Source organism: Cydia amplana, chromosome Z, assembly GCF_948474715.1.
Source record: "Cydia amplana chromosome Z, ilCydAmpl1.1, whole genome shotgun sequence".
Lineage (NCBI taxonomy): Eukaryota > Metazoa > Arthropoda > Insecta > Lepidoptera > Tortricidae > Cydia > Cydia amplana.
This window is the reverse complement of record NC_086096.1, coordinates 32,661,432-32,723,395: the sequence shown is the minus strand read 5'-3', so window position 1 is coordinate 32,723,395 and position 61,964 is coordinate 32,661,432. Positions and strand designations below refer to the sequence as shown.

Sequence of the window (61,964 nt, the reverse complement as noted above, 5' to 3'; positions counted from 1 at the left end):
ACCCAAATAAATTGTACCTCAAAATATAGACAAAGAGTTACATCCCATATTTTCAAATAATACCTAAATGTTTTCTTTCACTGCGTGATATCTAACGGTGACAGACGGTTTGGTGCAATCGAGTCTAAGTGTCTCATTAATCTCATTATAGAAAATTTCAGTAAATATTACCCATGTATTGCGATCCCTTTAGAGGTTCTTAAATCTTAATCATACGCCTTTACAGCATCTGCCCTGATTATATAATATATTTTTTAGAAAAGCTTCGTCAGCTCAGTTGGGTAGAGCGTTTGGATTGAACCAGTCACTCTCACTAAAGCCAAAGGTAGTTCTTTTTTTAATTTACCTTGAACTTAAAAATTGGATTTCATTACACTTTTCGTAGCTACGGTAGATTCCTACAATTCTGAAATATGTTACGGAAATACATATCTCTACGGCAATAAATATACAATAAAACCAAACTTAAATGATAATAATAGATTACGAGTAGGTACAACTACTGATTTTATGTGGGATGCATGCATAATCTGGCAAATAACATTAATTTAACAATGTTATGGTGGAAGCATTAGCGCGGCTGCTGACGCTCCGCGCGGGATCAACGGCGGACATTGTGAGTGGTTACTCATGCTTTCAGAGCCTATAATTTGACAATATTTTGTGTCATTTGGGGTTTATTATTACTTACGGCATTACATGTCTGTGGATATAACCTTAATACCCGGACATCGTGCCGCGGGGCCGATTAAGGGCACTAACCACAGGGTCCCCTAATTCAAAATTAAAAGCATCCTACAGCCTGATCGGCAACTAATAATAGCCTAATTTGAAGAAATGTCCCTGAGAAAATATCGGAATGTCATTCTGTTTCTTACGTTTTTTCACGTAGAGCGAATAGGCAATGAAATTATAGTTTTGTATTACGTACATTTACAGCACGAATGGTCTATTAATGTCGGTATAATGTCGTCTAAATATAATGAATACATAATTACCATTGAATTTTGGTTTATACGGGACATGAGAAACTTGCCTTAGTATGGTTTTGTTTAGACGATCAATTTTTAAATATTTGATGGAAATCGAGAGAAACTGTAGTGACCGGCTTATGCGCAGTGAGTACAAAAGTAATCATGATTCAGCTTTTGTTGTCTTCAAAGTTGTGTTCTTTTACTTTATTGTGTAAGTATTTAGTTAAGATAACAATAAAAATGGCGGATTTTATGAAACACTAATTTAGTACACACATAAGTATCAGACGTTAATCTATAAGTATGTAGACTAAATGACGACGTGTTGTTGATTAGTGTAACTGAACAGAAACTTACAACTAAATCTATTCGTGTAGACACAAGTTACTACACTAAATATAAATTGTCAACATTAGCAACATATCTAACATGCCTTATTATGCTAAACTAAAATCAATATGATATCCATCGTTCAGGAATAAGTGTCGGCTAGAATTTTTCAGAGGCACGTAACTCAATCTAAAGCGAGCGTCTGTAGTCGGCGGCGGCGGGAGGCGTCTGTAAATCGAACCGGCGTTTATGCAGCCCGGCGTAATGCAACAGGGCTCCGCCGGCCCGAGGGCCCAGCCCATGCATACTAACGCATTCTGTAATAAGTAGCCTGATTTCGTGTTGTGCTTCAATTTGGGTTCTAAGTCAAGTAAGGAGATCTAAGCTTTTGACGAGATGAGATTTAGATATGACTCATGAAAGACTAAAATATTTGTCTTCTTTATTTCCACCCTATCCATAATTTTTACGTTTTATTATATACCGACCTATATAGGTACTAAAACTTCAGTCTCCATAACTACCTCTAGATTACCTTCAAATAAATGAAAAACAATGGTGTAAAAAAATAAAAGACGTAGGGGAGGGTGAGTAAATTGCGGTCTAATTGGGAAAAATCAATTAAAATTAAAACTGGGAGTGACCAGTCTTATTTTATTTATAATTAAATTAAGGACATTTATCTACCAAATCATCATTAATAATAATTTGTTATTTATACAAAAGTATAAACATTTCAAAAGAACAAAATATTGTGTCCGTATTAACTACCCTATGACGTTTTAAACAAATATCTACAGGACTCAAATGGGATAATAACAACTGTCTATGAATAGTTAGCCCGGAAAACCATATTCGAAGAAATAAAAAATAAAAAACCGGCCAAGTGCGAGTCGGACTCGTGCACGGAGGGTTCCACACCATCAACAAAAAATAGAGCATAACAAGCAAAAAAACGGTCACCCATCCAAGTACTGACCCCGCCCGACGTTGCTTAACTTCGGTCAAAAATCACGTTTGTTGTATGGGAGCTCCACTCAAATCTTTATTTTATTCTGTTTTTAGTATTTGTTGTTATAGCGGCAACAGAAATACATCATCTGTGAAAATTTCAACTGTCTAGCTATCACGGTTCGTGAGATACAGCCTGGTGACAGACGGACGGACGGACGGACAGCGGAGTCTTAGTAATAGGGTCCCGTTTTTACCCTTTGGGTACGGAACCCTAAAAATGATTATTGAGCGCAGTCACAAGTTTTGGTTTCATGATTATACTAACTAATATGTATTATGATATATTGTAAGCAAACGAAGATTACAGTAACATATATATGTCGCAGTCGGATCGTATAATCCGCCGTATTACATTACGGCTAGCCGTTTTACAAAACAGGGGCGTTTTGAAATGCGGCGGTTCGACGATTAGCCGGATTGTCATTGCGATACGTTCTTCAATAAGGCGGCCTACGTTTAGCCGCATCGTATCTACTATTTAGATTGTAGAGTGACCAGTTCTTTCGGTCGTCTACGTAACCGGAGTTTGACAATGTTTGCAGTTTAATTTATTTTTACCACGGTCCCACCGCACTACATGTGTTTCTTTTCCAAAACATTTCCTTCACAACTTAAATAGACGGAGCCCCGCAAGCGGGGCTCCTATTTCTGGGCGGTTGGTCCTCCGGGCATCTGAAGCTACCTAACGAACCTAACCTACTTACCTACTTACGCTTTTTTCCCCAAAGTGTAATGTTTTCACGGACGTCTCACTAAATCAATAGGTAGGTAGGTTAGGTTCGTTAGGTAGCTTCAGATGCCCGAAGGGCAAACCGCTCAGAAATAGGAGCCCCGCGAAGCGGGGCTCCGTCTAGTTAAGTTGCGAAGGAAATGTTTTTTGAAAATAAACAGTCCGACGAACTCCAGATTTGATGGACACCACAGCGTTTTTCATAGTTTGTTGTTGTTATGTCAGGCAGCGCCACGAGTGTTAAAAATTGGGACTAAAAACTGTCAAAGTGGCGGCTAATGACTCGCTGTATTACATTACGGCTAGCCGTGTTGAAGAACGTATGGCGCCGAATACATTCCGGCGGATTTTCTTCATTCAGCCGCATTCAATCCGGCTAATCGTCGAACCGCCGCATTTCAAAACGCCCCTGTCTTGTAAAACGGCTAGCCGTAATGTAATACGGCGGATTATACGATCCGACTGCGACATATATATGTACATATATAAATATGTAGACATGTTATTATATTTGGTTAAAAACTATATGAATCAATAAAATAAACTTTAAATAACCTACGCCCCCTTGTGTGGTCTGCCGTCACAACAACTGTCCACTCACTATAGATATGGCTGACGTTTTCAAATATTAGCGGGGCGCGCAGGGCCGCCGTAAGATGTTAGATAGTCTAAGTGTCCGGAATAATCCAATGTCCGTGTTTACCCCACATTCCCCTAAAGCGCAACCGCTGTCAATGCGTGTTCATGCCGTCATCGGAGAATTTTCAAAAAAATACGAGAATAATATCTCATTGTGCGATCATTTGGTGCCGCAATTAGAGCAAGTAATTGCACGTATCATATCATAGCAATGTAATTAAATAAAATCCTGACGTTACTTATCACAAGTTGATTAAAGGTAATTTAGCTCATTGCAAAATTCCTATAGGGAAGAGCAATAGTCAAGTGACACGCTATTTGGTTCTTTATTTATTTATATTGAATGTTTGCCTTCCTGAAATGCTATGTAGAGTTTTAAGGGTTCATGTTAATGGTGTTTGTTAATATTTGGGTAATCATTATGGTACGTAGGTTACTCGATAAGTTTTGAGATGCTCGAAATTCGAAAATGGAACGCACCTGAATTATATGTTTTTAAAAAGCAAATTTATTTAAAAATAGAACACAAGTGCGAGCGAATCGGCATTCGCTACAATTTAAAAATTGAATACGTTAGAGTTTGTGCGGAAAGAGAAGAGGCGTGGAATGTATGGGGCCCAATACATTCCACGACTCTTCTCTTTCCGAACAGACTCTACAGTCATTTTTCTAAAACGGTTTCCGCGTTTTTTCTTTGAAACGATGGAACTTAACCGCGAACATTTGCGTGCTATGATATTTTATGATTTTAAAGGTTTATCTGAACAATTGTGTTTGCAACGATTGCAGTCAGCGTTAGGAGATTCTGATCCTTCACGGGCAACAGTTTTTAGATGGTTCAACGAATTTAAAAGGGGTAAAACCAGCCTCGAAGATGACCACCGAAGTGGTCGCCCACAAACAGCAGTAACTGCAGAAAACGTGTGGACTACTGAAATGTTGGTGCGTGAAGATCCACGAATAACATACATGGACATAGAGAATATCTTAGGCGTCAGTTCGGGGAGCATTAGCATCATTCTACATCAACATCTTGGAGTAAGGAAGCTCTGTTGTCGTTGGATACCACGTTTGCTCTCCGATACTGAGAAACAGGCTCGTGTAGATTGGTGTCGTGAGATGCGTCTACGATTCGACAACGGGACATCGCGGCGTGTATCGGAATAATTACAGGTGACGAAACATGGATTTACCAATATGACCCGGAAAACAAGCGGCAATCGTCAGTATAGGTTTTCTCAGAGGGAAAGTTAACAAAACTACAAAGACCTCGTAACGTCGGCAAAAAAGTGGTAGCTAGTTTCTTTTCACGGGGCGGACATTTATCAACATCAATGCTGGAAAATTATAGGTCAGTCAACTCTGATTGGTATACTACAGTAGCATTGCCGCAAGTTTCCAAAGCAGTGCGAGAGAGGAGACCAAAGACTGGACTTCGGGGAATCTTGCTGCGTCACGATAACGCCTCTTCACATACGTCCCTCAGAACAAAGGCGTTTATTGACAAAGCTGGGATAGAAACCTTACCACATGGATGTGGGTGGACTCTACAGTCCTGACTTAGCTCCCTGTGATATCTTTTTGTTCCCGGTGGTGAAAGAAAAAATAAAAGGGAAGTTTTTCTCGAGTGCTGAAGAAGCCGTGGCTGCATATGAAGAAGCAATTTCGGATCTATCTGATGAAGACTGGCAAAAGTGCTTCCAAAGTTGGTTCAAACGAATGGAACTTTGTATAGAGAGTAATGGAGAGTATTTTGCAAAAATGTAAAATAAATAATACTAATATCTTCAATCGTTTTTTTTATCTCAAAATTTATCGAGTGACCTACGTATCACACACGAATATCGAGGAAAAATAATCATCTCCGCGAAGTCCTTCTCTCTAGCCTATTCAGCCAAAGATGTCAAAAACCCGCGGCTTATACGAGTATATATGTATATTTATGTATTAGTAGTTAACTGAGTATATAAGACCAAAAAAATATAAATGCAGGTTTTTTTATTAAAAACAACGAAAATTGTAAACTGACTGATGTAATAAACTTTTTTATTTTTGCACCATTTTGAGAAACAAAAAAATTTAATCTGTTTATTTTCAATCAAGAGGTTAGTTGTACAATCAATCTCAGTTACAATCTCTTTAATTGGAGCACTAAGTGTAAATGACTCTGCTATAATGGCAGTGTTGGCTTCATATTACAATAAACGGACTCCCAAGGTTGTCTGTTTAAAATAATACTTAAAAAGCATGCGAATTGCCATATACCCTGCACCCCGCATTAACAATAATATGCACATTAAAATTATTGAATTAATGTGCACATAAAACATTTTATAGGCGCGGCGTTAACATCCATTTGACGGTTATTATAAGTTATTTTAAATAAAAATTTGATTAAATTTTAATTAAAAGATGCATTTTTATTTTATTTATCAGCAATAACAATATTGGCTAATTATTGTTTATTTTTCCAGATAATTTTAGTAGGTACATAAATATACGCCACGTTATCATAGATTCTCCTCTGTTGTAAATAAAAACTGGTTAATACATACATTTCGATATTATAAGTAATAAACATTTGCTGGTATTAGGGCGTTTTCTAAAATAAATATTGAAAACCTGATTCTTTAAAATCTGGACATTCTTGGGCTCATTCTACTCAGAATCGACAGCACTCTCCACCCTTCCATTAAGAAAAGATGTCCCAAAATGTCCATTCCATTACGTCACGTTTTATTATGAGAAAATTTTTCACTTGTATGGACGTGACGTAGTGGAAAGTGGAATGTACAATTTTCATACAATTTTTTTTTTGATTGAATATGCTAGTGATTTTGAGTTGAAAGAACCCAAAAACACCAGGATCCGTGAGAATCGGGTTTTCAATATTTATTTTAGAAAACGCCCATTAAGGGATTATCTAGTAATCGATTTCGTATCAAAAACAAGTTTTAGTACCTGTGGGTACTCTGGGTAGTCTAGTAATTATTTGTTTTATTATTGAATAAAAAAAAATAGATACCATCATAATCAAGTATGGTGGTAACTTTGGAAATATCATATCGATTGTTATACAAAATCATGCATGAGTGTGTCGAATTGTTCCGAGTGGAAAGCCAAGTTTGGAGACTTTCCGACGGCACATCAGTATACTTGGCCGGGTCCTATGATCGCCTTCGCTAAGGAAACACTTTCCGACGGCACATCAGTACTTGGCCGGGTCCTCTGATCGCCTTCGCTAAGGAAACACTTTCCGACGGCACATCAGTACTTGGCCGGGTCCTCTGATCGCCTTCGCTAAGGAAACACGGGGTTTGTGTGATCACGTAGCCACTACGTTCCGCAGAAGTTGGCTGCAAGGCATTCTTTAGGGATAAGTATACAATTTATAGTATGTAACATTACTTTAGGTATAGATTTTGGTTATTTTTTAGATTAGCTGGAAGAGATCCCTCATACAGATAAGGTCGCCGGACATGGCCGGTTTTATTATGATACTTAACTGAAATCCACATAATACATGTTTTAATTCTTGTTCTTCATTTGTTTTTGTAAACCACATTTTTTTTAAGTGATATTATATTAATTATAATATTAATACTGGTCATGTACGAGTAAGTAAGCATATCATATCAACATCAGTATCAACAAACATGAGCATTTTTCAAGTAGGCGCCTAATTTGAACAGAAGAACAGAACAGTCTTTTCGTACAGTATACAAAAATACTCGAGTATTCAATTAATTCTAAAGTAAAAATATATATCGGGTATACATACAGTGTAAGTACATAACAACAGTTTCCGTTAACCATGTACAATACAATACAATACATGTACCTTATGATACGTAATATAAGTATGTTTCGTACATATTATAGGTATAAATAGCAGGAATACACATCATAATAGCGCCTAAATTACCTAATTCATGTAGGTACAGCATTAATTGCAAGGCGGATGTTTATCTTGAATACCCGGAGACTAATGGAAAAATAAATGTCGTTATTAAAAAGCGTCACAAAACGGGCGTAGGTACCGAGTAATTTTTTGCCGATAAAATTACATTAATGTTCGTTTGGTGCAGAAAATTTTATTGTCATGGTAAACTATTATTCTATTAATAGCATTATAAATGGAGGTGGATTGTTGTAGACGAGGGTAATGAGGAAGTTTTTGCCGCGTCCTTTGCCGCCGCCATTACCCCGCCCGCGCCCGCCGCGCCACGCTCGAGCTCCGACCACCACACCACTACTCAATCACGAGGAGCCATTTTCGGAGACAATTTTCGAAAATATACGTATTTTGAACGCTTTTTATTAGATAACGACCGTTGGACGAAATAGCGACCACTAATGAATGATACGTGGGGATGTAATAGCAGCCAATGATGCCTCATTTGGCCGCCACTTTCCAAGCATTACGTCAGTTGTTTTTGTATACGAGACATTTGTCTGATCCCCGTTGCAGCCCTAAATGATTTCACGAAACGAACTTCAGTTGTAAGTAGGAACTAAGATTAGTATAATTGATAAACTGACTAATTAAATTTTATAAATAATAAATATAATAATGTCCATATGTACATAGGTGTCTGAAAGTGTTTGAGTATAGGTACTTATCCGAAGATTAACGCAGTACCGACCTACGTAAGTTATACTTGCCCGTTTGTTTGTGATGCACTAAAACCTATTAAATATTATCTATTAAACAACCCCCCCCCCAGATGACGACATATTAGGTACTCGACGAGTTCCACAGACGCTGCACTTACAGTAACGTAGGTTCGTAAATATGTATTTATTTGTTATTATGTAATAACAAATAAATACATATTTGATTATTTACTTTTAGAACTGCTTTCATGGTCCCTTACCATATTTTTACAATCTATCCTAAAAGTTGCCAATTTTCACATCGAGGTCATCATAGCCATTGTCCGTATCATAGGCCGATATTTAACCCTTCGGGTGGCAGCACCTCCGGTTGAACGGTAGGAGAAATGGCGCGGCCATTTTTAGGGTTCCGTACCCAAAGGGTAAAAACGGGACTCTATTACTAAGACTCCGCTGTCCGTCCGTCCGTCCGTCCGTCCGTCCGTCTGTCCGTCCGTCCGTCCGTCTGTCACAAGGCTGTATCTCACGAACCGTGATAGCTAGACAGTTGAAATTTTCACAGATGATGTATCTCAGTTGCCGCTATAACAACAAATACTAAAAACAGAATAAAATAAAGATTTAAGTGGGGCTCCCATACAACAAACGTGATTTTTGACCGAAGTTAAGCAACGTCGGGCGGGGTCAGTACTTGGATGGGTGACCGTTTTATTGCTTGTTTTGCTCTATTTTTTGTTGATGGTGCGGAACCCTCCGTGCGCGAGTCCGACTCGCACTTGGCCGGTTTTTTAAAATATGCCTCTGCGTGGCAGAGGCCGCGACGCGGACACTCCCCTAATTGGCGGCGGTCGCGAGAAGGTTCGGTGATAACAAGCCCGTAATTGGCAGAGACCGTCTCGCGGCCTCTGTGCGACGCTACATTTCGCGCCTAAAATAAAACCGTTAAAACTATGCCTAGCTTGCTCACTCTTGCAAGATGCATTCGTCAATAAACAAGGATGGTATTCCCTAACGGTCAAATTCCCGCGTAAAACAAAGTTGTTAGAAATGGCGTGATGTTCCCGCCCCACCTCGCCCACCTTACGCGCCGATTGTCGAGCCGCGAACATTCAAACGGAATACGCAGTGATAAAAAGTGAAATAAACTGTGTGAATCGTGTTAAATGTATTGTTTAGTCATAAATACTGCTTTTTCTACAATCAATTGTTTTATTTCCTAATTATACGTATTTTTATACATGAAAGTAGAAAAAAATTGGTAATAGGAAATTAGAACAAGTCTAGCATAATTCACATAAATAGAATGGAATTCATTGGTATACAATCAAATAAGCTATTTTATGCTGAATTCAGTGATATATAGTTTTTATATATCATTCATACATATTTTTTGGGAAATGGTCATATTTCTAACACGCGCCAAATTCGCGATGATCACCCGTTGAGGCCCCGCCACTTGACGTATATTTTTCCAAAATGGCTCCGCCACTCAACCCATCGTTCAATCTGAGGTGCCGCCATTCAACGACTTGTTTATAGTATGTCCGTCTCGCGGCCTCCGCCACTTAGCGTAGAGACCTCGAGGCGGACAGTGCCACTCGAAGGGATATTTCTCGCTGAAGACGACAATGTGGCTCGGTGGCCGGCGCCGGCGCAGCGCGCAGCGGCGCGTGAACTCCGCTCGCGAGAGCGTTACTTAACAGATAATGAGAGCATCATCGTTTACAGAAGTAAGTTTAATTAACGTAAAAAAGCGCGTTTACTCTAACCACCGGCTTATCGCGGCATCTCGCCACTTATAATGACTTTTGTTCATTATTTTGTTGCTGGCTCTACGAGTCTGCCTCGCTTCCGGCGCGAGTTCTATAGGTAATGCAATTTTATGATTCTACAAAAACGTTAAAATAGCATCCAGCCTTGAGGATTGGGAGTATTGTATACGGTTTGGATATCATTCAGATTTCACACCAATCTCTCGCTAGAATAACGGTCCGGGTCCGGGCCTATGCGTCCGATACTTCAGCTTTCTATAGAGAGCATCACGTGATCTTCGTTCACCCGTCATAAAAAAAGAAATATCTGAAGCCTGACCGGGACCGTTCTAACGTTAGTCATCCTTTATTTGGTTAATGATAAGTACCTACTTTAACAACAGTTCTGCATGTTTAGTAATGTAATGATATAAATACGGACAAGTTATTTTATGTAATTCATAATTTTCATGACATTAAAATAACCTTTAATTGTAATGGATTGAATAATCAAATTTGTGACATTGACAACGCAACAGGGCAACAAGATAAAACTGATTTTTATTAAACTGGGAGTAGGGAGAGAGATCCTTAAGCAACCACAAGAACATTTTGTAACTTAGAACTTATTGTCTGTCTATGTCTCCTTGAAAATATCTATCTACAACACAAGAACCAGTAATATAACATGGTTGGATCACGAGATGAATCTATCTATAGAATCCTACATATAGGAAACAAAGTAATTCCATACTCGTGAACACTGAAATGTGCAGCGCCGCCTACCAACCGTATACTGTGCAACTTAACCATGTAAAGGAGCATTTAACTGCTGTTATGCGCAATAAGCTAAATGAGAGGCTTCTAGAGAAAGCTGAGGCAAAACGGCAGTAAGTCGAGCTTAAATGGTTGTAGACCGCCTTCGATCACGACCACACCCAAGGGCTTATGGTTTCATGATGTTTCCTCTTCATTGCTTGTACGTGTGTAGATATATAACATTAACATTAGAAAGCAATACAATGATATTTTGTTGTTTTATATGTAGATAATATATGTTCTTTGTATAAATACCTAAGTATCAGTTATTACTTAGCTAAGTTTCTCATAGATAAGTTATAATTATAGTGACATCAAAATCAATACAAAAAGAAAGACGCTGTTGCGTAATATGTCGGCGGCCGATCGTAAAGTTCCTGTGTAATGTTTTGAGGGTAGTCACATTAAACCCACAGATAGGTAGGATAGGTTCGTTAGGTAGCTTCAGAAGGTCAAACTGTCCAGAATCAGGAGCCCCGAGTAGCGGAGCTGTTAGACTCAGGGAACGAGGAAATTATTTTTCTATTATGCTTAGGAATTTCATGATCGGCCGCCTACATATATACTTAGTGGACTGAACTTTTAACATATGAAGAATCTTGATAGTATCCAGTCGCTCAAGCTTTATGCTGCTTGCCTAGTTACTGGTAATCTCGTTTCGTTTTCATCGCAGTGTAGTTCAGCAATTTCAAGAAAGATGGTCAATTAAGATCCATTTAACCGTTATTAACTCTGATTTCTACTGAAATTTACTTACCAATCCATTTAACTCGATTACTCTGACGTGAAAATAAACAAGTTTAACCATCACTAGCGGTGTCAGAACCCCGCGCAAATCTTGTATAGGGGGAGTTCGGGAGAATTGCCCGGGTTGTAGACTATACACTTTTAGCATGCATATCTCATGTCCGAATATTTATCATTAAGTGATATTGGAATGCTGATAATTTGATAAAATAAACAGGTATAACGATTTTAATTTTTTTTTATAAAATGGATCGAGTTGTGTTCAAGTTCAAACAAACAAACCAAAAGAAGATTTGTATAAGAAGTTCAGACTTCTCATACAAATTCTGCTTCATACAGATTCGTGTTTAATTTCAGCTTATTTTAGACAGAAATTATGTGATGTGTTTTAACATAGCCCGTATATATGTATGTATATTGTACGGTCGTTTTTTAACAATTTTATATGTCGCCTTTCTAGCTGTATAGAAAAGTGGTTACTTATTATTAGGGTACCGGCTGTACTTGTAAGCTATTTACATAATTCTCATCTCATTTTAAACCCAAAGTGTATCTAATTCAAAACATCAGGGTTAAATGAAAGCAATTACCACGCTCCGCGGCCTAGGTATGCACATTACACTACATGCCATTACGTTTTCATGCTCCAAGACATTTCGCCATTGCCCGACTTGCCGCGTCTGTATTCCTACGTCAATAATTACATCGTTTCCTTTGTTTGATGTTCTGTATAGGGACGGTCAAAGATACGTAAATATGTATTTGTTTTTATGCGTTGTGGTATAGGGAGAGGACTACCCATTGAGATATATAGGTAAACCATAGGATTCAGTTTTAAAAATGAAAACTTTTCAGGACAGCATAATAATATTACATACTTAAGGAGGTGAATTCGTGAATGCTCCAGATCGCAGGTGTTTGTGGCCCGAACCGAAGGTGAGGGCCATAAATATGCGATCTGGGGCTTTACGAATTACCGCCCGTGGTTTGTCTAAAGTTTTACGTCTTGCCTTGGCCAGGAAGTGAGATTTTCTCCTAGTGTTTATGCAAATTGGTTCCCAATTTTACTAACATTTAGGTATTTACAGTCAGCTGAAGTAGTATCCGATAGGATAACGTGATAAAAGTATTTACAACACTGTAATATTTTTACAACTAAGGACATACTCGTATCACGCAATAGTTGAGTCATCTATTTTATTAGGATTTAATTAACGAAATAAACAATAGATACTCGTAGGTAAGTAGGTACCCAACCTACGCTCATGGAGATGAAATAGATGGCGCTGTTACCTAATAACCGCTTGGCGCTGTTCGCCAGACAGTATGCATACAGACGTTCTGCTGTAACTCTAATAGCAAGAAAATCAGATTAACGACCGAACACGCGAGCATTCGCAATAAACACTATCTACCTGCCTCTTATAAAGTTTTTACCAGCGTACGAGATAGCTTGCACAACGAGCGATCAAAATTATTGTGTGACGTGTACCCACGGTTGCGTCACGCCGGTAATAATCTAGGTAAAACAAAGAAAGAAGCAATTAACTAAGTATGTACTTGTTAAGCTGGGGCAAGTAAAAACGCTAGCTAAATTAATGTACGCCGCAGCTTCCTGATAATGAGTAATTATTGCAATTACAGTACGGTCAGCGCGTAAGCTGTTATACTTAATTTGGACACAGCGTGTTTAATTAATTATTGCCGCTGCTACATGCAACACGGTGGATGTTACGTTAATTATTTTTATTGTTCTTCTTAAATCTATTGCCAGATAAAAACTGTACTTGATGCTTAAGGTACTAGAATTCATTATCTCGGCGTATTTATGATCATACAATTAACAAATGAATGCGACAGGCTGCTCGCAACTATACATATGTAACTGTTAGTGTGGAAACTTTGCATAGTTTTCTAATTAAATGTAATAGTTTAAATAGGCAGCTAATTCGGTCACTGCCTTGAAGTCAGCAGCCATCTTAAGCGCATGCATCCACAATAACGGACTTAACATTTCGAATTCATTCAGAACGGGCAATTAAATATATTTTTAGCTTTTTGCACACGTACTTATGTTAGGTATGTTAATTAGATGTATCACGTTTGATACTGACCATAGTTGAAACATAATTGTCTTAAAGTTGTGTGAATAGGTGAGTGAACTTGTAAAATAAAATGGTACCTATCTAAATAAGAAAAGAAATATCTTAGATATAATTTTTTTGTATTTTTCTTTAAAATAATTAAGTTATTAAAATAAGTTAAACAAAGTGATCTACATTTTAATTTATTGTTTTATAATTCGGTGAAGGTGTTGTGTGTAAAATAAACCAAACACATACACCTCTTCATTAGCCCCAAATAGTTTATGACGTTATAAAGATACGAACGTCACAACAATTTAATCGAATCTAGGTATTTATGGTTCGTTCGTATCATAATGTTATATGCTAATAAGTACCACCAGTATAATATTATCTTAATTGCCATATTAAGCTATATAATTTAAAAATGGTAATGAAAATTAATGTAAAAACATGTCATATTATTGTAGGGACCTAATTATTCGTAGATATAATATAATATGAATAATTAGGTCCCTCAGGTTATATACCTACCTTAAATAAATGTAATAAAATGAACAACTTATTTGCTGAGGGTTGATTTTTTTAATAGCCCCTCGGCTATTTAATTGAACAGTATAGGCAGGTACGCTAATTTTATCTCTGTCATTTTCTTAGCCATGCAAACTTCCTATACATACATATTGTTACACGTGACTTTGGAAAATCTGGCTTAAAACCTGATTAGGTCATTTATTTGGGCGGAAGCAAAATCAATCAGGTTTTAGCCTGGATTAAATATGTTAATTTAAAAAACGATAATGTAGGCGAGTTTGTTTGTTGGCGGTACTTCGGCAGGCGCGAGCTCATTGTGTCATCCGAGCTCATCGATTGTGTGGGAACCCAGAACCTTACGTTTGCTAATCGGGCATACGTCTTCATTAAAATATCAACCTAGATTATACCTTAGCTTATTGGTGAAAGTACTGATGGCTGCGAGACTAATCAACTGTGATATAATAAAATATCATAACAGCAAAATATGTTTAAGTTAATACTTATTACTGAAGAAACGAAAATACCTAGAAACAAGAACGCCCATATTGATAACAATTGGACCGGATGATAAAATTATTTTTGCTGACTTCCGATATTTCGGCTTTATAATGACTGTTTTTCTGACACAATTAAGTTAACATGAAAGGGCCTTAACCGCCGGGAAATATACCTCGCGGAACTAAATTTAATTAAGAATAATTCCATGAAAAGCGATAGCAAAAAGTGGCGCGATAACGAGAACCGAAACGCTCGATAAACGCTCTAGTTTGCTGAGTTACGTCCGGCTAAAGATATTTATTATCATTTAGAATTATCATATTTGTAGTATAAATGGCGAATATTTCGCATATAAGCGGGCATGATTAGTTTTTCAGTACTATGTGGCCGCGAGAACCGTGAAATTACTGTGAGCGAACACGTAAACGTTGGCGTTTTTGCGCCGTCTGTCGTCGCGCCCGTGGCTGGCCGCCACCGCGCCACGCCAGCTCGCTGCCGACAGCAGCCGCACCATCTGGACTTCCATTGGTCTAACTGCTCCCTTACAGTCACATATACTTATGATTATGAATTATACGGTTCTTGTGATGTTGCAATCCGACATTATAACTGAAACACTACTCATTTTAGGTATACGAGTAGCGTGTCAAACACTCATATGTATACTCCCACAGGTACACACAACCGCATTCATTCGTAATACATTCAATGAACCGCTCGCAAATATACACATCGCAACATTATTCTACGCGATTAAAGAGTCAACCGAGCGTGAAATGAAACTTCTACACAGCTCATACGGAATAGCAGAAACAGGCTTTTTCATCGAACTAGATATTTATACAACATAATGGTTCTATTGACCTAGGTAAGGTACTTTTTAACCATGAGCATTAACGTATTATATCAACGTAATTAATGTTTGACAGACTTATAGGGAGCTTTTTGCTGACGTGGAGACGTGGCAAATAAAACGTAATTGCTGCAATTAACTTCTTGCGACGACAATTAATAGATCAGTAAAGTGTTTTTGAAATATATTCGGTTGACAGGCCTGGATCAGATTCAGAAATAAAATTGTTACTGCGCTACGGTACAGTACCAAAAATAAAATGTCTAATAAAGTACTACTTGTATAAGGATCCCACTAAAAATATTTTCATCTAACGTGTTGCCAAGACGTGACCAATTGACCATATGGCTAGCACTGTCAAAATGTTATCATCTCATGTAGCTTCTAACTTCACTAACTCTACTTCGTAGTCATAATATGTAGCTTGGCCGTTTATAATCTAAAGTATAAGAGCAATGCAATTGAAACTTTATATGTTTAATAAGTTCACTATCGACATCGTATCCCGAGAATTTTGTTTATCCATAGGTATCCAAAATCCAAGTAACTAGGGTTCAAAAACACGACGAAGCAATGAAAACTTTTAGTTAAATAATAACTTTTGTAGGGCGTTTTTCTGTTGGTTTTACCTCTGCTGTATCTCAACCGAAGTCTCTGTTTATTAGAGAAGCGCAACTTAATAAAGAGGCTGACTTGTAATTTGAGGTAAATCTTCAAAGAAAATATACTAGAGTTCATTTGCAACAAATAGGACCCTATTAACCGGGAGTTAAAAAATAAATAGTAGAGCTACGTGTTAGGTATAGGTACATCCGTACCTTAAGAGGACCACTGATTAACAGTCCGCCGGACGGTATCGGCCTGTCAGTTAGAACAAAAAGTTGACAGTTCCGAACAACTGACAGGCCGATACCGTCTGGCGGACTGTTAATCAGTGGGCCCCTTTAGGAATACGTAAATACGACCAGCATACGTTGTCTTTATCTTTATTAAATTGATTAAGCACTTATCAAAATTTTAAAATAGTGGGAACATGAACTGTATTGGGAACAATTACTGAAGTGAGGTAAGTCTCATCACTTTAGACCTTTTATTTTTGAAATATTGAAGATTATATGCTGAGATTTACAAGTTCATTCATCTCAAGTTAAAAAAAAATTACTTACCAAAGTTAATTTTTCGACGGCTAGTCAGTAAGTGGGTGAAAATATTTGAATAGCTTGATACCTTGGAAGGAAACCATTTAATAATAAAACTTTCGCGTTTTGAACACATATTAACTCACAATTATTATTATTATGTGAATAAATTTCGCGTTAGACCCGTCTATAAATGTGAGTTAATATGTGGAAACCATTTATTTCTGATACTTACCTGGTTTAAAGGATCTTATTTGTTGCAAATGAACTCTAGTATTTGCTCCTTGACGGAATACCTCGAATCACACTATTATTTAAGATAGCAATACTAGGTAACTACGGAAAACTTACCCAGGTGGGAGACTTGAACCACTGTATAAAAATAACAATATTAAAATACTTATTTTTTTGTATGCTGGAGTCCTGATAAAATAAATATTTGGATTTGGCACTCATTATAAATAAATGGTTCAGGAGTCCCACCTAGTGCAGTCTTCTGGACTTCCCTTGAGATACCAACATGTGATTTATGAAACATATACCTATCTAAATATATTTCTAAATCGGGATACAAACGGTCGATATGAATAAATAGAAAAAAAATGAGACACATCATCTATAGAATATTTTACTTGTAATCTATTTTATAATTCGCATAATAATAGCATTTACATATTTGAATGGTTTTGCATAGGCGTCAGCTAATCCCCAGGGTGGCACCTACTTGAAGGGTGGCCGAAATAGGATTAATTGTAACGAACTTCTGTTTTTAAACGCACTCGAACCTACCCACTTATTAACGTCTATACAATGTATACAGGTAGTGACTAAAGGATAATATTCATTTCTGAACTTACTAGGAGTGGTAAACAGTAATAAATAATAATTCAGCTTGAGATATAGTCCCCACGGTGGCCCAATGCCGGTTGAGAACTTCACATACACCAGGAGGTATGCAAGTTTCCTTCACTGAATAGCTTAGAATTACCACAACTACCACGAGGTTATTATCGTATGCTATTCCGTACCTATAAATACCGAAAAACTCATTGTCGCAAAAAGTCAGTCGAATAAGTAAATGAAAAAAAGCAAAATGAAAAGAAAAAATGTATCGGGATGACATGCAAATACTACGAAAACTAAAGTGACATAACATATCCCATACATTATTTTAGTCTCGATTGGATCAACGATTCTAATCGTGGCTAGGTCCTCAGAGATTCACTCGGCTACCGCTTATGTCTTAAGGTGCAGTAGATTCAGAAAAAAAAATCCTAGCGCTTGTTTAGATCACAATACGGGTGCTTAAATTTAATTAACAATCTTGAGGCTTTTTTCGGGGGATTGTATTGATTTGAATCCTGAGTTTTTGACTTTCGCTCGATAGAAATAATCAAGAACATAGGTCTATAGGAACATGCACAAACTATGCACAACAGCTAAAAATATGAAAAGAGCTTCTAAAAATTTTAAATATCATGTTTGCAAGGAATTTCTTTTTTTATTTATTTAAACGTACCTAAAAATAAAATTCAAAAACATGATATCCGCGCTCCCGGCTACGCACTTTCATCTCGCTCACGCTTACAGTCAGTGAGAGTGAGAGAAGAACACGAACTTACTGGGCAGACACGAAAGTGAAGAACCCGCGCGAAATCGCGTTTTCATACAAACGTAGTCCTCATTTTTCTCTCTGGATATTAACATTATTGAAAATATTTTCCCACAATTTGTTGTATAGGTATACCAACCACAGCTATGCCCCTAAGTTTGATTTTATTCGAATTTTTAAGTATTATAAGTTATATGAGTAAGAAGCATAATTAACGATTTGTATGAAATCTGTTCTTCGCTCATAATTTTTACCATTATTAAAAAAATCTAAAAAAGTCAAACATAAGGGCATAGCTGTGGTTAATATATGTACATCCAATTACCTATATATTATTTTCCATAATGTCAATATCCAGAGAGGAAATTTAGGACGTTTGTATGGAGAAACGGCCGTCCCCTTTCCTCTTAAACAGATTGTCTTAAAATGTTGATTATTTAGAACTTTCATGATTTTTATTTTACACCTTGCTATTAACACATTCACTGTTGAGCTACAGTCGTAGCCGATAACATAGGTTTCCCAGTATGTAGCGAAAATGCTTAGTAGAGAGGCAAAACGACAACGTGTGATTAGCGCTAAAATGGGACATAATCGTGTATAAAGAAGGCTGTGTGACCTCCGACGTTTCGAAAGCGATATAGCTTTCGTTAATCCAGAGAAACACTGGGTAAATTTGACTTCTAACTTAGCGGGCTTTTCGTATAACCCGCATTGGTAAGAGTGTTTATGAACTTTATTGCACTGGAGTTGACACTCACACGTTATAAGGCCCCGTGGGTTTAGGTTCTTCTCTCACTCTCAAAAATTTCATATTTATATATTTTGCGTTTAGATTAGATGGATTTTAAGATATTATTTGTTTTAACGACATCATGATATCATAATTTAACAGCGTGGCTCTTGTTAGTAGAGTAGACTGGCGCACAGACAAGACATCCTCTAGACTGAGCATAGTAACGCTACCCCCTCTGCCACAAATATTAGCATTTTTATATTCTGTGATACTTTTATATTATACCTATAGTATTATTCCAAGCTTATCAACGTAACGGCGTAATAAAACAATATGGCCATACAGTGTACCAACATAAGGTGATTGTAATATTAGTTCTAATGACAGTTATTGAAAGCCCGCCAAAACTATACTTTGAGCGCGTAGCGCTGATATATGTTATCTGTGACTCTTAGCTTTTGCCTGTCAAATTGTCAAGAATTACCGCTAAGATGAGAAACCAGCTTTGTAAAACTAATATTAATTATAAACCTTTCAAGAAGAACATCGTCTTTACATTTTTAAGCTGTATACGAATCCCCAGATCGAGGCCCACAGGGTGTGCTATCACAAATATACGGTAGTTTTACTCCATCTTCGAGTCAAGTGTCAGAATCCAGTGCCGTGATTGGTCCGTGTCTTTGAACGGACCAATCACGGCACTGGATTCGCTCACCTCGTCCCCCGCACCCCAGTATTTTTGGCAGCATCGGTTTCATGAAATAATTGCTCTAAACTCCGTCTAGAGGATTCCTAGTCTATGAGACTGGCGTGTCCGCGGCCCTCGGCCAAGTTCTTTAATTAGGCCCAACATTTGCTTTTTCTTTAAGTTATTGTGTAGGTATTAGGTATAAATACATAGCTTGCTCTTGGTTTCCGTCCGGGCAACTATCATGCCTTTTATTTAATATGGTTTTAAAGAAAGTGTCGTATGTCTGTACCTGTGTCTTATCAAGTGACCTATCATTAAACGACAACCAAGCACTATATAATTTACGTCTAAACTATGGAGCCTAATACTTGGCATTATCCTTGGAATTTGAATCCGTACGGAATTAACGTATTAATAGGCTATTATCTTGGGAGGAAGGACAAATTACACATAAAAAACATTTGAAGGCCTTGGTGTCTCGTTGATGCTATAAATACCTATCTACATATGCTGCGTCATGTTTAGGTATAGGTAAGAACCTATTACTAAATATCCACTTACCTACCTAGGTATCCATAAATTTACAAAAAGTTAGCAAAATCCGAGTTATGAAGCTGTTTAGGTATTCCAGCATCACAAACTAGCTGCTTTCTTTAGAACCTACCTAATACACTGTACACTGAAAATTTTTTCAATCTTAGGTAAGTATGTACTTTAAAAATATATACCTTAATAAATTTTTCCTTAATAGATTTTCAGATTCTGGAATTGAAAATCTTGTACAAAAACTCAATGCGAAGGTATAAAGAAAGTAAGAAAAATAAAATAAAACTCATGTCCAAATATGACTTCCTAACTGTGCTCTTTACTGTAGAGTTTGCATGGTAGGTTAGGTTAGGTTAGGTTATATACCTTTCCCCAGATAAAATTACTGATTCGTCTGGGTACGGCCAGTCATATTTAGAATAATTGATACGAACCAAATTGATAGATACAAACTGTCCATGTAGCGCTACGCCATCCTCAATTTGGCGCGTGAACCAATTACGAGTTGACAGTGTCGCCAACTTTCAGTAAAACACCGCAATAAAGTGCGATATCCCGCTGCGAGAACGCTTTATTTTCCTATAAAAGCGTTTTATCCACGTATAAAAGCTTAAATCCGCGCAGAGCTTTCTCCGGGCAAAAAGAGTATTAGGGAGCTCGGAGCAACATGGCAGCGGCACGCCCATTGCGGGGCGAGGCGAGCCACGCGGCGCGTCATTGGCGGGCGCCGCCTCCGGGCCGCCCGCCGCGCCCGCGCCGCCGGCTGGCCGCTGCGCGCCCAGCTCGCAGTCTCACCGACCCGAGCCGCGCGACCCGACGTGCAGCGTGCCTCGCTTCTCGTACTCTCCGCGCGACTTTCGGACTAACACTCAAACTAGTGAACTCTTAACTATCAGTGAAGTGATACTAATATAAAAAAACAATAAACGAGTGCGAGCCATCGCATACTAGGAGCCGAGGAACTTACACTTTGAAAGTGCAGCAGTAGGGCAGGCTTTAAACCGGCGCGTGCGGCGATGCGAGTGCGGAAGTGGCATTGTACCGTTTAGCACTCAGTGCGCTAATTTTGTGACTGTTCCCGAGCTATGTGGGTGCGGTGACGGGGCTGCAGCAGCTTGTTCCGGAGGGTCCGCGTGCGCTGGATGCGGTAAGGGGCGCGGCGGGCGACGCGAGCCCCGCCGGTGCCGGCGGCGCCGTGGCGATGACGGTGCAGCGCGACGAGCGCGAGGCGCGCGCGCCGCGCACCAGGTTTATGATCACGGACATCCTGGACGCGGCCCCACGCGACCTCAGCGCGCACCGGGACTCCGACTCCGACCGATCAGCCACAGACTCACCAGGTCAGTACTCATACGTACAACGCCTCCATTTACCTCATTTTCCATATCAAGCCAATCAGAAATCGTAGGGTACTCCATCAGCTAAACGGACCCCCGTGGTACCTACTCTCGGTAGCATTTGAAAACCCTGCATTACAAAGCCGGAGACAAACAATACCTATACAAACACTAAAACTACGTTCTTCTAAAAATACGTGACGAAAATTGTAAAAGCCGCCATACACGTAATTACCTATTAGCCTCGTAGACCGGCCGTAGCTGTCGATGTCGTAGCGACCAGCAAAAGAGTTCAACGGAACAATTAAATCGTACCTAACGTGTAATAAAAACTATGCCTAGGGATTTCCGGAAAAACAATACACCTCAATATCCAAAGGTTAATTTGACCAAATTTGGTGAGAAAATGTACAAATTTACTTTATGCGTAATTAGGTAGGTACCTATTAATTAACGAATGTTGAACAGGAAAATTTTTATATACTTTTTCAGCTATGTCCGGAAGTTCCTAATCAATTGTGTGTAATGTAAGCTCTGCCTGCCATGCGAAAGGTCAATATATATCTCTAATTCTTGTTACCCAGGGACGTGCCCAAAAATTTAATCTTTTTAATTGAGTATTTGATTTATATGTTCGAAGAAAAGTTAATTTTTTTTCCTGTTAGTCTACAGGCTCAGCAGTTGGTTATCGGGCCCAATTCGTCGTAACTGACTGCTAGAGCTGTCCCTGCGTGTCAAGGATCTGTATGTGGTGTGTAATCTTTTCTGTCACTAACTTTGCCAGGCTCTAGGGTCACCAGGGCGGCGGCGGCTCCGGCGATAGACAGGTGACCAAACATTATACAGCTTACACTTGGATTTCATACTTCAGTACCCAAAATAACTTGGTTTAAATATACTTATCTGACTGGGATATCAACAAGTACCTCTTTGACGCGTCAAGAGACCAACGTGGTTACGTGTACCTATAAGTAGGTATAATTAACAGGATACACTTTAACTACTTACTTTACGAATAACAACTATTCATATTCAAAGGGGCATAAATTTAGGAATAATCTGTTTTAAACTACTTTGAAAATGTCACTGAAAATGTAAAATCATGTCACACATATTCACATATATATATATTTTTTATTATATGTATAAATAATTGCACGTTGCAGCATTATGATTTCCATGTTTTATTTTGCAGTAGGATTACCTAGTTATTAACCTCTTATTTGATTTTTTCTATATTTTTTATATAATTCCGTATTTATATTATAAATAATTACATTTATTTAGACTTTACATTGATGACAGGGGACAAAACAATGACATACGGTATTTCAAACATCTACTCTAAATATAAAACTAATAAAAAGTACTTATAACTTGACATAGAATATAACTGTTTAATATAAAATATAAGTATAATAACTTACGAGTCAACGTAGTTAATCGTATATGTACCTCTAATTTTGTTCTAAATCAAGATCTACAAAAAATTATGAACGCCAGTTAGGAATGTGCTTCATGTAACAGTTAAGGCGTTATTTATAAACGTTTGTCAATCTAACAAAACAAGGGTGGCTCCATCCTTTACATTGTAAACAAAGTGTGTCTTACGTAATAAATAATTTTTGATTTTTTTTTTTAAGTTGATGATTGTTTGTCCCTATCCGTCATTTTGAAATTTCTGTTTCTAACAAATTTTAACAGGGTCTTGCTAATTAAGTTTTATGAATAAGGGGGTTATATACAAGTATTATTTATATATAATTCTAAATGCTTCAGCCTCGGATTTGTATACTTAAAAAGTAAATATTTCATGAGTAAACGTGTTTTAAATAGTAACAGACGCATTTACCCATAATCTTAATAACTTACTCACCCACTAAACATCAATCGCAATAGATAGGTACTCGTAATTGGTGATTTATGTGACAGTTCCTCGCTTAAATCCAAGTCGTACCTGTAGCGATAAGATCTAGGAGCAGCCCTAGTAGCACGGTCGCATTTTTATCGTTTATCACCATGCCTGTCACGTTCTAACAAGTATGTAAGTGCGAAAGTGACGGGCATAGTGATAGTCGATAAAAATGGAACCGTGCTGAGCCCGCTGATGTAGATACAGTAGCCATACGGACGATTACACTTATTCTAGCAGTAACATTTTAATTCAAACCATTAGGTTAGGTTAGTACATTGTAATAATCTTCGAATATCTAAACTTTGTTATAGTGGCACCTACAACTTAATATACCTAATTTGGTATTACCTAGTATTTATTAATTTAATATGTAGGTATTTGTAACATACGTAAGTTAAAGGGATAAAATATGTAATTGCAAGTATGTAGGTACCTGAACAAAAAAACGTTAATACATATTTGTGTTTGAAACCCCTTAATCCCTTAAGTACAGATATGAAAGTTACGGAAAACTAACAAACAGTTTAATATTTTTTCGGAAAATTCAGGAAAATTTCACCGGAAAAGTTTAATTTTGGAAATGTACAATTTCGGTTCTCATACATAAATATGAAAAGCTTCCGATTTTTTCCATGTGGAAATTTTGGAAACAATCCGACGGCACATCAGTATCCTTAAGTTTCTAACTTGGGCTATAAAATTGCATAAATAATAAAAATCCAACACAAAAGTATACTTAGGTAATAAATTAAAGTCACGCAAGACGCTTATGCTTGTTCGAATTAGAGGCCGTATCACGGTTATCTCGAGATCATATCGGTGAGTGCATTAAGCATCGACGAATTTAACAATTATTACATGGAACATTTACAGATGGCCGGGCAAGTTTTTTAATTGGTGGTAACGTTTGTAAATATTGAAGTCATGTAACTCGCTAGTGGCTAATGTTTATAGGAAAATCTTTCTTTCAAACAAAAAAACAGTGTCTGTGTAGGAAATAATAAAAGGTAAAAAAACAAAAACATAAATCCATTGTTTTTAAGTTTTATATAATAGAATATCGTGGAAGGTAAACGTACGAGTGCTCGACATGCTCAATAGATGACATTCTGCTGTCACCTCTATTGACAATGACTTATGTTTCAAGATGACATGTATTGGGACCGCGTCGAGCACCAGTACGTTTACCTTAGTTTAATAAAAATCAACAATATAATAAATTATTAATAATATTGATTTAGAAAGAAAAGTAAACACTAAGATAGTCAATTTTATGCACATAATTAATCATTCGCTTCGTTTACTTTGTCTTTTAATTTATTCATAAACCGTCATTGGTTACTAAACACGAGTTGTAAAACATAAAAAGTGCATTAAAGCCGAATGCCTCGCGTCGGCGTGGCGGCGGCGTCGGCGCGCCCGATGCGAGAAGGATTTTGTCGCCCCGGCCGCGTCCGCTGTGACCGATCGTTGTCCAATCGTTATTATTGGTAACTCTGACAATTTATTCAACTAAGCGCGGTATTGTACTTAATTGTATAAACAAACATTTTAAATTTAGAGCACACTCACTCTACCTACTTTCGAAGTATGACAGATACTCGTACCTATTTAGTAAGAAAATAAATATATTGTTTAAATAAGAGGTAAAGTTTATGTTCCCAAAATAACTAGGTAGGTATCAAGTTTTGTGATTGTTTTTAGGTGTATTTAAATTAACGAAAGAGCTAAAAGAACTTCCTCAGTTTAGTGTTTCAAGATTTTGTAAGTACCTAATGGAATAGATTAATGCATATCTGATGAACTGCCCTATTTGGAGTTAGTTACTAAGGAAATGCATATTGGAGTGCCTGGTTTGCGCCGGTATCAAAATGCATGCACATTGCACACCCCATTAGCGCTTGCGTACCTACCTAGGTATAAGTAGATGAAACTTTCTTTTATTTACTTTTACCTATTATCTAAACCGCTCCATGTAATATTAGCATCGTTACAGTTCCTCATTAAATTTAATTCGGTTGAGCCCCGTACTAATTAGTCAGTAGATGTACAAATATAATGACTCGTTACCAGAATATGTTAAAATGCATTTTTTGTATTGTTCAAGTAGCGAAACAACAGGTGGACGTTGATAAACGGTCACCGCGGCTCTTAGCATAAACAACGCATTCATTTGCGGAAACATTAAAAACGTTTAAAACAACGTTAATGCCATTAGACACATTCAATAATTGACTGCCCCTTCCAGATAACTCGAAGAGCACACGACGAAAAATTCGTATTCTGAGAGCCTTCAGTGATAAATTCAAAAAAATGCTCTTCGATCGTCGTAAAAGTGAATTAACAAATTTAGATAAGGCTTTACAAATGTTTGAGTTTCGATCGCATTACCCGTCGACGATTTAATAGACAAGCCGATAAAGCCGAGGCGTTAAATAAATTAAATAATAAAACGTATAATGGGCCCGATAAATACAACCCGTTCGTACCTCGCTCTCGAGATAAGTAAGCCCTTATAAAACGGACCAAATTAATCCCGGCTGAAAGGGCACTCCGCGTCACAAGGGAAAAAAAAAACTGACGTCATAATCAGCTTTTTGTCAAATGTCAAGCTACGATTGCTTTTTAAAATTTTAAATAGCTCCCCGAAATTCCAAATATCCGCACCATACTGGGCGACGTACAGTCACGCGCAGTCGGTGCCGCCGGCGCGGGGTTCATAACGAAAGTCCAACTCGTAAGTTGTCTTAAGCGAGGACACCCCAGCTATTATTTTCTTTACAATATACGTTATCTCATGAATTTACCTCCCAATTACTGACTTTAACATCCGCTGGCAGCAATTAAACGTCTCATGCAACTGTAAATACAAAACTTCTCGCCATCGTAATTTAAAAACCCACTTACCAAGAATGTGAAAAATACAACGTTTAGAGCAATTAGCGCTCATACAACTCCCGCTGACAATTTAACTAATTAATCTATGGTTAATACTAGGGTCTACGGCCCGTCGGTCCCAATAACTATTGTGTCAGTTACACGTTTAAAATAAGTGGAAGATTTCGGTTATTCAAGAATGCCTACGTATCTCGTTTACCTTGACATTACATTCCGGCATAGGTGTTATGTTATCGCACTCATTGTCCGAGCAGAATTTATTGCGGGAGTGTGGTTATAATTTGACTTTAAGGGTCATAATCAGTAGGCACACCTTAAGTTTGTAAAATTAATATTATAACTTAGTTTTGTCATCGGCTGTACTTGTTTATCCTCGGCCACCGCCCGTTACTTGAAATATCAAACCTAACCTCAAATGCACGTCAGCACTTCGCTAAGCAGCTTAACCTACCCCGTCGCTTGAGTTACAAAACTAAACCTTATGCTTCTACAAATTAATTTCAAATCAGCGCATGACTTCGAATGGTGACTTTTAGCATAATCGTAAAGGCGAGATGAAGGTAACGATTCTTTCATCGCTTTATGTTGATAACATCAAAACTTTTTATTGTGACAATAAATAGATATCATTGATATAAATAGGGCCAGTTTGGATCCCCTTATAATACTATTCGCGGCTTTACGTCGCGTTTGACAGGAGATGCGAGGTGTGAAATCGAGTCCGGTTTAAAATAAGTAGGTAGGCATAAAAGTTGTCTCGAGATTTCTCGGGGAGCTTTTTTTTCGTTGAGGATTATTTCCAGTTTGTTTAGTTGGACTAATGTTAAAAATGTCGCCCGAATAAGCCGTTAATTTAATCCTAAACCGTATGGGAAACATTGACTTAATATACCTAGCTCTTATTTAAAACATTATTTTATAGAAGCATACAATTTTTTTAATTAGTTCAATGTCCATATTTAAGTTTTAGCAGGTACCACCTACATGAATTAACTTTAATTGATAGGAACAAATTTATCATGTACCTATTACGAACACCTATTATAAATATGAATTATAAGTCATAATCATAAATTACACAAAAATGGCGTCTTTAAACAGAAAATTAGCATTATTTATTTCCAATTGATAATGGGTGCCTAAGAGGATGTTATTCCAATTATGTATACTTATTGCCAACTTCAGTGGAAATGTCCATTCGCTTCGAAGTATCGGAAAATGCATAATTTTTCATCCGATTTCACATCGATTTATATCAAAACATTCCGTAGCGCTGTGTCCTTTGACGACTGTTTACTTTTCATTGCGCACATTTATTTCCATGAGACCAGTTAAATATATGCACAGTTAAGTATTATATAAATGCGTAAATTTTTTTTATTTGAACAATGTATTAAATATGTTCTTATTGTCAGAGATCGGACAAATTTGCGTCATTGCTCGCAATAATGTGGACGTGACTCCAAAATTGATTAAACAATTAATTATTTAATTAATTTGTTACCTGAGGTTTAATTATTTATTCCTAATCAATAAATAACACAAAGATTTCTTATAATGTAAAGTTATTAAAAAAAAAATCAGTATGTTTTCCAAATTTTCTGAAGGTACTCATTTTTTTATATCAAAAATATATTTAAGTGCTATTTATTGACTAGGGAACAAAATTAAATCTCAGGTAAAAAATTGTATGATTAATTATTTAATAAAATTCCTAGTCATGTCCACATTATTGTGAGCAATGACTCCAATCTGTCCGATCTCTGCTTATTGTCTATCAAACTTGACTGAGACTAAACGAAACTTGGCATAAAATTAGTTTATTAAATTGTATTTTCAAAAACTTTGGGTAGTTACAATGAGAATTGTCCCATTGTAACTACCCAAAGTTTTTGAAAATACAATTTAATAAACTGCTACCATTGGGTAGCAATGACATTATAACAAAAAGTAGGTTATGTTCTTTTTAGAGGACTGGTTTTGGACTTATTATTATATCGTTAAACATAAACATCAACCTATAACACATTCAAAACATAGCTGCAGCCTCCGGTGACGGTAGAGGTGGGTAAATTTTCAGATTCTGTCAATTTACCCCATTTCACACACAAGCGCACTTCACGCACACTACCTCACTTTACTGGGACAGGTCACTGACCCATCAAGTTTTTTTTAAGATAGCGTTTTGAGTTTAGTGGCCTCCTTTTAGGAAAAGCGTTCCATTGAAAGAAGAAAGAGAAACAATACATTTCTTGAACAAATTGATTGCACAAAGTGAGCTCTAAATCGAAAACGTCATATATCGTCCCCTTAAGTAGTTTTACTGATTTATTTTTACTTATAATATCACCCATGCCGCATTGTAGTTTAGCAGAATATTAATGAATAAATAATGTCATATTCATCAATCATCATATAATTTTACCTATAGGTATCTTTAATTTTATTTTTCTTTATTTTATTTTACAGCGTTTTGGCGCCCCTAGCTGTAATGCTGTAGAATTATATCTGAATAAAAATCTCATCATGTAGGTACTTAATAATAAGTAGTACTAATTAACTGAACGACTTGGCTATGATGAATGAATAACGAAATCAACCAAAATATGCGTCGCATTTTTTATATAGGCCACAATTACCTATCGTAACTTTTACGACCGTTAAATGGGACGATCACCAGACCGAAAAACAACGGCGGGTATATCTATAGAGCTCTAGGCAAGGTAAAACAAATACAAAATAAACGCAATTAAAAATGATGTGGGAGAAGGGGTACTCAAATGAATCGAGGATTGGCAAGGCAAGTATTCCCACCGCATGCCGACCACAAGCGAGCATTCGTTTCAGACAATCCACCATAGTGTTACGTCGCGAGATCCGAAATACGTACTATAGCGACGTACGTAGGCGAAGAAGACGCGAACTCAAGCGGTGCGGCGCGGAAGAAACAATGCTTTGATACCTATAGAAGAGTGTCCTACGTGAGCTATCTCTTTGTGCTCGCGCCGGTTCGCGTTCGTGATTAGAGCGCTTATTTACGTGTATAATTATAGGTAATATAATACTTGAAGTCACCGGGCCCGTTCGCAATGCCCGGCGACCGTGTGGATCTAATAACCCCGTATACGGCGGTTCACTGGAGGCAAAGGTTCGGTGAGCGATGGGAGCGTGCGCCCGCGCCGCGATCACACGTTCGCCATTACTTATAGATCAATTAATTTCTTGCATCGTCGCTCTCACTCGCAGCTGTGATTAGGCGAATTGTATAAACGGCAACACGATTACCTACCAGAACTAGTAGCTGCCGGGTTAGGTTTATACGCAATTTAATTAAACCTATTAAATGCAATTGTTTTTTTTTTCTCGTTTCGTAATATGAAAGTTTACATCGACGATATGAATATGAAAGGTTACGAACTAGGTACAAGCCGTCCAAATAATGACAAAATTTATAAATAGCATTGCTACTGTCCATTAAAACTAGATTTGCCGCGGTCCGAAATTAGTTGTCCGTTTTGTCAAAAGATTACCCACGCCGAATTACTTTTATGGTGTTCGTTTTGTATAAAGGTAATGTACCTACTTAGTGCACAGGTGTGTATAAATAGATTGAGTTATGTATAATAAATGTGAGGAGTAGTACCTAGCAAAAATAATAGATAAGTCGCCACCGAGCTACATATAATCTCGATTCAAATGTATCAGCTCATGAATAACGCGTACATATTTTATATTCCTACATAAATATCCCACTTCATAAATATTATACATGTAATGTAATGTAATAACAGGATACAAATCAGTACCTAAGTACCTTCTACGCGTGCATAGAATAAATATAAAGTATAGGTATACTCCAGACAGTACGGCCTCCTTGAGCACCTCGTCATATAGTAAAGTTCCTTTCTCTTTCTAACAGGAATCAACCTCGGCCCAGCCACAATTAAAATGTAATTAGATCAACCCACGCCCACAACTAATTACTTACCACCGATCAACTAAGAATGTCCTTAGCTATCTGTGCGTTTAGCTATTTCATACGTAGGTTTTGTATAATAGGAAGGTGAGTACGGTCGAGTTCACAAACATTTTTACAAGCCAACGTTCCAAAAATATATCTACACCACCTTATTTTCAGTGTTAGACTCGCAGAGACAAGTAAATTGCTCGACTGGCGGGGGCACTACCGTGCCCCCAGATAAATATAGTTTTGGACCGTTGGCCTTTAAAGATATTTGTGAACTGGACTGTAAGTACAATGCCAAGCATGACTTTGATTAGTATAGGTACATATATATTTGATGAAGAGGATGGGAATGAATAATACGAGTACACCCAGCCGTCAAAATTGCAGAACTGCTACGGCCTTTGAACATTATAGAACAAAGCAAGATATGTATTTAACTAAATGTTAACGATAATAACAACAAAAATAATACTATAAAAATCCTACAAGCAAGAAATAATACCCGAAAGAAAAGTTTGCATAACAATAACAAAATATTTTTTTAGTTACGTTTGTTATGTACGTACCTACTTCTAACACAAAAAATTAGACTTGTAAAATATATGTAGGCTGGGTTACCTGTTACAAAATCGGTTTTAGGACAACTCGGTCGGATCGGTTTGAGCAAACGTTTAGTTCTTTATATAAAATATGTTATATATAATGAGTTCGGCTAATTACAGTGAAACCTGGTTAAGTGGGACCTGGATAAGTGAGAAACCTCTATAGCTGGGACTCATGGTGCGGTCCCGACACTTTAGCACTGAATTACCTCTGTTAGTGAGATAAAACGAACCTCTATAACTGGGATTAGTTGTTGTGATTTTATAGTCACATTTACCTCTATAATTGAGACAGAGAGTGTATTTTACCTCTTTTACTGAGACTATATTATAAGATTACATTTTCCTAAATTTTTTTTTAGAATTTTATAGGAGTTGACCTCTGCATCTGAGATAACGTCAATCTATGACCTCTCTAACTTGGACTTTATTGATCAATTTCCGTATTTTTACTAACTCTTAGTCTATCCACAAATTCCGCATTTGCTTAATTGTGTCTAAACGACTTCAAGTTTCATTTAGTTACTTTATGTAGTTAAAACTATCGAAACTAAAGCTGAAATCTTTATAAGTAACACGAATAAACAAATTTTCACTCAATAGAAATATTTAATTGAAAAAAATCTATCCTTTGGAGAATCATTCAAAATAAATTCAAATAAATATTTAAACAGACTTAAAAAATATTTAGGGACAAGGATTATTTTTCCTTATTTATTTTTAAAGATAATTACAAAATACCTTATTAACCACCTCTATAACTGAAATATATCCTCTATTCTTACCTCTATTAATGGGACCCTCTGTAAATGAGACAGAAATTTATTTGTACCTGGCTAACTGGGTAACCTGGGTAAGTGGAATACCTCTTTAAGTGAGACAAATCTGCTCGTCCCTTGAAGTCTCACTTATCCAGGTTTCACTGTATATTATTCAGTTACATGCGTGCATATTATTTTTAACTAACTTCAAACTTCTAAAAGGTATCCAATCCGTTTTTAGGGTTCCGTACCCAAAGGGTAAAAACGGGACCCTATTACTAAGACTCCGCTGTCCGTCCGTCCGTCCGTCCGTCCGTCTGTCACCAGGCTGTATCTCACGAACCGTGATAGCTAGACAGTTGAAATTTTCACAGATGATGTATTTCTGTTGCCGCTATAACAACAAATACTAAAAACAGAATAAAATAAAGATTTAAGTGGGGCTCCCATACAACAAACGTGATTTTTGACGGAAGTTAAGCAACGTCGGGCGGGGTCAGTACTTGGATGGGTGACCGTTTTTAGGGTTCCGTACCCAAAGGGTAAAAACGGGACCCTATTACTAAGACTCCGCTGTCCGTCCGTCCGTCCGTCCGTCTGTCACCAGGCTGTATCTCACGAACCGTGATAGCTAGACAGTTGAAATTTTCACAGATGATGTATTTCTGTTGGCGCTATAACAACAATTACTAAAAACCGAATAAAATAAAGATTTAAGTGGGGCTCCCATACAACAAATGTGATTTTTGACCGAAGTTAAGCAACGTCGGGCGGGGTCAGCACTTGAATGGGTGACCGTTTTTTTGCTTGTTTTGCTCTATTTTTTGTTGATGGCGCGGAACCTTCCGTGCGCGAGTCCGACTCGCACTTGGCCGGTTTTTTTGCTTGTTTTTTGCTTGTTTTGCTCTATTTTTTGTTGATGATGCGGAACCCTCCGTGCGCGAGTCCGACTCGCACTTGGCCGGTTTTTTGTATGTGTGTCTGCCTCAAAATTTCGTTATTTGCCCTTCTATCACTCTTGTATATTAAAGCGAAATTATATTTTTGGTTTTTGCGTTAGACTCTCAGATTTGATTTGAGTATATAGGCATTTGACGCAAATACCATTAGAAACTAAATTTTCAACGGCAGTTTTTGGAAGAGGCAAATCAATCCAGCACTTCGTAGAATGGAGCGAAAGTAGTGCATTTATATTTCTTAATCTTCTTCCTAAGTAGAAGAAAAAGAAGAAGATATTTCTATGAAAGATTCAAGATAAAAAATCAACAGAGTACTACTCGTTATACTCGTAGTAGCTACCAATATTTACATAGAGATCTTTTCGTCAAAGTCTAACAAACAATGGGCTGATGTTGGGTAATGAAAATATTCACAGAACAATTCAGAAATCTAAACGTGTTTGTATAATATATTCCATAAACATGGAGAAATAAAACAAGCTCAGGCTTTATTGCACTAGAGTGGATATTCAATCAACAGATTACATTATGCAAATCGGCTAGGAGGCTTGTCCTTTACGTAGACAGTCGCACAGACGGCCGCCACGTACCTATTATTTTAATTACAAGTAATTGAGTCACGGTCATACACATGTAAACGCATTCACCTGTCCTTTAACATGGCATGTAAAATATATTTACTTTAAACAATTGATTGAAACAATTTTATGTAAGCAAACAATTAATTGATCTGGTAAACAGATAACCAAAGAATGATAGAATTACTTACCTAGTGTTAATTTAGATTTTTGAACAATTCCAGATCATAGTTCGTCCATGCGGTTTGAAACATTCTGTTTTAGCCGCTCAACCTTTTCAATACCGAAAACAAACATACTAGCTATATGTATTTCACAGTTTTTCGGACCCGCGCTTTTGCTAAAGCATCTTCACGCTCTGTAGGTAGTAATCGATACGGCGGCCGCTATTCGCTCCACGACCGACAATCTGAGAATCGGTAAACCTATTCATAACTTTTCGGATTTAAGAGAACTCTCCTTTGTGTACCTACTCAAACCTAATGAAAATAGTAACAAAAAAAATAAATCAATAAACTAAGTTTTCCAAGCCAAGTCGACTCCGAGTAAGATTTGTAAATATTTGAAGATATTTAACAAATAATGTACGGTCGATATATTGTTTTCATTATTAATGTAAGATAATTTAATATTAATTAATAACGTGCTTATGTGCTTTAGTTGGTTTGGTTTAGTTGGTCTATACATAAGTTGTGGTGGCAGGTAGTAATATTTTATTAGTAGCCTGAAAAACTTTGGTTTATACACAATATCTACAAAAGTTTTCCATTTATTTACTTCGTAATATTTGATAATGAAAACTACGTATGTAATAAATCAGATAGTTGTTAGGACAATTATCAACTCTGGTAATAACATTATCTGCGCGTTGCGACCGTTAAAATCCCCTGATGTTTGGATTACGGTATGAGATGACAGCTGCCGTTACATTTTTTAACTAACGATAAATTGTTTAATATTTCCCCCGCACTCATTCTTGCAGCTCTAATCATAAAACAACACAAAGTGAAATGTAAAGTTGTCCCAATAGCTGGTAGGGTACGTACTTACATGTACACATGGGTGGCAAACCACAACCGCCGCCACACTCGGCTGAGCTAATTCCTTACACATTACTCTTAATCCTTCGTCAAACCAACAATCTTGGACACAGATATTAAATATATGTACCTACTTACTTTTAAATTAAAATAAAATAAACATTAGGAAAATCTCGACTTGAGCAGCGGCATTTCAAGAATTTAATCAATCAGTACGATAGTTCTCATGACAAATATTTATTTTAAACAGCCTAATTAGTGATTTAAAAATAAAAAAGCGTTTTGGTTTAGATATCGAAAAATCACAAATTGCCAATATTTCAAGCTATTTTATAGATTAAATCAGCGGTCGGCAACCTTTTAGCAGCCAAGGGCCACATAGTAGTTTACGAAGTTGACGCGGGCCGCACGCGAAATTTGATAGAAAAAAAATTGAGAGAGGCTATGTCAGGGACACAGCCGCAATGGTTTACGTGAAATTTGGGTGTGGATTAGTGTTGAGTCGCTCACTCGTGAGGCACCTCATTTGTACCACTCATTTTGTTAATTTGTCGCAGTACTTCGTACCGCAAAAATGTCTTACTTCACTCCTCTATTCATTTTACTCATTTACTCGCGCGCATCACAAACACCTCTTGCCACACAAATCATTCACACACTTCAAATTTCAAAAAAACTCTTATCCGTTCAAATTCACTCGCGAGTCTCGCGATCGTCAAAACTCACAAATCACCTCAAAAATCCTTTCAAAATGAAACAATGAATTAGAAATACCCAAAGAGGGAGTGAGACCGACACGCGACGTACTTCAATATAGCTTCGCGTCACCACCGAAAATACGTTAACAATTAAACACGAAAGACAACAAGCGTAAGCGCTGCAAGCTTTCATACATCTTAAAAAAATTGTCGCTGTTGGAATTAACGGAATAGTTGACGCTGAAAATATGCTAGTACCTCACCTCATTTGAAGTAAGACATTGTAACACCTCATTTTAGAAAATGAGGTACTCATACAAACTCATTCTAAATTGATGTCCTACCCATCACTAGTGTGGATGTCTAAAGCAAAAGCCGAAGGCCGAGCTCCATGTAGGGCCGAAGGCCCGAAGCGTCCAGGCTGTCAGCGCTTAAACACAGAACAATAATATGTCTAAATGCAAAGGCCGAAGGCCCGAAGCGTCCAGGATGTCAGTGCTTAAGTCGTAGTAGTAGTCGCTCGGTAGGGTGCCCAGAATGCCATCTTTATCAGAGTAGGCTTAACCTTTAAAATCGTATCAAAAACGCGAGCGTAGCGAGCGCGAAAATTTTTTGATAGAAAAAAAATTGAGAGAGGCTATGTCAGGGACACAGTCGCAATGGTTTACGTGAAATTTTGGTGTGGATGTCTAATGCAAAAGCCGAAGGCCGAGCTCCATGTAGGGCCGAAGGCCCGAAGCGTCCAGGCTGTCAGCGCTTAAACACAGAACAATAGTATAAGTGTCTAAATGCAAAGGCCGAAGGCCCGAAGCGTCCAGGATGTCAGTGCTTAAACACAGAACAACAGTATTTAATGTAGGTTAATGTGTGTGCTGTGAGTCCTAAAGCACTCAATGAGTTTAGGCACTCCAGAGGGTATGTTGTGACGTTGCCTTCATCCAAGACAGTGTTAATGGATTTAGATATATACTGCCTGTTCACCTTCGATTTCCGTCAATATCCGCGCATGTGTAGGTAAGTACAGACGTACTTCAGTACAGATGCGGCCCGCGGGCCGCTGGTTGCCGACCGCTGGATTAAATAATCTATTAGATAAGAAAGAAGTAAACCAAAGAAATCATATTAACTATCAGAAAAACAATCTGTGGAATGGCGAAAGTGTAAGAATTAGTGGAAAGTGTAGGCTTGTTTGTTTGCCGCTTCCAGCGTACGAGCACGGCGGAGCCTCGCGGAGGGAAGTGAGGCGGTAACCGCAGGAAGCCCCGCAAGCCCCACGGCTTCGCGACCAGTTTCTTATACTTAATATCGACCAAATAAATCATGTTTTATTTTCACGAAACGCATACTTTAAAGACAGAACGTATACAAATATGATTATTCTAAAATATTACCTCTTATTTTATACGAGCCCTAAAAAGGACGAATGGAAAAACTAAGAGGCACGATATGGAAAAAAATAAAATAATTACATAGGTACAGAAGGGAAACAAAACAAATTTTTCAATAGTTAATATCTTCCATTAGGCATATTGATATTATTACCATAAACTTAAAACTCATGCAATAAAATGAAATATAGCGACACATTAATTTTTTTAAACTAAGTCTCATTGGTTGCAGGCGTGAAGGATGACTCGGACGACATTTCAAGCAAGAGTTGCGGCGGGGACTCGTCGAGCCTGGCCAAGAAGCAGCGCAAGGCGCGCACGGCCTTCACCGACCACCAGCTGCAGACCCTCGAGAAGTCGTTCGAGCGGCAGAAGTACCTCAGCGTGCAGGACCGCATGGAGCTGGCCGCCAAGCTGGGGCTCACCGACACCCAGGTCAAAACGTGGTACCAAAACCGACGGTGAGTTTCGCCACTCCAAAATTACCTTCTACCCTATTACTAGGCTTCATTCTATCATAAAGTCCCATATCAGTTCTGTCCCGAGTAAGTACCTGGCTTATAATTAGAATTACTTACTATTCGTTATTCCGCTGCGTTATACCTATCGCTCATTAATAAAACCGTACCGTGAGGTTACACAGCTACTCATACTCGGCAATGTGGAGTGATTATGAACTAATACTTATTGAATGACAACCTATCGTCAGGAAAAGTAGGTAAGCGCTTTACATGACAATCGTGGAAAAGCTGCTTACCACTGTTGCTTAGCTAACTCTCTTAGTGTCTAATGGAATTAAAATGTGTTGTGACGTGGTAGATTTCAATATGTATGTTCCATAGGAATTATTTCTCAACTAAAACATATATTTTTAATCATTCGATTACTATCACAACAAAACACGCAGTAAATTAGGTATACAATACCCACTATAAAATTCACTAACCGCAATAGATCTCAAAAATATTGTTAATTTACTTGAAAATAGGATTAATTTTACGATTGCGTGATGATTGCTATTGTTCGGTGTACTTACATGGTTCTCAATTTGAATTGTTTGCATGGTTAGAAAAGAATTACGTTGAAATATATTAATAAATTAAAATACTGTCATTACGTGCACATTAAACTATTACAGATGAATTAACAAATTATAATTAGTACTTCAAAACAAAACGTGTTTACCAGTTGTACAATATCATAGCATGTATTAGGTAAGTACGTCTAAAAATATGTATAAGAGTGAATGTAGCATAGATAAGTATATCGCATCGGTATGACAGGATAATCGTGCCAACTGTGTGTGCGCAGCCGTTTTAGGCAAATTTCGTGAGCAAGGCATTAAAATCCGAGTTGTGTTTCCCGACAGTGGCAATCAAGGGTTTGAGCCGTGTATTAGCTTCTACAGCGGTGGCGAGTCCGCCGGGCGGCGCGGCGGACGCTCCCGACTCGTGAGAGAGTCGGCACCACAAAGCGGCGCTGAGTCAGCAGTCTCAGCACAACGGACGGACTATCGCTACTGGCGAACTATTTACTATGTCAATGTAACTTAAATAACCTCACTCTGCTTTGCGAATTTTACAGTGACACTTTGGACATACGAGTACATTGCCAATATTTCTTTTTTACTTTTGAAATGAAATGAATTTTTTTACAATGAAAATGTAAAATTTTTGTCCGATTTCGTTGAATAATACATATTCGGTTAATAAAACGGTCTCTGTATCTACTTTATTTTTCGCAGTAAATATCCATTAGCTTTTGTAGGTATACCAAATTTTACATGTTATTATAAAACTAATTAAAAACTATGAAACACACTTAACGATAACTATTTAGGACAGTCTATATTTACATTCGTAATTATGCTTCGAAAAAAATAGGAGCAGGCGTTTCGGCGGCAACTGTACCTGGCGGCCGTTTCAAAAACAAACGTTTAATAATTAGGCCTTTGCGGGCGCCGACACCACCTTCCGGACAAAAGCTTCGGTAGCTAAAAAATAAACTACACTAATTTTCTATTGCTTTATACCAATCTCTATCGGATGATGTTAGATGGAAGATATATTGTTTATTAATCTTCTGTGAGCCTTGCTACTACTTTACGTTCATGTAGATAATGCTTTATGAACTGGTTTCAATTTTCGTAAACGGGCATTTTTGTTTTTAAGTTGTCCCCTACACTTTTTTTGCAAATTTGGGATTTTTTATGTTATTTCTACTCAGAATCACGAGCTCTTTCTATCCTAATAGGAGAAAAAAAGTGGTGTCCCACTGCTGGGCAAAGGCGTTTTCTCTTTAAATGGGTTATGGTACAAAGTGGTATTGAATAAGCTCTATCTTTCCCAGGCATATCAGAAGTTTTATTATTAGAAATTTAATGTTCTCGACTTTTCCATAAGCAGAATTTATTTAATGAGTGTAGAGATGTGAGCATTAACTAGGATATTGTGGTCAGGTACATAAGCTACACAGCGCCTGAGCACACGGACGAGTTTTCCAGGATATCACATCGTCATCCGTTTTCAGAACTAATTTGTGTGAGTGAAATTGATTTAAAGTGGAAGATTTAACAGACAATAGACGGGCCCTTCCCTCCCGCCGGTGGCGTCGCGCACGGCGGTCCGTCACAGCGTAGTCCCAACACTTTTTGCCACACTTTTTGTTGGTTTCTATAATTTCGGTAAAGCTAATGTTTGGTCTTCGATTTTTCGGTTCGTGAAAGGGTGTGAAATCGGGCTTAATTGAAGAATTTAATGGCTTTTGTGCGCGGTCATTTTTTTACGTTTTTACAACGTAGGTACCTTCATGTTTACCTACATATTGAATTTGATTACAGAATGTAGTTAATGGAAAAAAAAGCGGCCAAGTGCGAGTCGGACTCGCCCATGAAGGGTTCCGTATTTAGGCGATTTATGACGTATTAAAAAAAACTACTTGCTAGATCTCGTTCAAACCAATTTTCGGTGGAAGTTTACATGGTAATGTACATCATATATTTTTTTTTGTTTTATCATTCTCTTATTTTAGAAGTTACAGGGGGGGGGGGACACATTTTACCACTTTGGAAGTGTCTCTCGCGCAAACTATTCAGTTTAGAAAAAAATGATATTAGAAACCACAATATCATTTTTGAAGACCTATCCATAGATACCCCACACGTATGGGTTTGATGAAAAAAAAAATTTTGAGTTTCAGTTCGAAGTATGGGGAACCCCAAAAATGTATTGTTTTTTTTCTATTTTTGTGTGAAAATCTTAATGCGGTTCACAGAATACATCTACTTACCAAGTTTCAACAGTATAGTTCTTATAGTTTCGGAGAAAAGTGGCTGTAACATACGGACGGACAGACAGACGGACAGACGGACAGACGGACAGACGGACAGACAGACAGACATGACGAATCTATAAGGGTTCCGTTTTTTGCCATTTGGCTACGGAACCCTAAAAAAGAATACGAGCAAATTTTTGGTGCATAGTGGAAATAAATAAAAAAATTGAAAAGTTGCTTACACTAATGATAGTAATTACGTATAATAAGGTATATAACATTTCCATCAAGACTCTTTTGGTTGGGCATACATAATTAAAAAAAATTAAAAAAAAAAATTAGGTACCGTATTTTTAATAAAATTACGTGAAAGCTACTTCACATAAAAATGAACTGACATAGGGACCATCATTCGACGCGAGAGGGTTAAATACTTTCTATAATCAAAGTACCTATATAACAAATATTTACTTAGCCTGCCATCAGTTCCATTCTCAGACTAGTGTTTAGAATTACTGACCTAGGTACGTCAATTTGTAATCTAGAAATATATACATAATTTATTTTTAATCAAAACACACTAAAAATTTAAAAAAAAATTGTGAGACAACAAAACTAATTAATAACTATTAAATTAAATAAATTTAAACCCCCTACGCTCCAGCAGATCATTTTCTATGAAACATAGCTAAGAACCACCGCAAAAAAACTCACTTTCACGTAAAAACAACCGCATAGAAATCGGCCTATACGTTAGAGAGCTACGATGCCACAGCCAGACATTGGCGTCAAACATATAACACCCCTCTTTTTGGGTCGGGGGTTAAAAAGTACGGACCGCCTATTAATATGTTACAATGGAGTTTGAAATTCTATAATCCTCGCATCAAAATATCTGTAAGTATAATTTTTAAGAATTATTCACCATGCTATGATCTTTACACGGTCTGGTGATAATTAAAGTCAAATTTCTCTTTTGTCAGGTTTCTCATAATATGAGCGTTGTTAAGGAAATGGTTGTGCAAAATCTTGATTAAGTATATGTTTAATTATCTAATAAATGATAATGGGAAAAACGCTAATTCAAGTGATGCTTATTAGTCATCAGCTCATAATAGGTCGAGCGTACGAGTTCCTTACTTAACTCTAGAGTAGCCGTTGAGTTTTTCATGTTAGCCCTTATATTATTATTAGTGTGGACGTGTGAACGGAGGCAGATGAGCGCCTGCAAGTCACGGGCGGAGCGGCGCCGTCGCCGCCGCCGCCACCGGCCACTCATTACGACTCTTCCGCCGCCACTTTTAACACTATTATAGTTCTTGCATCTCACAAAGGCGAATGCATTTAACAAAATTAGTCATTAACACCATAACGATAAAGGTTAGGGTCAGCGTTCTAGTGAAATATAATGACTTTAAATAAACTATTCGTTTACAGGGTTTGAGACTCGTTTAATATGAATTACGTATTAAATATTACGTATTATTATTATAGAGAGAGGTAAATGTACCTACCATGAATACAAAATGCAAATAAAAATGTTAAAATTACATACCACTTTCAGTGTTAATGATTTATGGTAAAAGTGTTTACCTCGTAAGTATTTAAAGAGAGAATACCTAGTAAAAATTCAAATGCGGCGCCGCCTAAGTATTTATGTTTCTCCGCGTATTCGAAACAAGAATATTTCATAATTTACATGTTGGATAAATAGACACAAGTTTCTGTATCTTAAAGGAAATGAAGCAATTACACTGATTCTAAACGTGAGCCTCATTATTATAAATTTGCAATATGTCTTAATGGACCTCAGCGGCGGCGCGATCTGACAAAATCATTAAGAATTTAATTGCACACTGGCTAGAGACAACTCTGGAAATCCTTTTAGTCCGCTACAAATGTGCTTAATTACAAGCCCTCCACCGGCAATCCGACGAAATCGTTAAAAATATAAACACATAGTGCGCCTGTGACGGTCTGAGGCTCGTAAATTTGTAATGGCCGCGTTTATCGGCGTTTAGCTGGCGACGGCGATTTGCAACGATTACGTGCCTAATGACGAACTGTAATGACATACGTGTGATCCGATGGTGCCAGTCGACAGTAAAATAACGCATCTAACTGATATTTAACGGAAAAATGCTTTATTGCCGTTAATATTCTATGAGCGTTCTAATAGGTACTAGTCGTTTACCATAGATTATACGAGTATTGCAGTGTGTTAAAATATACGGACATATTTTAGTAAACTTAAAAGAAGTAGCGATACACTCGTAAATACTTAGCAATTTTTTTTTTATTTAACACTTTGGCCCACCGTACTACACCTACAGTATTACTCCCACGCCCAATACCCTGAAAAATGAGCTTCTGATTCCACCGGTGATGCTCATGGCAGCCAACGTGTTAAACGGTTAACACGACGTTATATTATTATCTTATGAATTTTCTTAGAAAATTACCACAATAATTCGTACAAATTACAAAACTGAACTACATAACTCAAGCTCAAGAGTAATAAGTAACTATAACTATAGGTTCATCTGCACTCCTATCTCCTATCACACAATGGTGTCAGGAAATAAAATACCAACCGTTAAGAAATACTTAAATCATATTACCTACTCCAAACCTCTACATACATACTATAATCATATTTTACTAATGTACTACCTATGTAATTAATTGTGGTTGTCGTTTATTTTATTTTTAAATAGGCAGGTATTTTGTATTGTCATAAGTGTGATGTGTCATTTTATAGTCAAACATTCATGATTAGGACTCCTCCATAATTTATGAGAAATAAAAAATAACTTGAAATCAAATAAAAATAATAATCTTAATAAGTAATCTTATCTTATACCTTCAAACGAGCACTTCTTGTATATATATTTATTTATATATTTCTCAGAAACTGTTCCAACGATTTCGATGAATCGATCTAGCTAGGTCCTTAGTTATCTCTCTCTCTCTGAGATTTTTTGAGTGTTTATATGTTTTCCGAGCAAAGCTCGGTCTCCCAGATATTATACCTTTATACCACTTAATTATATTACCCCCACATATTTATACTGTAAAGTTTAGTTTCATTTCATACAATATCTATACATACTTACTCAGAATTCTAAGTGTGGCAACGAGAAGCTGAAATGTAGTGGAACACCTACACAAATTCGGTGACTATGTTATGGTTCAGGATTATCAAGCCAATCAAATAGATTGACGATGGACACTGAAGGTGGCCTCTGTAATAAAACGATGCAACCTGAGTTTAAGCTCTTTAAACCATCTTCATTCAGTGATAGTTTTTTAGGGTTCCGTACCCAAAGGGTAAAAACGGGACCCTATTACTAAGACTCCGCTGTCCGTCCGTCCGTCCGTCTGTCACCAGGCTGTATCTCACGAACTGTTATAGCTAGACAGTTCAAAATTTTCACAGATGATGTATTTCTGTTGCCGCTATAACAACAAATACTAAAAACAGAATAAAATAAAGATTTAGGTGGGGCTCCCCTACAACAAACGTGATTTTTGACCGAAGTTAAGCAACGTCGGGCGGGGTCAGTACTTGGATGGGTGACCGTTTTTTTGCTTGTTTTTAGGGTTCCGTACCCAAAGGGTAAAAACGGGGCCCTATTACTAAGACTCCGCTGTCCGTCCGTCCGTCCGTCTGTCACCAGGCTGTATCTCACGAACCGTGATAGCTAGACAGTTGAAATTTTCACAGATGATGTATTTCTGTTGCCGCTATAACAACAAATACTAAAAACAGAATAAAATAAAGATTTAAGTGGGGCTCCCATACAACAAACGTGATTTTTGACCGAAGTTAAGCAACGTCGGGCGGGGTCAGTACTTGGATGGGTGACCGTTTTTTTGCTTGTTTTGCTCTATTATTTGTTGATGGTGCGGAACCCTCCGTGCGCGAGTCCGACTCGCACTTGACCGGTTTTTTTTTTGCTTGTTTTGCTCTATTTTTTGTTGATGGTGCGGAAACCTCCGTGCGCGAGTCAGACTCGCACCTGGCCGGTTTTTATTATTGTTGTATGTTTTGGTTAAAAAAATATTTTGGATAAAAATCCACTGCGAACATAGTAGGATGTCGGTTGCGTTGGTGCGTCAATTTGTATCATTTGGATAAGCGGTGGCTCAACCAAACGTTACTGCGCCGCGCGGTGCACACCACGCGGATTCACAGCCGAGGAATACAGTGGACTGTTTCCTCAAAATTCATTTGAAAGTTATGTATGTGGTAATTTCTCAGCGATATAGTACGTACGTTGTTATTACCCAAAAATACAGGATAATTTAGTATAAAAATAGTAAAGATTACCTAGTAAAGTAAATAGGTACCTACACTTTTGACATAACTCTGATAAAGTACGTACCTACAAAAGTGCAGCTAAACTTCCAAGCATTGAGTTGATACCTACATATGTAAATACTTCCATGCTTCTTAAATTCTATTCAAGAATATCACACACAAAGGCCTAACACAAAACTCGGGACGTGTGTGCACACATCTCTAATGACATAATACCCCCTCACAGCTACCAAGAACGGCCTAATCGGTTATTGCGAACCCTCCAAATTACACCTCCAGAGACACGGGAATCGAACCAAGGTCGCTCAGGTCGCCGAGCTTATCATTTAACCACTAATCATAATACTGGAAATGCCATTTGAGCTCTGCTCGGGTTTTAATAAGCGGACAGAGGCCAGATTTCGTAGGTAGCCTGCAATTTAGACGGACCACGGCTGAATCGTCATTTCGTGATGCGGATTTTATTTTAAAATATTAATTGAGTGCATGAGTGAGCAGTTCTAAGTAAATACAAGGTTTTGAGGATGTTTGTGGACGGGTCAGGGCGCTCCTCCGGTGTGCTTCGTTTTTGGAACGTTAAGAGACATAAGCAAGTAGTCCCAACTAGTAGCTATTAAAACTTTATTTGAGTTCTGATTCTGACACGATGCCATTATTGACATGTGCTTCGTTAATACATTGATCTCTGTATTTGGAGGTAAGTAATGTTTGCAGTCAACTGGTAGTATCGGGCACAGATCTGATGGTCGCTCATGTTATGCAGGGAGGTCATACCGGTGCACCCGTAGTAGGTACCCTTTAAAAAAAGAGATTTCCACGGTAGATGTAATATCGTCGGTGTCTTACCCATCAAAAATTCATAATAACTTAGAATTTGAAATGTTAAATATAGTGATCTTAAAGGTAATGGTAGAAGAACGTATCTGGATATGTAACATTAAAGATGTTCAAAACTTTAAACAACACGCATTAGTTCTTTCGGATCTTCGTACAAAAACGTCCGTAAAACTTTCTAAGCAGCATATAAATAATGTTCGAAGTAAAGTCAAATTGTTCCTGGCAGGTCAACAGCGAAAGAGCCCAAGCGCTGAGTACGGCGCGAACTGTGCGAGAACACGGATCGATGAAATGCTCTTTGTCCGCCGGATATACAAGCTGAATTCGCATCACGTCGCCCTAAACCCAAATCGAGAGAAACGACTCCCCCCGCAGAGAGGTCGTAAGCGGAACCGTTTTACCGGGCGATTTTCGTCTTTAGCTTGAACGGTTAAGGCGCGTTTTTGGATGCTCCTTCTCGAACAACAATTGAATCAGTTCACGCAGCATCAAATCACTAAACCGCTGGGCGGAGCCGTTCTCGGGCTCCGCTGGGGGCTGCGGGACAAAGACGGAGGAGGCCCGCTGTCGCGACGCCGCGCTCGCGTTGGAGCGAGAGCAGCGTATAACGTCTGGTGAGAGGCTCCGAGATAACAGCCGAACTTGGGTGCGCTCGAGAAGCTTTTTGTTCATAGCCCAAGGCGGCAATAAAAGATAATAGTGTCACCGAGCAGATTGCCTCTTATTCAGCACTTGACAATTAAATACTTAAGTGCTCTCGAATGGCGCTCTCGAGAACATCGTGTCATAATATAATGATTAATGCGCATAACTACCGAGCGATGGCTAGCCGAATGCTAATTACTCTAATTAGTTACATTAGGTACATACTTATAGTTTGCGCATTAGCATTAAACCAAAAATAATTTGACGAATGATGTCAACTTAATATTAAACTTCGGATACCATGTCGATACCTAATATATTAAAGTTCCGTTAACAAAATGAAAAACAACATGATAGATAGCGAGGTAATAAATTAAATGATAAAAAATTATGAAAAGATCGGCAACGAGCATCTGAACTCCCCCTCATTTACATTTAATGAAATTAAATGATCCATTTAGAGAAATTAATTAACGAGGTAGCCAGTGAAGCGGCGGCTAACCGCGGGCCGCACACAATGGGACATAATAATAGCACCGATGATAATGCGAATAGCAATAATAAATTACTCCCTTCGAATTAATAAAAACCTCACTTGATGACAAGAACGGAACACTTCGGAACTAATCGTGGTTGAGAGCGAAATTAATTTTGTTTGGGATGGGGCGCTGTTAGTTCTCCTCTGCCGAATACAGTTCCTATTAGCCTATTGTCTGGGAATTTGTAATGGGACGTAACTAAGTTCGATTAGTAGATTTGTTTACTAGTTGGTATAAACATTAAACCTTAGTGTCTATAATTTATATCGTTTTCCGCATATGCTCTCAAAATAGCATTTATGTCAAAGGTTCTTTTGATCAGATTGTGTTTGTCAAATGTCTTGTCTATTTTTACATTGACTTAAAACTGATTTTGATTATTTATTGTTGCACAGAAAGCCCATTTTATACTTTGATACACTCTTCACGGTAGTATAGTTACATCAATATTGAATTCAATTTTCTACTATTTATTTAGGTAGCCATCATGCGCTTAAATAAATAAGAGACAGACAAAATATTTTTAATAAAACATACTTAAGTTTTACCCTTTGCGAGCATCCATCTAGCTACTGTACTTAGCAAGCAGTTGGCAGTTTATCTTTGGAAAGTTTTCTTCGAATTGCTTTTTAGGATGTTCACATAAAAAATATCAAAAATGACATTTGTCCCCGTCGCAATAACGCGTTAATGTATAATAATATACGAGCGCACCCTTTCCTACCGAATCAAATAAATCAAATTAAACTCGACCACGCTCCGACGAGCGCATGAGTGCCCAAGACGTTTTGTCAAATTTATTATTTTATTTATATTTTTTATTACTCATTTCATTGCGGCATCTTCATTGTGCTCTCGAGTGGCCTGTGACAAATTTGATGACGATTGGGGTCACAGCTAGGGTTAGTGATCTATCGCTTTAGGGGTTCGTATACGACAGTTTACAGAATTTTAGAGTCAATTTAAGTTCGTAATGTGGCATAAATCGTTTTTATGTAATTTCTTGTGGGATTCGCACGGCGTTACGAATCGATTTATTTGAAATGTTAATGGACCGTGAATGTATTGTTGTACATTGAAATGTTCAAACAGCTTTCTTTAAATTCGAAAAAAAGCCTACCATCGTCTATCTAGCTAAATTAATTACAATAGCTAACTGACAAACATACTACCTAATTATGGCACGAAAGCATAATGCAATGATCGAAAACAATATGAATCTCTCAGTGCTCTCTAATTAGTACTTACCTACCCAGAAGAAAATGATTTAATAACCGTGTTTTATTGTCCTCAGGACGAAATGGAAGCGTCAAACGGCGGTAGGGCTAGAGCTGCTGGCGGAGGCGGGCAACTACGCAGCCTTCCAGCGGCTGTACGGCGGGTACTGGGCCGGCGTGCCGGCGTACCCCGCGCAGCCGGCGCCGTCCGCCGACCTGTACTACCGGCAGGCCGCCGCCACCGCCGCCGCGGCCGCCTCCGCCAACACGCTGCAGAAACCGCTGCCTTACCGGTAACGAATATCTTTCTCACTACACTCATTACACCTACTTACTTACCTCTTATTGAAAGATTCTGACTACAAACTGTACCTACCAACGGAATTACGCATTGAATAGATGTAAAAGTTATAGAATATAAATAAAAATATCTGGGAGAATGAGCCTTGCTCGGAAAACATATAAAAACTCAAAAATGCGCGTTTTTCCAAAGATAAGACCTAGCCCCCGAAAACCCTCATACAGCAAATTTCATCAAAATCGTTAGAGCCGTTTCCGAGATCCCCGAAATATATATATATATATATATATATGTTTATTTGTATATATATATATATACAAATAAACATATATGTTTATTTATTATATATATATGTTTATTTGTATATATATATATATATATATACAAATAAACATATAAATAAATAAATAAGCAAGAATCGCTCGTTTAAAGGTATTAGATAGCCTGAAGTAGGATAATATTACTTCATATAATCTATTTACATTAGAAAAAAACTAAATATTAATGGTGTGAATAACGTCACATTTACCTTTTTATTTTATTTTTCAACTTTAGCCTGCACATTTACGGGAAGGAAAATACTAAAACAGAACATATAACAAAACACCTATACATGCTTTCCTCCTGCAGAAGCTATTTAATGCCTCTAGACAGAGGGAAAACTCCCGATGATGATTTGGGACAGACCTATCGCATACACTAGGTACCTACCTGTGTTTCAGATCAGTACTCAAAGGCTAACGTGTCTAGAAACGCTGGATGCTAGGCTGGCAAGAAGGATAGAACGCCTTTTAAGTTTCAGAAATACACGGCTAACTCTATTTATGTTATCAAATTAAGAGATATCAAGATGATGAAGAAGATCTTGTTCATACGTTAAAAGGGTGTATACCTAATGTAAACATTTTGTGTCAGGTTATACCCGGGTGCCCCGCTAGGGTCGGTGCCGCCACTGGGGCTCGGGCTGCCGGGCCCGTCTGCGCACCTGGGCGCGCTGGGAGCGCCCGCGCTTGGCGCGCTCGGCTACTACGCGCAGGCGCGCCGCACGCCCTCGCCCGATGTGGACCCCGGCAGCCCTGCGCCGCCGCCGCGGTCCTCGAGGGAGCCCTCGCTCGACCGCCGCACCGACGACGACGATGACGATGAACCTATACACGTATAATTCCAGTGATTGTGATAATGGACCACTTAAATTAAACAAAACTTGCACGTCGACAAAAGACAATTAACTTGCGAAACTTGTGAGACTGCGAAAGTGAAAACTTTACGTGTTTTGGTATTCTATTTTGTTACCTTAATCCCAATTTTGGTAGAATTAAATTATTGCTCCATTTAAGTACATATGATGACGTTGGTTTGACAAATCTGTTACGTATTAGCTTTTCTACCGTTCTTAATATCGGGGAGTGATCGAGAGGTGTGGACGGCGGCAGTCCAAAACATGTGATATCTTAAACCCAGATTTGATATAAGAACTTTTAACTTAACGTGTACAATATTAATTGATGTCGTAGATATAACTATTAGTATTATAGAGTACACATGCTGGAAGAGGACAACGTGTCAGTCGGACTTTGAGACCATAGGTCCTTTGTCGGCGGGTCGTAAAGACGCCACACGTGAACTTTTATGGGTAATTATATACCTAATACACAAAAGTAGCTTTATCATCTCAGAAAGCTCGTTGAAAAGTAATTGCTCGGTCGACCTGCTAAGCGTATAGATACATACCTAAGTAAGTTCCACGTGGGTAAGCTAACTGCCTAAAAGCACGTTCGCACGCTAGGCGTTTGCCGGATAATTCGCCGTTAACGTAGCATGAACAATTGAGCAAATCGCGTTCAGGCGAATAGAACGTCCACTACTCTGCGGGCGTGTTCCCTCGCCATCCTAACAATAAGCTACCTGTATTGACGACTCTGGTTATTGCAATAACCGAGTACTCCGGACTGGGCTCATGAACAGATTGCGAGATTTCGTACTTCAAAATAGTTTTTGATAAATTGTAAGCTGTTGCTAGTAAGGTGGGTTTACAAGCACCGCAAAGATATTAGGGTCTGACTATATGCACGTGTAGGAGGATATTGAGAATGTGCACGATATTGCGCACATTTTCTGACCCTGCTGTTGATTATCGACCCGTGGCTAGACAGCATGAATAATTTCATCCTGTTGCAGCGGAATGTGCACATGACATCCAAGGTGCAAGGACTTCTTTGTCTTCAGTTTACTTCAGTATGCAAGCAATATTTTGTTCAATCTTGTAACTTAGACATTTAACCCCTTTATCATTTCGGCTGTTTACTTTGGATGTACAGATTAAATTGCTTTGAATACCCGAATGGGTATATCTAAAAGGTATTGTTTAGTTTTCGACGGATTATATCAATGTGTAGCGTGTACCTACCTAATTGCTTCTTTTAAATTTGCCCGTTACTCGAATCTTACACGAACACAGTCCAGATGTACCTACTTAAAAACCCATTCTAGCAATGGGAAATATTGAATAAGTTAGATATATAATAATAAATGTTTTCGAAACACGCAATAATCGAAATAGTTGTTAAGTAAAGAATTGTGTGTAGTGATGCAACATTCCGAAAATAATTGGAAAGCATTTGCAAAATTGCAGAAACTGTATATTATATTATCTATATAAATATAACTAATGATATGATGTATGTATTGTTAGTATTAAATACACAGCTAAAGTATTAAATGTATGTTGAGAAGTACCTTATGCTTTCGGGTACCAGCTATGGCGATGTACTTAAGCATTCCGACCGTGACATGCTATGTCCGATAGATCTTGTGGTGTTTTGTAATTAAAATGTTGTCAATTAAGATAACGCCTTTTGATTTATTCTCATAAAATTACAAGCCCGAAGGTAGATACTCGTAATATTAATTGAAGGGATGTTTACAAAAACAACATAAATGACTACTCTGGTTGACACCTGAAACGATTAACAATGTTCTTAAAAAAGTGTCAACCGCTCTAAGCAGTTATGTTTTTTTTGTTAACACCCATTCAATTAAAACCGACACTGATTAGTCATGAACATGAATATTCGTTTTTATTGAATATGTTTTTGTACATTTTCGTTTTACAAATTTTGGTAAGTAGCTTTACTGGTAAACACAACTATGTATATGTTTGGGTATCGAAGATATACATACCTACATCACTATATTTCACCTTATTAGAAGTAGCCCAGTAAAGAATAATAAATACCCGGAATGGATGAATAAATGTGCTATTTTAGAAGCTTCAATACACTTCAATAGTGTTAACAAAGCGGCCAAGTGCGAGTCGGACTCGCCCATGAAGGGTTCCGTATTTAGGGGATTTATGACGTATTAAACAAAACTACTTACTAGATCTCGTTCAAACCAATATTTGGTGGAAGTTTGCATGGTAATGTACATCATATATTTTTTTAGTTTTATCATTCTCTTATTTTAGAAGTTACAGGAGGGGGGGGGGGGACAAACTATCGCGCAAACTATTCAGTATAGAAAAAAATGATATTAGAAACCTCAATATAATTTTTGAAGACCTATCCCTGATACCCCATACGTATACCCCATACGGGTTTGATGAAAAAAATACATTTTTGAGGTTCAGTTCTACTATAAAGTATGGGGAACCCCCAAAATTTTTTTTCTATTTTTGTGTGAAAATCTTAATGCGGTTCACAGAATACATCTACTTACCAAGTTTCAACAGTATAGTTCTTATAGTTTCGGAAAAAAGTGGCTGTGAATCGGACGGACAGACAGACATGACGAATCCATAAAGCGTTCCGTTTTTTGCCATTTGGCTACGGAACCCTAAAAAGCAAGATAAGTATACATATACTTATGTACTTATTTCAAATAAACAATTAACGACGGTGAAATTAATTTAAAGTCATAGTCTGACTTAATTTGTTTATAATTCAATAGTGCATAAAATGAAGTATCTATCCATCGGTACTAATCTAATTCATAATTTCACTATTTACTGTTTATGTAGCAATGCATTTAATACGGCCTATGAACAAAATGTACTTAAGAATGTTTTTTTATTAAACAAAAAACGAAACATTTTTTAATCTTATCAATGAAAACACCATACAAGTGCGAAAAGTAGGAATTTCAAATTTGAAATTCGAAATTAATTTCGAATTACCTTTTCGCACGTGTATTGTAGTTACAACGTTTTATAGTACATAATTATGGCCCTTTAAATTTTCGACATACGCACGTATAGTGCTAGTTACCGCACTAGGGCGGTAAATTAGCACCATATGTACTGTAATAGTACATTTTAAACGAGTTACACACTTTAACTAGTGACTTCGTCAATGATTATTAAAGGTCGCTTGATTTAAAATTGAATCGATTATTTTACAAATCGGCCTGGGTACATTTACTCCCGTATTGGTCACACGAGAGTGTAGGTAACGTTCCAGCAAACTGCCACATACAGCAGTTAGCTAGCTCAGAATCTATTGGTCGAAAGCACTGCACATTTATACAATACACTCGACAAGTAGGTTTTGTGGTAACAAAGCGTTCGTGCCGTCCGTGATTAGAGAACGTTTAAACGGTATAAATATTCATTTGGCATTTGTATCTAGCTGGCGTGTTCGGTTAATGTTTTACTTCTGTTCTATTGCCATGATTCACCTCATGAGCATTGATGCAGTGAAATGTGCAAAATATTCCTAAATGTAAAAGTAATGTTGAGTAGCAGAACAAAAGACGGTGTGTAAGCAGTTTACACCGTGCGTCGATGTTGAGGTGAAATGGAACACGCAATAGTTAGTAGTAGCGATTCTAGAAAACGGTCGTTTGTGATAAGGATCAGCAGTGCACAGGCGCGCCCTCTGGCGGCGGCAGGGAAGAGGGGCTGCTAATTGCGCCGTTTTGTGAACACGGCCAGTGGCGTGCGCGCCGAGCAATCAGCGGCCGCTGACTGATTGCCTTTTAAATAGGTTTTATACCCTCTAAAAATGTTCAAAAGAAAAGCTTCAGATTTCGTGAGGTTCGTGTAAACGCGAGCGGGGACAAGTTGTTTCGTAAAACGCGAGCTGACGACCGTGACTTTTCAACGAACGTTGTCGTTGGGAGTTGGGGATGAATTATTCAACTTTGTAGGCTTCCACTCGCGTGGCCTTTGTTAAGGTTTATTTGTACTAAATGTTAACGAACAACGTTGGGGAGCGTGATTAACTTTAACGTCGATGTCGCGTTTGTGACTGATGACATCCGACGTGAACGTTTGGAACTAAAACATGAAGACGTAAATAGCGAGTAGGTAACTGATAAGTAAAGATCTTCTCGGTTGTCCGATATAACGTGTAAAATGAAGATAGCGCAGACAATTAAACAGGGAGCCATTAAACGGGCAAGCGCGGTGCGTGACAGCGGGACGTTAGCGCGGCGTGCTCTCTGTTAAACTGCAACCGACACCGACGAATCAGTCAGCGTCGCAAATTGTGGGCTAACTTCGCATTGTAGCAAAAAGAACTTCTCACGCTAATAAACTTCATTACTATGACTGAGTATACTGCATAAAATAGATTATTATTCTCTTTTGCAATTGCTTTAGCAATAGCCTGCTCACAGCTACAACTCGCCAAACACCAACTGAGCAGGCTGTCACCGCAATGTTACCCCTCTCCGCGCGTCCTGGATGGCTCCAGCATAAATAACCATGTTATACTTGAGTTTCGGTTAGAGCTGCCAGGCGAGAAAATGCCTCAGAAAACATTAGGATGTTCTGTGTCCTCGTTAATGCAATCCACTAATATATGGCATTTGTCTATCACATAATAGATCCTAGTGTGGACTTTTCAGCTTTCCTGTCTAGTTGTAACCCAATTGTTCGTCTATTTCCAACTAGATCTCCAGGGACTATGCAATGACAAAGTGGGGAAGTAAATTATAGTATGTATTTTTATTAAGATACCTCCATCTGAAGCCGGCCTCAAACTCCTCAAAGTCATAGCAGATAGCCATTATTTAGTTCAAGTTGCCATCTATTGCCCACGATCCTTAATTATTGTCGTATAATCGTATGGATATTAACAGACATGTGTTCAATATTTGGCGCCGGACATCTCGTATAATTAAAATGATACTTCACTTGGTAAGTTCGTTTTGTTATAAATAAACCTTCAATAAAACCAAAGTTATACAATTTTAAAACAATGTATTTACGTAATTCGCTTATCCAGTTGCGCCGTTAAAAATGGACACGGTACGATCGCCCTTTATAGAGAAAATATGTATTTGCATATTAATTAGGTGGGCACGTAAACGCGCTAATGGGGCAATTAAAATACTTAATTGTTCGAACTGCCGCTTTGCTGGGGAGCCGAATGTTCTATCTATTGTAATAATATGAGTATTATCAGACTAGAAACACCACTCACCCGCTCAGTCACTCATACATATACATACTTACACGTTAACTCGTTATAAGATAGGTAGCTATAGTAGCTAATACTATACCGATGTGATTTGAAATTCTGTCTGAAAAGGTTTATTACACTTAAAAGCTTATAACATGTTGCGTTTCACCGGATTCTAGTGAATAAAGAAGATTGACAGAACCCATATACGCCGCCAGAATCGCTATGTTCGTATATTTGCGTATGAAAAATGCCACTGTGAGAATCGTCTCACAGTACATACCATACTTAGTACCAGTTGACTTGCACCATCCGCACTTGACGAACTTTACTATGAAATTTTCCGTACAATAAAATTTAGCGAACTCTTTAACGATGTCAAACTTGTAAATGTTGTTAGTAGAAATTTATTAAGATGAAAATAGTTATTTGTACAACAAGAGATCAAAGTTTGATATTTCTTCGAGTGCTTATTTTGAGTCCCGTGCAAGCGAAAGATTCTATAATAATTTAGAATCTTGAGCGTAGTAAGGGACTCAAAAGCGCACGAGATGTAAATAACTTTGATCTCGTGTAGTACACAACATTTTTCACCTCAGCAGTGAGAACATATTAGAGAACCCGAAAAATGTATTCCTTCTTCATCACTTACCTCTATTCACTCATGTTTTCTTAAGATATACCAACAATTAAATTTTCACCTCAGCAGCTCGAACAAGGGTATTTTGCTACTTAAAAACAGTGAGCAAAATCACATTTTGCTCACTGAGTGAGCAAAATCGCATTTTGCTCATTTTGTCTCACTCAGTGAGCAAAATGCGATTTTACTCACTGTTTTTAAGTAGCAAAGTACCCTTGTTCGAGCTGCTGAGGTGAAAAAGAATTTAATTAGTGACTTATTTCGTACCTTGTCAGTGACAATCAATATGCAAGTCGCTAGAGATCCCATACTATTGTCACTGTGACAAAGTACAAAATGGATAGGAAATTATAGTATTTTATGCAACCGTTGTTTAAGAGGGGTCAAAAAAGGCGAGTGGCGTGAGTAACAATTTGAGGCGAAGCCGAAAATTGTTAGTAAAGACGCCACGAGTATTTTTTGACTCAGTTAAACAACGTTGCATACAATACTTTTTCTACGACCAAGCACTGACTTTGAAATAAAATTGTAAATTTAACAAATATTTTTAATTCATGAAGTTGCAAAAATGGAGGGTACGGGCGGGAAAACAATAAATGAATGAATGAAATTAAAAAAAAAACATGTCTATGGTTCACTTATTTGTCAGAGATGACATTTAAAATAAGGTTGGCAACACTGTATTTCATTGAATATTTTTTAAGTGGTCATTACACGAAATATCGTAAAATCGCCAGAAAGATACTGCGTGTATGCACAAATTCTTTTTTGGAGAATAGACTAAAGACTTGTCTTGACAACTATAAGGTAGGGTTTTAAAGGTTTGTGCACGACCCTTTAAATGGCAAATAAAAGTACGGGAGTAGAAAAAATTCTTTACTGTACATGCCGATAGAGACATTGACTAATGTTTGAAATAATTACGCAACACATGACGTTTTCTCATGCAAAATAAGACCAATTAAAAATGTCAATTGCCCCGGCTACATGTCTTCAGTTGCATTTGATGACCGGTTTAATTATTTGCTTTTAAAATTAATGCCATGTAAATTGTCGTGTACAATGTGCATTTCACATCGCGAAGTGGTTTTAATTTTAATAGCGTGTGATGTAATCAAAACCAATTTGCGATTAAAGGTTAATTTAGCTGTCAGCTTCAATCAATCGAAGTAACTTTGAATTCGGGGAGAATTGAATAACATTGAATTGGCCTAGAAGACGTTTAAAATTATTATAAATGCATACATTTTTATACTACAGCGGAACCAATATAAGGAAAGACCCCTATACATACCTACCTTCATGACTGTTTGACATAATTTTAATATTGTATTGTGACTTTTATGTATATCTTGTTAATAATATCTAAGAAACCTCTGTAAGACTGAGAGCTGGAACCTCTACTGAACGAACTCTACGAACTGTATTTTTAAGTAAATCACTGATTTAATGACTTTATAGTGTTTACTTGCATTTTGTAAGTACTTACTAGAACATTTTATTTAACGATTTAAAAGGTAATAGTTATTTGTGTTACAAGTGGGCAAAGTTGTTGTTTAACCTCTTGTGCTAATATTCGTGCGAATGTTGGTTCGAAAAGGTGCCACTTGAGGGATGCGAGGGTTAAACAACGCAAGGAAAATACTGACTGTAAAATATCAAACCAAATCAATTTGAATGTTATTAGATATTTATCACTCTAAATCATCATTTAAAAATCAATTCTACCAGCCAACATAAGGAAACAACTCATCATTTGCATTTGATTACTTTGATGAAAAAAGTGTTTATCCTTTCAATATTAGGTACTTATTAAAATGAAATAAAGCTGATAACAATTGATAATTACAGTTAATGAGATATTGTGATAGAATTATAGTCAACGATTTGCACTTCACGATATCCTAAATAAGTAGGTAATAAGTAAGTCATTGGCATAGGTTTCACAGAGCAGAAAACCACCATTACACCCACGTATACTTATTAGCAGCATCAGGAGTACCGCGAAAATTGACCGGCCTCTATTGGTACCTCTTATCTCAGGGTTGCATAGTTTTTAAATATAAGTCTTATTATGCACAAAAGAAGGTTAATATTTTAACTTGATTACAGTCTGAAACGTGGGTTGGAGAAAGTATGTATAGCCGAACTAGCCCGTTATATGATAAGCATTGTAGTTAAGATTGTTAAACGTACAATTTGAATAGCAAAGCGCCGCAATTTTTATTAGCCACGAGTATGATGGTATCGCACTTAATTACCACATCGTTTAGTCGCAGGAGCCACTCGTACGGAACTTTAGACGTTCTTGTTCGAATGAAGAAAAACAAAAGTCATGCTAACATTAGGTACCTACATCACTCTTCTTCTAATCGTGAATTCTAGAAAACTTGTTGGAAACGATATTCATGTCGGAGGCAGATCGTAAAATCGGCCATATCGAGATATTCCTAGGCATACCATGAAACGCCGCCATTTCATGATCTGACCAGCGACTACCAGCCATATCATTCAAACATCAACGTTTGACGATTTGCCTAGCGACGTTTAGGCATATCAAATAAGTAGGGTGTGATATTCCTAGGCATATCATGAAACGCCGGCATTTCATGATCTGCCTAGCGACGACCAGACATATCGTGCAAACCTCAAGGGGTGATATTCCTAGGCAGATCATGAAACGCCGGCATTTCATGATCTGCCTAGCGACGACCAGCCATATCGTGCAAACCTCAAGAGGAGATATTCCTAGGCAGATCATGAAACGCCGGCATTTCATGATCTGCCTAGCGCGACCACCAGCCATATCGTGCAAACCTCAATGGGTGATATTCCTAGGCAGATCATGAAACGCCGGCATTTCATGATCTGCCTAGCGACGACCAGCCATATCGTGCAAACCTCAAGGGGTGATATTCCTAGGCAGATCATGAAACGCCGGCATTTCATGATCTGCCTAGCGACGACCAGCCATATCGTGCAAACCTCAAGAGGTTATATTCCTAGGCAGATCATGAAACGCCGGCATTTCATGATCTGCCTAGCGCGACCACCAGCCATATCGTGCAAACCTCAATGGGTGATATTCCTAGGCAGATCATGAAACGCCGGCATTTCATGATCTGCCTAGCGCGACCACCAGCCATATCGTGCAAACCTCAAGGGGTGATATTCCTAGGTAGATCATGAAACGCCGGCATTTCATGATCTGCCTAGCGCGACCGTCAGCCATATCGTGCAAACCTCAATGAGTGATATTCCTAGGCAGATCATGAAACGCCGGCATTTCATGATCTGCCTAGCGACCACCAGCCATATCGAGCAAACCTCAAGGCTCAAAAGGAACGTAAACTTGTATTAAAAGGTGCGATCTGGCAACACTGGACTCGGACGTAGCGCCATATAGAATGCAGCGCCACCAGTGGCAAAAAATGCAATTATTTTACGATGCGATCGGTATTAATGAAGCTAGGAATTCGACGAATACATTGCTCCCATCGATCTGCCGAATCTTTTATAAGACAGATCGTGATATGCCTGAGTTAATTTTAGTCAGATCATGAAATGGCGGCGTTTCATGATATGCCTAGGATTATCTCATCAATTACTTTACGATGCGCCCGGTATGAAGCTAGGAATATCAACGAATACATTGGTCTGACCGATCTGCCGCCTCTTTTATAAGGCAGATCGTGATACGCCTGGGTTAATCTTAGTCAGATCATGAAATGGCGGCGTTTCATGATATGCCTAGGAATATCTCGATATGCCCGATTTTACGATCTGCCGCCGACATTCATATATGTACATATAATATTATTTAACATTAATGTAACCCAGACGCTTCAATATATAAATGTTTGTAGTATACTTTAAAAAAACTAGGCAAATTAAAAACAATGGTAGTGTTTTTATGGCTTCACGTCACAATGATAAACTAAGCGCGATGTGTGCAGTAAGAACGGCGATACGCAGATCGTATCGCGCGGAGGTAATTAGTCGTTTCATTTATCGCGACAGAGCGATACCTGCACAATTCTAACGGTTTTTTACGTTTAATCAATTCCGTTCTGTTGGCTGATGACTCAAAACTCTGTCTATACAGTTTGATTTTGCTATGTCTCACCCATACTCTGTGGGGTGAATATGGCGATCATACTGAACAACTTTTACTATGGAGCCAACCCTGATGTCGCGAAAAAAAATCTGCTGTTCTATAGAAATCATTGACATATGATTCGCCGAAATGTATGAGACAGCCGAAGCTTTTTTTGCTTTTTCGGTGTTGGCTTTATAGTAAAAGTTGTTCAGTATAAACTACATATTCACCCCTCAGAATATATGGTCAGACATAACAAAATCACCGTGTATAATATGTTTGGTAAACTAATTTTACAGGTATTTACCAAAATTGGCTTTCTCGTTTCATAATACGAATAAGTACCTACATTTGTCGATGTGGGTTCTGGGACTAAAGTAGAGGTGTGCATAGTGGCCTGACATGCATACCTCTTATTATCAATGTAATTACACTTCACTAAATGCTTCACCTACATATATTGATTATAAAACAGCTAAGTATAGCACATGTTTTGTCATGTCAAATTACTAGTAAATTTGCTTTATTCAAAACAGCATTTACAGCAAGGTTTTACTTATTAGCCCGGTAAGCGAGCGACGCGATCGCGACTTTTTTGACAGTTAAATTGGATAATGGCGCAGTGCGCGCATTGTTCGCACGACACTCGATTGTCAGCGCTTTTGGATTTTAATCTGCCATTTTGTGAAATTATGGAAATGAAATGGACGTTTCGCGGTTAGCTGAGCCCAGATTTACACGAATTGTGTTGCACTATATTGTGTAATTTTATTGTTCCGACATTGAATTAGACGTAGATACGGTACCGCGAGGCGCTAAGAGCGTTGTTGTATAATTTTTTGGGTGATGTTGATTTTTGAAAATGGTTTTCCCCGTAAATGGCCATTACGCGGGCACGGGTCGTAATGAGCCCGCGATATCGGGCGTTTTGTAGCGCGTAATCGCGATGTTATCGCGGTACCCCGCTGCCGCAGCCCCGGCGCGCACCGGAGCGTAGCCCCCTCCGGACACTCGGACCGACGCTCAACCGCTCATTCATTTTACACCACTGTCCAAGCTTATGTCGCCTTAGTTTAGTCTACGTAAACATTACCGAGTAAAACATATGCCGACTTCAGAATAAAACAGCTGAACTTCCGAGTCGTACGTCTTAGCGTCAATGTTCGTCATTTAGAACAATGAAAACAGAATTGCATTTCCCAACGATACTCGTATAATTGTCGCTTAAGCGTTTAGCCCGTATATTAGCGAGCGTACACGGCGAGCAGCGCACCACAGAACAATGGCTTCCCCACGAATCATAGACGGCTTAATTATCATACAAACTGTTTTTTTTTAACTTTGAACACATCAAAATTCTAAATTATGAATAATGAAGGTGGGTTTTAAGCTTCGTTACATCTTGTCAATTAAGTAAGCTTTTATGACTAAAAAACGTTTGTTAAAAGTGATCGTAATTACGATCTACGGAGAATAATAAAAGATGGTGTTACGTTCACCAGGAGACACATTCAAATTGAAAAAAAAGGGACGAATTTATTTAATATAATTATAAATGAGATAACTCATAATTAAGAATAAAAATCAGAACCATGTTTGAGCCGTGACGCAAGCCAGGATATTTCTAAGTAAAATTAAACCGATACCAATAAGTACTAAAATATTATAACGGTAATCCGGTTTTGATACTTAGTTTTGGCAATATCACAGAGAAATTGCAACTAGACAGTGAGAGTCAGACCAAGATAAGTCTGCAATTATTTAGATCCTCCACCTGAACATAATAATCATAAGGTCTCAACCTTTTTTATTTAGAAAAGCAACGAGGATTCTCATATTATAGGGTATTTGACTACTATTCAGTCTCTTTTTTCGAACTGTCAAAATGATTTTGCTTCTATGGAATTTACATGAAACACTAGCATGTGACGTCACAGTCAAATATAGTTTATAGTTATATACGAGTTTTAAAACATAAATTGTGTCTAAAAATAACTGCTGTCTACGTTTCTCTATTAATCTTCTAGTGCTTTATTTCATGCATGGTGTAAAATAATTTATTTTAAATACGGTCAAATACCCTATTGGACTTACTTTTCTACTTGGTTGAAATTTTATAAGGGAAATGAGTCGGACTAGCTATACAGTTTATTTACACCGATACCATATTGATATTATTGATTGAAGGAAATCTAAGATTATTGAACTTTACTCCGATTTTTTTATTGATTTTAGATTAACGTTTATGTTTTGTGCAAAGAGCTTATCAAGAATAATTTCTCCTTCAAACACAAAACTATATTATCAAGACACTTAGGCTAGCTCTTGTTAGTCGTAAGCTCGACCACCTAATTTTCATTTCATTAGGGGTTGAATTTCCACAACTTCTTCCTTAGTGAAGACCACAACATTATGATTGTATATGTTTCAAATTTCAAGGTTAATAATCTGTCCACATCTAAGTAACGCATATAACTGGTTTATATATTTTTAGATTAATAATTTAGAAAGTGGATGGGTCTGGCGTTAGTTTAAATTTGGATACAACGACATTTAAATATATAAACTTACACTGACATATGTTTATATGTTATTCTGAGACATTTGTATGAATTTTGAGTCAGTTTAGTACTTGATAATTACGCGATAAGACGAAAGGAAATATACTTTATGGGTGGTCTCTACTAAAGCTTTATAATGTACCGCGTAAAGTGGCGGTGTCTTTATGTCGGCTCCCACAATAGCCGGGCGTGCGTAAGCATGCTCGTAATTAATAATTATTCATTAACGAATGATTGCAAAATAAAATATAGCCATAGAAACATTCAATTTAACAGACGTAAACCGACGAGTTTATTAGTTTTCATTTTCATGTTATTACAAATGTGTAGCGTCGCGTAATAAAATAAGAACCGCGCAAAACATCCAAATATCATCCAAATATATATATTTGGATGATATTTGGATGTTTTGCGCGGTTCTTATTTTATTTTATATATATATATATTATGTAGGTCTCTTCCTAAAGGCTTTTACTGATACCTTTTAATGTTATTCACTAGCAACTTAGAAAATATAAGACCAATGGGAAATCTGTGCGAGCATTTGACATATAGGATACCTGTAACTGTCGGCGTAAAGTCGAATATGGAAAATTTACATAAATTTTAAATAAAAATCATTGTAAATATAAGGGTTAAGTGTACGCAGATTGTTAATAGATCC

At 37.7% G+C, this 61,964-nt stretch overlaps 1 protein-coding gene across 1 annotated transcript; it reads left to right on the top strand.

Moving 5' to 3' along the window:
• Positions 1 to 20,753: 20,753 nt before the first annotated feature.
• Positions 20,754 to 49,635, top strand: LOC134661115 (homeobox protein B-H1-like). Its single transcript, XM_063517064.1, has 4 exons — positions 20,754 to 21,657; positions 36,693 to 36,921; positions 47,373 to 47,588; positions 48,512 to 49,635. Exons 1-4 carry the CDS (start codon positions 21,519 to 21,521, stop codon positions 48,756 to 48,758), a joined length of 831 nt encoding a protein of 276 aa, XP_063373134.1. The 5' UTR covers positions 20,754 to 21,518; the 3' UTR covers positions 48,759 to 49,635.
• The last annotated feature ends 12,329 nt before the right edge of the window (positions 49,636 to 61,964 follow it).

Coding starts and splice junctions, on each gene's coding strand:
- LOC134661115 (XM_063517064.1), top strand. CDS start 21,519: ATGACGGTGCAGCGCGACGAGCGCGAGGCGCGCGCGCCGCGCACCAGG. Junction 21,658..36,692: donor ATCAGCCACAGACTCACCAG/GTCAGTACTCAT, acceptor CATTGGTTGCAG/GCGTGAAGGATGACTCGGAC. Junction 47,589..48,511: donor CAGAAACCGCTGCCTTACCG/GTAACGAATATC, acceptor ATTTTGTGTCAG/GTTATACCCGGGTGCCCCGC.